This window comes from Anarhichas minor, unplaced genomic scaffold (assembly GCF_050575085.1).
Source record: "Anarhichas minor isolate MPS153535 unplaced genomic scaffold, ASM5057508v1 ptg000088l, whole genome shotgun sequence".
NCBI lineage: Eukaryota > Metazoa > Chordata > Actinopteri > Perciformes > Anarhichadidae > Anarhichas > Anarhichas minor.
The window spans coordinates 317,701-389,789 of NW_027466534.1; the positions used below are offsets into that span (position 1 = coordinate 317,701).

The following is a 72,089-nucleotide window of genomic DNA, read 5'->3' on the forward strand; positions in this document are numbered from 1 at the left end:
TTTAGACCCCAGGGAGCAATCTGGGCTGAGTGAACAGTTTTCATTGAGAACAACTTTCTGCTCGAAGGATAAGGCAGATGATATTCTATACTTGAGTTATTGTCATCAAACCCCATGAAATGACCAAAATCTAAAATGAATCGATCCTACTAACAAGTGTTGTCTGATATATCTTATTCCTCTGCACTGTAGTTCAAAGACCAAACACATCTGTGAGCCACACTGACCTGTCTTTTTCACCTTGCATTCATTTGCATCTCCTCTCCAGATTGTTTCTAGATATGATTTAACCTGATTCACACCTGGTATTAATATGTCTCCAGTGTCAACGGGGTCCAAAAAATTTAAATAAGAATTGGCGATATGAATTGCCAAGTTTTGAAAGCAGGCACTTGGTCTTGTCTTAACTCCTTCCTTGAGTGTCTTGAATATCAATTCTTGACAAGCTATTTGCTAGTAGCTTAGCTCGCTAACTGTCTAATGGCTGCTTCCTAGTTGGTATTGGAACAATCGTACGCGATTATCAGGCGGCAAACTCCGGTTCTGCTGAGTTCAACGTGCTTTTCCTGGGTGGTGGGACCGGCTTCCTTGGGCTTTGGCTTGCAAAGAGAACCTTGAAAACGGTCTGCTTTCCCATTTGTAGAGGGAGTCTCGCCATCACAGTCCCCAGCCACGGCATTCCATGTAACATTGAAGCTTTCGGCTGTACGTTAAGGAATGCCTCTCTATTTCTGTACAAATGTCCGCCGTCATGGCTGGAGCCCTGGCCTGTGGGGATGGTTCTTGGCTGCTCCCATGGAGCTCCACAAAGTCCTTGAAGTTCCACATTTCGTGTTGCGAACATCTCTGAACTTCATGCCAGGAAAGTAATTCAGTTTCAGTTCCAAAAAAGATGCAACCAAACATTCAGCAACATCATGTCCTGCACGAGAGACCATTTGATGGGCCCTCTTGAAAGTGTCGGGTGCTGGAAAGGCACCCCTCATGGCCAAGTCCTGGGCAAAGTTCTGAACAGTCACTGAACCCTGAAGTGTCGACGGTGCCGTGGTACCTTGCATGTGGACGAGAAGAACTCTGTCATTGCGCCGGTACAGTTCACAGAGGAGGAGCCGAACCAGTGACACTCCAACCACGAGGGCTGTGCACCCAGCACATCACACTGCGGGAAGGTTGTGTGGATAGGCTGGTGAGTTCCATCGCGACGTCATCAAAGTCAAATGTAAAATTCAACAACTCCTCAGTCGTTGCGTGCATGGTATGTGCACGTTCTCTTTGTGCAAAAAGTCCTTCACGTTGGGATAGGAAGTAAACATTTTTCGACAAAATCTCCGCATTCTCCTCTGCAACTTCCATAAAAGACGACATTTTCACACAGAAAAAGTCACACTACTTGAAAGTGCAAAGCTATTAAACTATCACAGGCTGATATCGACAAAAATCTCTCTTCAGAAAAAGGACTCAGGCTGGAGGGGTGGGGTACCAATCGCACGGGTGTATAGTATAGTATATAGTACAGATAGCGCCTACTTACAAGTCTCTACGACCTTCACAACAAAAGTTATTTGATCATAACTCACTTTGAAATTGCCAAAATCCCAAACTACCCCTTCCAAAGGTCATAGACGGAGCCAACTTCCAAGTTTCTACAACCTTCAGAAAATAAGTTATTCGACCATAACTCACTTCGGTGTGGTTATCATCCCTAGCCTCTAACTCCTCCAACCCTAAACCAAGTCTAAGTCTTCACCCTAAAATGTAATGATTGAAGAGATGGGGACAAGTTCACACAGTCACAGTGACTCAGATTTATGTCCCTACAAGACGGGTAACCCCCCCCCCCCCCCCCACACACACACACACACACACAAACACACTGCTGTTATGTAAGTAAACAGCTTCACACCAGCCACAACCCTGGACCACAGAAGCACCTGTTAAGGAGCAGTGGCAGGTCCACACAGGTGAGTAAACCAAACACACCCTGACGAATGATTCAAGCAAAACTCTGGGCTCTTGTTTTCATTTAATCCTCCGTGTCAGCTCATGCGTGGAGAGAAGCAGAGTGACAGGCCCACCTTTTCTGTGCTCTTTGAGACGACAAATGAATTGAAGTTGTCAGGTCTGCTTCTGTCAGCCAAAAACAAAAAGAGTTATGAAATAGAGTCATTATGGGGGCTGAATGTTTTCATTCATGAGGTCAGTTGGAAAGCAAACACATGGTGTTGCAGTGTGTTGAAAACTTGGAATGAATAAGGAGAGGGTTAATGATGCCTGGGACAGTGAAAAGAGAAATACTTCAAATGTGCCGAGACTGAATCAACATTTAAACTTCTTCAATCAGGAGAGCAAGACGGCCAACACCTGCCCCCACTGTGCAGACTCCTCCACCTTACATAAGTAAGACACATCTGGAAATCAACTCCTCCGACATCAGACCTGCAGAGTGCCCCTGGCAACAACAAAAAAAGGGCCTCACAAACGGACCACACGTACATCTTTTTCTTTTAGTTTGGACATATTCTTTTTCAATCTTGCAGGCCTCACTTCATATGTTATTGCTTTCCGCATTTGACTTCTCCTCCGGGCAGCTGCTCTGCTCAGCATCAAATGAACGAAACGTCATCTTCTGACGCAGAGCTGCAGACTATTAGCTCCGATGTTGCCCCAGGTGTTCCAGCACTTAACACTCAATATCACACACGGAGAGTGAAATCAAGACGTAAACATCTTCCCACAGTAGTCCAAATAGTTTAGTTATATCAGCTTAGTAAAGACTTTAAGGTACGGAAAAGAACAGTAAACAAGCACCGAGAGGCAGCAGTAAAGTCAAGCAATCTGAGTGGGGTAACCACAGACTGTATATCAGAAGTGGACGTAGTCATCGTGACGTCACTCATTGGTTTGTGGACTGATGTTTTGAAGCCTCGAGTTCGAGGCTACAATTTCGCCGTTGCCATCTTGGATTACGGCCGTCGCCATGTTGTTGGTTTTTATTCGCAACCAGTGAACAGGAAGTGACCATATATGGACTGAGGAGGAGTGAGGTAGAGACGCCGTATACGTCTCTGGTAGAGACCTGTCAATCACTGTGTAGCTCCGCCCTAAAGCATCCCCTGCTTTATGGTCTGTTTGACTCTAAATGGACCATAATGTACTAAATGAACATCATGCTGTATTGAAGAAGACTTGAAACTAGAGATTGAGACCATAAACTCATGTTTACAATGTTTACTGAGGTAATAAATCAAGAGAGAAGTAGAGTCATTTTCTCATAGACTTCTATACAACCAGAGGAGTCGCCCCCTGGTGGACACTAGAGAGAATGCAGCTTTAACACATGAAGCTTTGACTTTACTTTACAGAACCGAAGATTAAACATTTTCTTCACTTCACTTCCTGTTTACTGGTTGCAAAGAAACAAGATGGCGACGGCCAAAATGACGAACTCAATGCTTCAAAATATCGGTCCACAAACCAATGGTCCACTTCTTATTTACAGTCTATGGTCCACCTTGACAACAGGACTGTAAATAGTCAAAAACACTACCTAGTCCTCCAGTCTGACACAAACCTTGTGATCGGCTCATTAGTTGTACTGTAGAGTGTTTCCAGTAGAGTTGAGCCTCTGGTTAACAGATCAGGGTTGGCTTTGTTTTCAGGGTCGACTAAAACACTGTACACTGGGTGGCCTGATGGATTAACGCACCCACTATTCATGCTACTGTCCGACCTCGCAGCCCTGTGTGTGTGTGTGTGTGTGTGTGTGTGTGTGTGTGTGTGTGTGTGTGTGTGTGTGTGTGTGTGTGTGTGTGTGTGTGTGTGTGTGTGTGTGCTTTCAAGCAGACTGAAGCTGTCAAATCTGCTTCGCCACAGAAGGTGGAAAAAGAGGCACATATTCACACAACGGGTGAAGAGGCATTATTTACGGTGTGTGACTGGGCTTTCTCCCTCTCATCTCGTCCTCTTTCCTCTTACGCACACACACACAACCTCTCGCCCTTTATTAAACACATTCCTGCCGTTCTGTTTATTAATTCCGCTTGTGTCTTTCTGCTGAACCTGCAGCGTCTGCTGACGTCTAGCCGCACCACATGCCGGCCTCTGGGGGGCACGGCGGCAAATTGGCCTGTCTGTGAACCGAGGTGCAGCTTCAGTCTGTGGGCCGGCTGGTACTGTACAGAGTGACCCAGACTGGAGGAGTCACGGGGGGAATGTAAACAATTGTCCCGGCTCTTAATCCCCCTATCTAGACACCAAATTGGGACGTATGAGAATCTGATGATCTTGCCCGGCCACAGGAATTTTTATGAGATGAGCATATCAATATCACTATCAATAAGTCTATCAATAAGTCAGCATTGATCGTGTGTAAATTAAACAAAGAGTAGTTTTTAATCTGGGTTTAAAGCCGGCTGGTCTCATCCAGCGTTCATACGAAAACAAAATCCCACAAAATGATTTAGTATGTTATCCAACAAGGACGTATAACAACCGCAAAAGACAACCAGGGGCGGGCAGGACGGAGTTGGATCAGTCCAACAAACAGCAATCTTTAAGCCAGGAGACCGCTGTTCGAGCCCCGTGTGAGACGGAAAAGTCATATCATGAAAATAACCTGAGCTGTTGCAATGTAACTTGTCTCACGAGAATCGCATTGTTTGGGCGGTGAAGTACGTCTCACACTCCCACGTACAATGAATTCACGTGCAGTTGGAACGTGCTACAGCTACAAACTTAAAATTAAGTCCTACTAGATTAGTTAGTATGCAACGTTTAGGTTTTACAAGAGAGAAGGCTTCCAGGATGAAGTCTAAGTGGTTGGTTTTGGTGGTTAATTTCCCCACTCCCAATAAAGAGCAAGCACACAGCTGCTTCCCTGACCAGACTGAGCTAAGAGAACTCTGCAGGATTCTACCTTTAAAGGTACTAAATCAACACTGCTGCAAAAAGGTAGAACAATATCAGATTGCATGACATGCAGTCTGTCTGTGGTGTGCTCTAGACGTTTCCTCTTGATGTATGAAAGCGTTGTGCAATGTTTTATTATTATTATGCGTTTGATGCACCTGCACAGGAGAGTTGGCCTCAGGTAGCTGCTTTCCTGTTGTGATTAAATTGCTTTGGAGCATCACTGGTGTAATCTCTCTAAACGTAGCGGTGCTGTGCAGCATCATCAGTGGTGTCGGTGTTACAGCGGGTTGATTAGCCGTCTGGTTTACCTCATATTTCCATCTCACAGGTTAAACACTGTGTCCTGCTCACTCCTGCATGTTCAAAAAGAGAAATTGTTTATAAAGTGCTGAGGAAAAAGGGTTCAATTCCCTTCAACTTAATATGTTTCCATGCGCTTATCCAAGAGCTGGGAACTGTAATATATCACTGCTTTTATGTAAGAGTACGCCGGCTGTCTTTGGTTGCTTAAATTCAATTGGTTTTGTTTCACGAGGACATTTCCATTTTACTGTAATGTGACAAAATGTGTTATTGATTGAGAGGTGTGACGGCAAGCTGAGCGGAGATCAGTGGCTCAATATGTCCAGATAAAACTGTCTATGCGTGTATTTAAACGGGTAGTTTCAGGTCACTAAAAAGGATATTTTTGAAAACTCCTTTTAAGGGGTATTTAAAGAAAACTTTGGTCACTTTGTTTACGTGTGGACATGTTTGGGAAACGATGACGTCTTAACATACCAGATGGTTTCACTAAACCAAACAGACCTGAAGTAAACCCCGTCGTTCCTTCACATTTCTTACTTCGTGGTACTTTGACGGTCTTCAGCTCGGTCGATATCGTTGTTTTGTTCATCAGGTCTTTAGCATCAGGAAACTTGTGTCCCCACTTCTTTGGAAGATAATGTTCCCGAAAGGCCACCGAGGCATCTGAATATTTGGTATTTAAAGACTCCCAGTCAGCGTTTTCTTGTATTTACATCTTCTTATATTGTAAAGTGATGCTAAGCAGTTTTCACCACAGCACCAAATATCAAATATGTAGAAACAATTAGCTATTGTTAACTATTTGTTTACATTAACAAAAGGAAAATAAGCCAACTGAGCATGCTCAGAATCTTCCTCTCTGGTGTGTGACGCATCGTTGACGCCACCTACTGGTCCGGCGTAGCGCTTAGACTCGTTTTTGCTTTCGAGTTTGGACGAAGATATTTTGTAAAATGAAGGTTGTGTGGACATGGTTTCATTTTAAAACGTAGAGGGAAATATCTGTGTGTCGGCCTGATTCTCTTATGTATATTTGGTGAAACTGGCGCTTTTGCCAGCGAGATGGAATAAGACGTAGATGTCCGACGATTGAGCGCGGAAATACTAACGTGCACTAAGATCGAGTATTTTTTTGCGAGGGACGGATTCTTGTCCTTCTGTTAAGGTGTTGTGAAGATCTGTGCAGACAGGGCTTGAATAAACATTTATATTTTCCCCACTCAGCAAAACACATCATCTTCCAGACTCTCTGAAGAATTTAAAGTATTTCTCTCGAGTGTGACGAAGCACTATAATTTCCAAGAAAGAGTAAGTGGCCTCGGCTCGGAGACAAACCAGAACTTTACGAGCTGGAGTTCGGCTTTACGAGAATAATCCTCTAAATGTGTGCATGCTACTACGCACGGGAACCCACGGAGGATCCTCTTCCAATACAGCTTCCTCCTCCGTCCCAGACACAGTACTCCGTCCTCTGGAAAATTCCACTCGGCGGTCCAAGACCATGTCCTGTGATAAGAAACATGTTATTCCTGATGGTGACAGAGAAAATAACAGTTTTTAAGAGGCTGAAAAATCCAAAATGAGTTATGAAATGTACAAGATTCTGCTGTTTTTTTACGGTCCAGCTGTAAATGACAGATATTTATAACCTGGCTTGATTTCGACACAGACTTCAAGCTTGTAGATTGCATCATAGATAATAGGAAAACAATATTTTCAAGAAAGGAAGAGTTTGACCTTTGGAGACCGACAATAAGGACTGCTGTTCCTCAACATCAGCTCATTCTTATGTAACCGGTAGCAGTGGGACAGGGAGGACTTACTTCAAAGCATCTCTTTCTAAGAAGGGACTCCTGAACTTCTAGGAGTGAAATTATTCAGACTTGGGTAATAAGTAATATTCCAGAATGCCCAAAAAATATGCAGTTACAAAACGTTACTGAAAGCAGCTATAATTCATATTTTAACAATTAACAGTTGTTGACATGTAGAGTATGTGAAAGGTTTCCCTATAGGGACAATCCCACAGTCATTTGTTTCAGCAGTTTAGCTCCTTTTAGCTCATTGTTTTTGCTTTTCCTTTAAATGTTGTTTTCATCCACATTAGGCAGCTGCTTAAAAAACTAAAGCTCTATAAATCAACTGTACGCCAGCTGCTCAGCACCAAACCGCAGACTGACAAAGTGAACTACTAGCTGGTGAACAAGGTGGAGCGTTAAGCAGCTGAAGAGACGCTCAGGAGGTGGTGGAGACCAAAAACGGAGATAAAAGAGAGGGAATATTGGACTTCTGTTCATCAATTCATCAGGTGGGAACAAACATGACTCCGAATAAATGCTAATATTGCTGTTGGATGTGTAAAAACCTAAATATATTGTGTTCACAACTTGTTTTCACTGCCTTCGAGTTGAAGAATTAAAGTACGGTACAAATACCTAAAAAAGTAGACTTAAGTATATTCTTGAGTAAATGTTTTTTACTTTCCACCACTGTTGTATTCAGTTAACGTGTTTTTATCCAATGAACTGACACCTAAATGGTATGCTTCTAAAATGAACCATTCACTTGACAGCGGTCTCCGGTTCTACCGAGTGAAGTCGATGCTTCATGTGTTAAAGCTGCATTCTCTCTAATGTCCACCAGGGGGCGACTCCTCTGGTTGTATAGAAGTCTATGAGAAAATGACTCTACTTCTCTCTTGATTTATTACCTCAGTAAACATTGTAAACATGAGTTTATGGTCTCAATCTCTAGTTTCAAGTCTTCTTCAATACAGCATGATGTTCATTTAGTACATTATGGTCCATTTAGAGTCAAACAGACCATAAAGCAGGGGATGCTTTAGGGCTCTACGTCACTCCTCCTCAGTCCTAATACGGTCACTGGCTGCAAAAAACAACAACATGGCGACGGCGAAATCACCGAACTCGAGGTTTCAAAACGTCGGCTTTTGTGGTCTCTGTACTTCCTGGTTCATGATAATGCTGATGACATGCAAAATGCATTCTTTACTTTGTAGGAATACTGGATGAAAACAGCCTGAAATAGTGGCTGTAAGCAGCGGTTGTACTCGTATAGGCCTACAGTGACTGGCTGACATCCAGTATATATAAGAAGTCGCGGCGTGTCGTATCAGCCTGACCTGAGCACAGTCTGTTCTTTCTGTTGACGGCGGACTGAGGCTAACAGCAGCAGAGATGTGTGATCAGACCCAGCCTGTGATAAATCATGACTCAGCAGTGTAGCATGATAAGTGAAAGCTGTTCGAACAAGCCCGGCTGACAGAGAGATGAGAGAAACCGTGTTTCATGCTCCTCCTATCTGCATGTCAGACAATAAACACACAGTGGATCACACATTCTGTTCGTGATTTGTTAAATATCTTTATGTTTGTGGTTCCTTGTATTCTTGTACTCCGTTCGTCTTCTTCTTCTGTGTAGACCTGTCTCGTGCTGCCCTCTAGTGGAGGAACTGCAGAGTGTTGTATCTGTGATGACCAAAGGACTCCACTGGAGGTCAACATTTCTACATATTTACTAAAGAATGCAACAATATTCTACACAGTTCTAGATTGCTTTATTTTACTACTGTCTTTATTATTTAGTTGTATTTATTTATAGAGATCCAACTTTAAGTTGACTCAGTTGTCTCCTCACATTCTTCACATTTTCTTCTTGAGTTTTTTTTATCTCTTTCTCTTTTAAATCACTTCTTAAAACACATTTTTACAGACTGACTTTCATGTGATTTATTTATTTGATTATTGTTAATTTTTTTGTTTTATTCTTTAGCTTGTTTTCGTATCGATTGAGTCTAACGTGCTGTTTTATCAGGATTTGTATTTAAATTGAGTTTGTCTTGCTTTCTGTTGCTCAAAGCACTTTGTAAACTCGGTTTTTAAAGGTGCTGTATAACTGAAGTCATTAAAATTATTATTATTATTATACTGCCAATAAAAAAAATATGAACCCCTTTGGAAGTTTTAATATTTTATTTAAAATACATCGTGAATCAAAGTAGATTTAATGCTTTTACGACAGAACTCAACCGTTTAACGCCAAAGACAAAACTTGATTCTTAATTGATTACACATATAAAAGCAGCTGTGCTCCTTCATTAGAGCAGCTGAATCCTCGCTGGCGTGTGATTGGTTGAAGTGAGATCAGCTGACTGAGGTCAGATCACAGTACTGACATCCTTTAATCACGAGGAATCAGCTAACTGGCACATTTACATTTAGGTGGAAACGGAAATGTTGATTAATGTGCACTGTCCCTGGGAAATAGAATAAAATAAAAATATAATACAAATTGTAAAAATAAATAGAAATAAAATAAGAAATTAAAAAAACAAGAAATTAAATAAAACACAACAGAACTCAATGAAAGAAAAAAATACATTAAAATAAATGAATCGGTTACATTTTACGATGGGAGGATGAAGGGGGTTTCACAGGATCAGTGTGTCGGCTCTCCGGTCAGACCGGCTGTTTAAAGGGAATTTTGAGAGCTGACTTCCTCGTAAATATCACCAGTGAGCTTTTGTTATGTGAGCTGAATGCCGTGTGAAGGTTTTATCAGTTAATGACTCAGATAAGAGCTCAGCTCTGCTCTACAACGGACATCTGGGACAGAAGAAGCACCTCTGGCTGTCCTCTTGGGACACGATGTGTCTCTCCATTAACAGAAACAACAGGAGGCCATCACAGCTCTTACTGTTCAATGCTTCAACGTTTACTGGACGTCTGAAGGAACACGAGGAGTCAAATAAAAAGTTGACCCAACCTTTGAAGATGAGAAGAGAGCGACACAGTGAAATAAATAGAACACCGAAGTTTAACAACTAACATTCAGAGTGGAAATCTGGAAGATTTTCACTTTATTAAATGTGAAATATTGCAAAATGTACACATTTGCAGTATTATAAACTGTGGTGACATTCAATGGAAAATACTCTTTATTACCATTTGTTCTCTATTGTGTACACACACACACACACACACACACACACACACACACACACACACACACACACACACACACACACACACACAAAATGAAACTACGCACACAAATCTGTAAAATAGAATGTTAATATGGAATTTCAGACAAAGACTCCAAACTGCTAAACTCTGAGCACAACGTCATTTAAAATCAACCAGGACTGAAATCTGAAGAGTTCACACTTTCACATAAAAATAAAACAACAAAAGAAGCCGACAGAGCGTCACGGCCTCCAGGAACTAAAGAACACGCTAAAGAACACAAACTAGCTACTGAAGACAAAATAAAACACTAAACTCCTGAACTGGTCATTAAAGGAAATGTGAGAGAACCCTAAAAATATGAAGCTTCTTAACATGACGCATCAACAGAGAACTGAGCAACAGTCTGAGAGTCGACCTGCAGCTTCACTGATTGTTGAACGAGGTCCAGGTGAGATCAGACTGTCAGGTGTGTGTGGTCCCTCTGATGAACACACACACACACACACACACACACAGCTACATGTTTTTCCCGGGTAACTTTTTTAAATGTTTCCTGAGAAAGCCGTCAGTTGAACAGAAAGGTGTTTCATCTCACAGTTAATTTCACATTAGGCTCAAAGCCAGACTGTTGTATTTAAAACACCAACTAATAATGAGCTGCAGAGAAGTTTTACTTTATGAAATGAAAGACATGAATGAATAATCATACTTAGTGGAATGCAGCTCACATTGTATGTTTCCATTTCACTTTGGGACTAAACCAGGAGACAACCTCCAGCTCTGTAAAGTGAAGCCGATGCTTCATGTGTTAAAGCTGCATTCTCTCTAATGTCCACCAGGGGGCGACTCCTCTGGTTGTATAGAAGTCTATGAGAAAATGACTCTACTTCTCTCTTGATTTATTACCTCAGTAAACATTGTAAACATGAGTTTATGGTCTCAATCTCTAGTTTCAAATCTTCTTCAATACAGCATGATGTTCATTTAGTACATTATGGTCCATTTAGAGTCACACAGACCATAAAGCAGGGGATGCTTTAGGGCGGGGCTACACGGTGATTGACAGGTCTCTACCAGAGACGTATACGGCGTCTCTACGTCACGCCTCCTCAGTCCAGATATGGTCACTTCCTGTGACCACTAGCTACCTTTAATGTTTTCACTTTGCTCCATTTCATATGTATAAAGTTCTAATAATCAAGACCTGATCACATCTGGACCTCGTTCAACAATCCGTGGAGTTCAGAGGGATTTATGATATCTCTTCGTATCACTCCATAAATCAGAAAATACTGTCAACAGACATTTAAAAACATCAATGTTCTCCATGTTTGTATTAATATAATGTAGTATAAATGAGTGTGTGAGTGATGTGTGAACCTTCAGCACACAGAGAGGAATGAGAGAGTGAAGTTTGGTGAATGTAAGAGCTGCTGAAGTGGAGATTTATCATCAGAGTCTGAGAACAAACTCATTGAGAGGAAACGTCCTTTAAAGAGACGTTTAGTTACATTACAGACATTTAGAGACTTTAGAGAGGAGTATTTATTGTTGTTTAAATATGTAAATGAGGTATTATCTAATGGTAACTTTTGGTGAATTTAGTAGAAATCTACAGATGTAAACAGACAAAGTAGTAAAATAAATGTTTTCTTTCCTCGAGTCTGAAAGAAGATGAGTTGTGGAAGAAACATAAATCTCTAAACTGACCAGTGCACTAAGTGTGTGCTCGTGTGTCTTGTGTTGAGCGTATTGTTTTATTGTCCTGGTTTCCTCCTGCAGTGTAGAACCTCCTCTGACCATATGGAGGCACTATATTCATGCCACAGATGTTATTTATTTAAACCTCATATAAGCATTTCATTTATTCTAACTCGTGTATTTTGTTCTTTTGTCCACAGAAGAACTGTTTCAGTGCTTCACCTCTTCAATCAGACACAAAGACTTCTATAAGCTGACTTCATTCATCTTTGCTCCTTTTGTTTTTCTTTTGTTCTGATAACTCAAACACAACTCAGCAGTATGTCACCACATACACATACATGTACAACATACAGTGTATACATGTACAACATACACATTCATGTACAATATACACATACATGTACAACATACACATACATGTACAATATACATATACATGTACAACATATACATACATGTACAACATACAGTATACATGTACAACATACATGTACCACATACACATACATGTACCACATACACATACATGTGCAACATACACATACATGTACCGCATACACATACATGTACAACATACACATACATGTGCAACATACACATACATGTACCGCATACACATACATGTACAACATACACATACATGTACAACATACACATACATGTACCACATACATGTACAATATACACATACATGTACCACATACACATACATGTACCACATACATGTACCACATACATAATGTACAACATACACATACATGTACCGCATACACATACATGTACAACATACACATACATGTACCCAGAGATGGGCAAAAATACATCAAAATGTATTTTGATACAAAATACAAAATACCCCTCAAATAAATGTATCAAAATAAAATACAAAATACTGGTGCCAGAAAATGTAACAAAATACAATACATGTATTTTGTATTTAAAATATAGGAAATACTTTTTCTGGATTTTCCGTTTTCTCACAATTTGGTATAGCAGAGCATTCAGGTTTGGGCTATATAATATAATATAATTATATATAATGTACACAAAGCTCTGGTGAAGCCCACAAAAAGGACGAACAGTCACAGAACGTCAGTGTAACGAAGCACATCTGTGCTTGTTGATGGTCCTTCTTGAACATCATCTTGCTGAGACATGTTGTCCACCTGGCCAACTGTAGAATGTATGAAATAATAAAACTAACAATACTTTCATAATATGCCTTTTAAATAAAATAAATTGGATATTTAATGGGGTTTTTTTTAAACAAATGGACATCTACTGTCACAGCCTGGCTAACTGTGAACTATATTATCTGCCAGTAATTGATATGGCATTATTACATTCACATTGAGAAGATACAGCATAACTTGTAATACAATGCAAGATTAGATGGTCAGACGTCTCTTGATAAAGTTATCATGAACATACAAGCTCCCAATCTCCCTCTTCCTATAGCTAGCTACTCGACTGACAAGTTAACTTGCTAAACACTGGCTGTGCACTAGCCTAGACAGCATGCTAGCGTCATTAGCATGTTAGCATCGATCGCTAGCTTGATATTATAACCATCACCATGTATATACAATAGGCTATGTAGCCAGACCCAGACATCAATTATATATATCAAGCTAGTTGACATCTGTCACACTCAGATACAATATTTAACTTGACAGACAATCTGTTGAACTTGAAGATTGTTTTTTGATTCGTGGAGAAAGTATTTTGAGTATTTTAAATACAAAATTACTCCACTCTAAAGTATTTTGTTACAAATTACGTTCGATTTTTATCGGCCCTATCAAATACAAATTACAAAATACTCAAAAGTAATTGAAATACGTATTTCAAATACAAGTAATAGAAATACTGCCCATCTCTGCATGTACCACATACACATACATGTACCACATACACATACATGTACCACATACACATACATGTGCAACATAAGGTTGTAATCTGCAGGCTTGTGCAAAGTGTGCATCATCCTAATGACATGCATCTAAGTATCTCATCTAACTGCAAACACTTTAATAGCTGATTCATCTCTCCGGTTGTTCATCACACATCTTCTCTCACTTTGTTCACATCTTAACAAACTTTCCGGAGTCGCGATCGGAAGAAGAACTCCTCCTGAGGTTCAGTCAGGAAACAATTAAAACACAGGAGGAGCCTCGTTATGACACCAGACACAGACTGTGTCCTCCAGCCGTCATTAAACACTTTGAGATGACTCATTTGTTTTTGGTGTGCTCGCAGTCTTTTATACAACATGTATTCAGCACATCAACCTGAGTGGGAAATGGCACAATAGTGTCCTTTCATGCAAAAGAAAAGGAGGTAACAGATGTATGTCTTTGTGTCTGTTACGGAGCGTCTGACCTGAGGAGCTTTGCTTCATCTCGAGCTGTTTTTATTTACGCTAAAAAGTGAAACAAAAAGCGAGTCTTTATCCCACAAACCTGCAGCTACAAATCACAAAGAGGAAACTATATATCCTCTCTGGCTCTGGACTCAGGCTCTCTCCTCCATGCGTCCAGCCTCTAATCTTCACTGCAGATGCAAATAGTCTAAAAAACGTCCCTACCAAACATTTGCATTTAAACAAATAGATAAAGGACATTTAGAAAGAAAGAAGCTGCCTCCTCATGACTGCAGAGTGAGGTGGCATGTCCCCTGAGTCCCTGCCCTCCTGACGAGCCTAGTTAAAGCTCCCCATCGTGCCACGCCACTCAGTGTGGTGCTGCACGCCAGGATTCAGCCACTGTAGGCAAATAGAGCAGCGGGAGAACAGAGAGGCCTCTGTGTGTGTGTGTGTGTGTGTGTGTGTGTCACTCTGCTCTGCAGCATCATGGACACAGGTAAGACACACTCTCATATACCAGCTGCTCCTGTTGTCATTACTGTTGCTGTACAAATAGATTTTAAAAGCTGTTAGACATCAGATTTAATTTTCTCTTTTGTTTTCACAAAGTGGTGCTTTTATTTTGAAAGGGTGCATGGGAAGGAATTGACCTGGATCTTTGTGTGTGTGTGTGTGTGTGTGTGTGTGTGTGTGTGTGTGTGTGACATTGTAATTCATATTCTGTCTGTGTTTAGTTTCCTTTTCTCCCAATAATAAACAAGTTCATTTAGTGTTAATGATGTAACAAACGTGTCAACAACAACAACAACAAACAGAGTAGTCGTCTGTAAACATCGTCTCTGTTTAACTCATGAATCTGTGTTTATGTTCCAAAGATGCTTTAATATCAACCACTTGTATCTTATCATATGCTTGTTAACAATTCATATCGTAACATTTATTTAATTATTAATAATGACAGGATGTTTAGTGTATGCAAAGTGCAAGATATGCCGTATATATATATATAAATATATATATTTATAGATATATATTTATATATAGAAATATTTATATAAATATATATATTGATATATATATTTATAAATCTTTCCTTTTATTTGACATAATCCGAAGAACATTTCCTATTTTCGAGACTTGTCATTGGTCGAGCAGAGTTGGGTCTTATCTAAAATATCACATTTAAAAAGTTCACATCTTTTACATAAAATTTTGTTGCATCAATACCCCGTTTGCATAAATAAGGTTTGCATCTTCATTGAGTCTCATGCTTCCCAGGAATGTCCCCCGAAATCACACTCCGCCACACATTTTGAGATTTGCAGAGAAGAGCTAATGTAACGAACCGCTGCACGCATCGTATTTAACTCCTCGGTGACCACCTCGGTCCCCCGGTCCTCTGGTCGGTCTCTGGTCGGTCTCTGGTCGGTCCCCCGGTCCTCCTCCGTCACTGTGACGTTTTGCAGAAAAATCTGCTCTTTTTTTATTCCGGGCTCCGTTCATTTGCATCGACCAAACCGAAGGCGATTTCCATGACATTTACACAAAGCGATCCCCATTCACCCCCAATATGAATACAACTGTGAAACATTCAAATCAACACACATTTGTGGATGAAAATTTGTGTGAAGTTTGTATCACTTGTGGAAAACTGTTTGTTTTTGCTCCGTCTAGAATATTCTAAGAGAGTGTACCAGGGCGTCCGAGTCAAGCACACCGTCAAAGACCTGCTGGCAGAGAAGAGATCCCGGCAGACAAACGGGCCTCGATACAACGTAAGAACAACCTCCTCTGCTTTTGTCCCGTCTCCCCCGTCTCCCCCTCCCCCAACTTCATCTCTCTCCCATAACCAAACAACCAAACAGCCACAGTTGACATTCTGCTGGTGGCACAATTAAGAGGTCGCCTTTTAAAAAACTCTCCTCTCCTTGTTTACATTTTGGCTTGTTTTGTGTGGACCAACGATGCAGGGTTTGACCACCTGTACCTCCCCCATCTCCCCCATCTCCCTCCCTCCTCTTGTCTCTCTACTCCCCCTCGAGGCAAAGCCAATCTGTAAATAGCTGAGCACGATGTGTGTGCAGAGAGAGAAGGTCACACAAAGAGCAGAGACACAAAAGAGACACAATGCTTGCAATGGCGATGATGATCCCCCCCCGGTGGGACTGAGGTGGACAGGTAGCACAGAGAGGCAGAGAAAGGGGCAGTGAAGGAGGCTGCCTATGCAAAGTTTGATCCACGCACACCTGCCAGCTTGACATTGTTCTCCGCCGCGTACCGGCCGCAGACAAGCCTCCTATTGTTGCCTCAGAAACACTCACCCACACACACGTACACACTCACACACACACACACTCACACACTCACACACACGTAGTCGGAGAAATCTGGCTTTAGACGTCTGCATGCACGAGCAGGACCGGCCTTTCATTTCTGTCCACAAACCGCCTGTCAAAAGGCTTTACAGGACGCATTCACTGTTTGTCCACTCTGTAGATACGCAGGCCGCCCCTAACGAGTGGAGGCGGTCGTGTGAGGACTAGATACCGTCGCATGACAACAAAGGATTCTCCACTGCGACGCTTCGCATGAGATGTTTCTGCAGCGTGCACAGTGGAGCGAGGGGCCTGGACGCCTCGAGTGGGAGGACAGCAGTAGTTCTTGGCTGTGCTGGAGACAGATGGATGTTTTATTCACACACACCGAGAGATGAAAACACACATGGTGGTGGAGTTTAGCGTCAGTGAAGTGTCTTCTTTATCCCTTAATTAGAGCTCAGGCCCGGTTTAGCATTTTATACTAAACATTCTGGAGCGTTATGGATGAGGTCTGGTAATATTCTTCAAACTTCATAAAAAAGACCAAAACCAATGATACGGACAAGTGTTGCGTGTGTTTGCGTCTTATTCCTCCGTGCTATAGAGGTCCATTGATTTCCGAAAGCTAAAACTGCAGAAATTGCTTCTGTAAAAATCACCAAAACGGCTTCAACTTTGACCCCAAAACTCGTAGCGAGAAGCAGAACGAGAGAATTTGTAACCTCTGGTTCTGTTGAGTGAGGGGATGCTTTAGGGGATGCTTTAGGGGCGGGGCTACACAGTGATTGACAGGTCTCTACCAGAGACGCGTCTCTACGTCATTCCTCCTCAGTCCATATATGGTCACTTCTGTTTATCGGTTGCGAACAAAACAACAACATGGTAACAGCCGTAATCCAAGATGGCGACAGTATAATTGCCGAACTGGAGGTTTCAAAACATCAGTCCACAAACCAATGAGGTGCCGTCCCCATGACTACATACACAGTCAGTGTTTTAATCAGTGAGCCACAGCGTTGTTCCTTCATTTCCATGAACACACACTGTAGTTTATCTAAAGCCACATTCAGCGATTACTCACTGAACCCACAGAGGAGAATAGTCCCAACAGACGCTCTCTTTACTGCAAGCTGAGCAACGATTCTGGCTGCTTTAAATGATTTATTCTTTTGGTAGGAGCGAGTCTCTGAGTAGAAGTATTGATGAACAGGCTGACTCACTCTTGGTTTTGGTCTTTTCATGTGACATTTAGAAAAACTGGAATAATGTGAATCGTATCTTTTAAATCGTGCGTTGTTTGTTTAAGAGCCGGTCTGCGCTACATTTCTATGTTGTTTTGCAAAATTGTGAGTATTTATATATATATATTTATATAGCAGAAATGATTGGTTTAAAAGCCGAAGACTTTGTCCAAACTGGACTAAACAACCTCCAACTGTTGTGATGACGATGTTGCACCCTTCTCTTACAGATGACAGTTGACTTTCCATCTATGCTGTGAAAAGTGCAACGTTAACTTCAAAGTGTCCCACTTAAAGGGACAGTGTGTAGGATTTAGTGACATCTAGTGGTGACGTTTTAAATTGCAATTGACTGAATACCCCCCCCCCCCCCCCCCCTCTGACTCCTCCCTTTCCAAGACAAAAGCAACCATGGTAACGCCATCTCAGAGGCCATCCATCCCATAATAACAGGACTTCAGGAGCTCTGGGTTTCACACGTGAATCAGGATCAGGAACAGGAACGGTTTATTTAACGGCGATTGGTGCGTGACAATAAAAATGGTGCAATACGAAAAGATACAATTTAAAAATAGAAAATATGTAAATTAACAATTAAATATGATAAACAAACAAACAAAGAGTATGTTGAAACAAGTATGTTATTAAAGTGTCAAGTGTGTATTTAAAGAGTGTGTCGGAGAAGTACGGTCGCCTTCAGTTAACGTAGAAACACAAAAGACTCTGTTTGGTTTGTCCCTTCTGGGCTTCTGTAGCAACATGGTGGCTCCATGAGGAGGACCTGCTCCCTCTGCAGATACAAACAACTCATTCTAGATGAATGACAACACAACCATTCTTAGTTTCAAGTGATCATACACTAATGAACACATAGTTATGAATAGTACATTACATTTATGCGTATAGATCCTATGCACTGGCCCTTTAAGGTATTTTCACAATAAAGCAACATTTGTAGAACAAATGAAAGAATCCGGGATTAAAGCGAGACCAGAATTAGAAATGTAAAATTGAATTGATGAACAATGAAACACAGATTCAGTTGAATACACTCGGTGGTTTTAGTCATATTTGAGTGCTGTTTGTCGACGTTGATTTATTTATCACGTAACTTGCGTACTTCACTAACTCACTGACGTAGTTATTTTGTCCCAATCGAGGATCTTTTCCTAAACCTAACTAAGTTGTTTCCTGTGAAGACGGAGCTTTATTTTGAAAAGACTGTATTCACGTGAAGGCTTTCGTAGGAAAACACATGAAAAGTGAGGAGTAACTGTTGGTAAGATACGTTGTTAAGTGTGTAATGGATCGTCTCAATGTAATAGATCTGGTGTTGGGTTCTTATGGTTAGTATATAAAGTAGTTTTATTCTGAAGAAACTTCTCATTTCACACAGGCAGTTATCTGTTCTGCACCTCAGCACCGTCTCATGTGAGCTTTACTTGTATGTTTATGAATGACAGAGCTGGTGATGCTCAGACACAGTAACTGAAGCCGTCCGCGTCCTTTATCTCCGGAATAAAAGGCCTTTGAGATTGAAGAGCAAACTCTGACCACAGAGTCGCTTTCCTCGTGTTGGAACACGGAGAGAACATAAAGATCTCACCTCCTTTCACTTGGTTGCTCCTCTGCTCCTCTGTGTCCAAACACGCTGCTGTTGCATGAATGACACTGTGAGAAACAGAGCCGTGTGATGCTCAGCGCTTTATTCTGAAGGGACTTTGTGTCTTTGGGTCAAACTGTTCACAGATAACGAAGAACTCACAAGCACAGAAACAACCACGCTTTAATAATCGTGATGCTTCAGCAAACTGTGAAGAAATAAGAAATATGAATACAAAAACAAAAACAGGGTTCTTTAAAACATAAAGTCCTTAAGTTCAAACACCAGAACATGATAGATATGAAGTATATAAAGCAACAAGAGAGGAACATGAAACTGTTTACATAATACGGGAATATTCTCACCAACAATAAGTGCATGTGTGCAGAATGTTTACATAAGAAGGAAGAACTCTTCTGTGAAATAATGTGGATAGGTCCTTCATCATTACCCTCCTCCTCCTCGTCCACACACACACACACACACACACACGGCCTGACTGTGTGAGCCGGAGCGAGCTGCTTTCCATACGCAGCCTTCAGAGATGCACTGAGCCGTCCCTCGGCCACATGAGGAAGTCTTGGCGCTCGCAAATCACATTCAAATTCAACCCTCAGAATTTGTTTGCCACCCGGCCAACGCGGGCTTGATATCAACTCTTTCATGTTAGCAGTATGCAAACAACAGTCTGTGTGTCCCGGCACCGCTCTGCCTTCTCAAAGAGAAACACACGGATGCACAAGCTGATGCATCAATCGTTATATATCAAATATATTTTAGATAAGAGGAGATGCAGACTAACAGACTAGTGGCTTGTAACTCATATTGAGCTGCCAGACCTTCCAAACATATGGAGGCAGGAACCATCATCAGCCTGAACCTTCAAACACCATCTGATATTAAAGGAGTCCTCGTGTCTGATGAAACTGTGTTAAAGGAACAGTGTGTTTGATTTAAGGGGAGATATTAGCAGAATAATTACATTTACAATGTTTTCATTGGTTTATAATGATCTGAAACTAAAGCAGATATTTTATTCTACGTTTTAAAATAAAGTCCTGTCCACCCAGCCTTTGTTTTACTAAATATCTCCGTTAAAACGTAGAGGACAATATCCACTTTAGAAAATATCTGTAGAGGTGAAGACGGAAGATAAGAATAGTTTGTTCTTGGTTAGCTTGGAGTGAGTCCTTCATATCTACGCTGGGAGCAGGTCTTCTTCACGGAGTCCACCATGTTGCTCCGTCATGTTTCTACAGAAGCTCAGAAGGGTCAAACCAAACATTGGCTCCAGACTGAGACTTTGACATTTTACGTTACCTGAAGGCCACCGTAGTTCTCTGACAAAGCTGGCGACAGTGCGGCAGGGTGAGCCTCAGAGTTTAAACTGTGACCTCCTTTGTTATTATGGGATGGATGCCCTCTGAAAGAGGCGTGTTCAGTTTGGGTGCAATCTGCAACTTCACCACTAGATGTCCTCACATCCTCCACTCTGCTCCTTTAAACACAATACAAACCGTCTTAATGCTGCAGATCCTTGTCTGCACAGGTTGACGTTGTCGTGACAGGATTTTGGGCTTTTAGCACATTTCTCTGTCGTCCACCTGATATCTGCAAATAAGAAACAGATGTCAGACTGAATTAGGCGAAAATATGAATGAAATGACAAGACAGCTGAAATATGTCTTCTTGATGGAATGAAAAAATATTGTTCTTTTGTTTTATATGACCTGTGTGTCTGTTTCAATCCCTTCTTCTTCTTCTTCTTCTTCTAATATTTCTGTCGCTCTATTTCAAATGCCGTCCAGTTTAAAGTCTCGTCTCTGTGTCACAGGGAGGATCGCCCACTCCACCCTCGTTCGTCCAGATGTCAGGTGAGCCTCAAACACTAACACATGCTCCATCAGCACTTTCAGCATCGCTATCATTAATACCAGAGCATCCAAGTTTGACTTTTGACGGAGTCGTCAGCAAATTTGCAAGAATGTGAGGAGTGAAAAGTCACCGAGGTTTTCATCTCTTCCTCTTCTAAGTTGCTTCAGACCGGCTGTCATGTGATGTCATCTTTTTACTGATTTATTTTATTATTGATATTATTAGTTTTATTTCTTCCTTAGTTTGTCTTGCTTTTGTCGGCCCACTTTCTAAACTGTTTTTAAGATGCTATACATAACATAATTATATTTATTCATTATTATATCATATTTATTATTATATCATATTTATTATTATATTAAACTATAGTTCTTGTGTTGATTGTTTCATGTATTGTACTGTTTGATGAGTGTTCTGATGGACCTCACTGTTGAGCTTTCTGTTCTTTTATTGCTTTTCTTTGTTTCGTCTCTCAAAACACTTTGTAAACTCTGTTTGTAAAAGTGCCGTGTATAAATAAAGTTGTTATTATTATTATTATTATTATTGGCCTTCATGTCTTCATGTTGTTCTCTGCAGGGTCTCACATGCTGCCCAGCTACTACGGCATGAGGCGTCCCTTCATCTCGGACTCAGACTTCTGCCCGTCCACCAAGCAGTTCTCCCCCGACGTCTACTCGCCCTCGCTGGGCGGTAAACCTCTGGGCTGCGAGCCGTCCTCCATGACCAGCTACTCCTCCTTCATCGACAGCTACTACCCAGAGACCTTCGGCGATTACCGCAGCGCCGCCTTCTCCAGCTCCGGAGGATCCTTCCTGCCGTCGTCGGCCCTCTCGTCCCTGCTGCCGCCCTACGGGGGAGAGTCCTCGCATCTATTTCTGGTAAGATGGAGTCCCTCTGTGTGGAGGTTCATCATAGTCATGAATCCAGAAACCCTTTAAACCTAATGCATGAAAAGAGAAGCCAAAGCTTCATGTGTTAAAGCTGCGTTCTCTCTAGTGTCCACCAGGGGGCGACTCCTCTGGTTGTATAGAAGTCTATGAGAAAATGACTCTACTTCTCTCTTGATTTATTACCTCAGTAAACATTGTAAACATGAGTTTATGGTCTCAATCTCTAGTTTCAAGTCTTCTTCAATACAGCATGATGTTCATTTAGTACATTATGGTCCATTTAGAGTCAAACAGACCATAAAGCAGGGAATGCTTTAGGGCGGGGCTACTGTGATTGACAGGTCTCTACCAGAGACGTATACGGTGTCTCTATGTCACTCCTCCTCAGTCCAGATATGAGTCGCCCCCTGATGGACATTAGAGAGAATGCAGCTTTAAGACATTTCAGCATTCAGGTTGCCGTCTGGTTCTTCTTAAGCACGATGTTCATTTATTAAATCAGGAGGAAGAGTGATCGATTTATTCGTCACGTAAATTGCGTATTTTTTTTACGGCACTTCTGTAGTTATTTTAACACAAACTACGATCTTTTCCTGAACGTAACTACGTAGTTTTATTACCTAAACGTAACAAAGTTGTTTCCTGTGAAGACAGAAGATTAGACTTTCGTAGGAAAATGCATAAAACATGAGGAGTAACTTTTTGTAAGATATCATCCGAACTGTTGTATGAGGATACAAGTTCAAATATAATTGTCCTCGTGCCATCACAGAAGCACAGAGCATGTATGTGAGCAGTACCTGGTGATGGATGCTTCCCAGAGGACTGACTGGATTGTCTCCTGTTTTCTCTTCCTGCCTCAGAGAGACTCGTGGGAGCAGTCGGTTCCGGAGCCGGTGTCCCAGGTGGAGGCTCTGTGTTCGGACGGCCTGGCCTCCGTCAGCGTCCCGCCCTCCATGCCCAGCCCAGATCCCCCGGGGAGCCCCTCCCAGTACCGTTCCCCAGGCCGGGGCTCCTCCATGGGCCCCGGGAGCCAGCCCTACACCCTGCACCCCCTGGAGGAAGCCCACTACCACCCTCTGACCACCAGTGGCTCCTACCCGGTGCCCTCCGCCTCCTTCCCCTGCCCGTCCTACATGAGCACCCCCATCAGCGACCTGGTGACCAAGATGGTGACGGAGGAGGCGGCCGACGGCCACGCCGGCCTCCCCCCCGGCGGCGAGGCTCACCCCTCCTGGGCCAAAGAGGACGGGGTGAGCTCCTGGTCTCCCTACGAGATCAGGAGGGCCTACTGACTCCAGGGGAGCTTTTCACAGACTATTAAACAATGAACTCAACAAGAACTCTGCAGAACGGAAAAGTGATCGGACAATTTCATGCATTTATGAAGAGTTCTGATAGAGAGAGTTCTTGATCTGACGGGAGATTCCTTCTTCTTTGTTACAATAAAAACATAAACCATAAGCCTTAACGTTAAAAACTAAAGAATATTTGTGTTGATGTTTTTAAGTTGGTCAAATAGTTTAGGGGCGTCTCTGTCATGAAATTTTAACTTCTGCAGTTTCAGGGTTTTTCAGCTTGAACTAATTTGAAAACAATATAAATGATGATTTAGTGAAATATGTACAGCAGTTATATCCTCATGTTTGTGTTTACGTGAAAATAAACGTACGAGATTTCAAATTGGTTGTGAGGCTGATATTCAGAAAATAATCTCTGTGTCAAACAAACATTTATGATTCTTCCAGATTTAGTTCATCAAGATAATCTTCAGTGAACTTTATGATGTTTAGAGTGTAAAGTAAAAAGCTGACATGTCTGACATCTAATCAATCTAATCAAACTCCTCGTCCTGACTCCTTGTCCTGACTCCTTGTCCTGACTCCTCCATCTATCTCCTCGTTCTGTCTCCTCGTCCCCACTCCTCGTCCCGACTCCTCCTTCTGTCTCCTCGTCCTGTCTCCTTGTCCCGACTCCTCGTCCCGTCTCCTCCTTCTGTCTCCTCGTCCCGACTCCTTGTCCCGACTCCTCGTCCTGTCTCCTCCTTCTGTCCTCTCCTTCTGTCTCCTTGTCCTGACGCCTCTTCCTGTCTCCTCGTCCTGTCTCCTCGTCCTGTGTCCTTGTTCTAACTCCTCGCCCTGTCTCCTTGTCCTGTGTCCTTGTTCTAACTCCTCGCCCTGTCTCCTCGTCCTGTCTCCTCGTCCTGTGTCCTTGTCCTAACTCCTCGCCCTGTCTCCTCGTCCTGTGTCCTTGTCCTAACTCCTCGCCCTGTCTCCTCGCCCTGTCTCCTTGTCCTGTGTCCTTGTCCTAACTCCTCGCCCTGTCTCCTCGTCCTGTCTCCTCGTCCTGTGTCCTTGTCCTAACTCCTCGCCCTGTCTCCTTGTCCTGCCTCCTCGTTCATCAGTGAAGATTATCTTGATGAACTAAACCTGGAAGAATCATAAACGTTTGTTTATTTTCTGTAATAATCTAAAATCAAATGGAACAATCCTATTGGCTGCTTGTGGAGGGAACCCGTGATGATGACTTCCTGTTTGACTACAGAAACCTACTGCAGAAAACAAGACACAAGCGTGACCATGAACAGCTCCAGGATCAGTGTCTCGTCTGAGGAAAGACACTTTTATAGAAAACATGGCGTCAAATAACATCCTGTTCTGCTCTCTGCTGGTAACACGTGTTAACCTTCGTATGATTTAAAACCACCTCATGAACTACTAATAAAAGCTTTTAACACATCATTACTCACTAAACTGTAGCTTTTAATTGATAAACGGACATTTTTCATGTTTAATGTTTTCTTTGAGTAAATAAAAGGTCTTTAGCATCCAAAACAAAGACAAAAGACATAAATCAAACAGTTTTTAATGCTTCATCTTATCAAAATGGACAACCATTCGTTCACACATCTTGTAACTTCAGACAGAAAACTCTTCTTCCAGATGTGAGTGCATCATTTACTCATCTGTTATTAGAGGTTAATACGTTTTAATACCACAATAAACATGTTCAGCATCATAAAATGGTTTAATTATAAATGATACAAGATGTAATACAAATATATTAAGAGTGTACACAGTGTATTTATGTACGTATATATGTGTGTGTATATATATATATATATATATATATATATATATATATATGTATATATGTATATATATATGTATATATGTATATATGTATATATATATATATATATATACATATATGTATATATGTATATATATATATATATGTATACATATATATATATATATATATATATGTATATATATATATTCCAAAAGTGTGTTTGAAATGTGTTTCGTTCTTGATCAGGAATGAAAGTCGTTGAAAACTTTAATATTGGTCAGAAGTTGTTAAACATAACCTGCATGAATCATCAGCGCTGAGGAAGAAGTTCTGACTTCTGACCACCAGGTGGCGACAAAACATCACCGCTGAAGAAGAACGAGAGGAGCCACGGGAGAGAGGAGGGAGGAGAGAGGACAGAGGAGAGAGGAGGGAGGAGAGAGGACAGAGGACAGAGGACAGAGGAGAGAGGAGAGAGGAGAGAGGTGGGAGGACAGAGGAGGGAGGACAGAGGACAGAGGAGGGAGGAGAGAGGACAGAGGACAGAGGAGGGAGGAGAGAGGACAGAGGACAGAGGAGGGAGGAGAGAGGACAGAGGAGAGAGGACAGAGGACAGAGGAGAGAGGTGGGAGGACAGAGGAGGGAGGACAGAGGAGAGAGGAGAGAGGAGAGAGGAGAGAGGAGGGAGGACAGAGGAGAGAGGACAGAGGACAGAGGAGAGAGGAGAGAGGTGGGAGGACAGAGGAGGGAGGACAGAGGACAGAGGAAGAGGGAACTTTATGAAAAGTGTTTTAAATCACCAAAAAGGAAAATATGAAACACAAACATGTGACATTGGTCAAATTCCAACATTTTATTTAAATAGTGGAAATACTACTACTATACCACCGCTACTACTACTACTACTGTGACTACTACTACCAACACTACTGGTAATTATACTACCAATAATAGTAATAATAGTCATCATGTAGTTATAGTAATATTAATAATATAGTTATGATATCTACTGGGCCTAAAACAATAATAATATGCTACTACTAATAATAATTCATATTATTATTATTTTATGATTATTTTTATTATAGTCATGATAATAAATATGCCTATAATAATAATACCTATAATAGGTTAAAACTACTACTAATAATCATAATTATTATAATAATAGTAGTCATCATGTAGTTGTAATGATATAAGTCATACATGGACTATAATAATATGAAAATAGATAATACTACTACTAACAATAATAATAATAATGATCATTTATTATTGTTATTGTTATTTATAATAAGTCCAGAGCATCATTATTCACATCTTGATGCTCAGAAAAAAAGCTACTAAACTTCTCGATTCAACCTTCTGTAAATGAATTTAAGATAAATGATATTATGATATTAATAATATTCATCTTCAATCAGCTGCAGTAAACTTGGACGGAAGTGATTTGGTTCTGAGATAAGAATATATATTGTAAATATAAAAACTGTGGATTCTTCACCGGGAATAAAACAACTTATTGTGCATTAAATGATCTTTAAAATATTCATATTTAATATAAAGTATCGGGAGCTGAACAGCAGCAGGTGACTGAGCTCAGAGCTGGAGGCCTGCGATGCCAAAGATGGCTACTGCCCTTTGCCACGCCCACTTCTCTGCCACTTTTCTCTGTTTTTCTCTAAATTAAAGCTTAAAGATATGTTTGCAGATGCCTCAGCGGGCAGATTTTACCGCAGCAGATGCGTGATCGCAGACGCAAACAGTGCGGTGCGTGTTAAAAGTGGCGCACACGGAGCACCAAGTCCTGTGGAGCTTAATGAGGGGGTGTGTGGCTCTGATATTGCAAAAGGAGGATAAAATTAATAAAAGTGTGCTTTCTCAATAGTCAAAGTGTAAAATAGATATATATTACATTAAAGTGGTGCTTATTAGATGAGCATGCGGGCTGATTTTTAACGAAAAATCCATAAAACTCTCTTGCCTCTGAATATTCAAATTGAAAGTAACGCGCAATCAAATCATTGTCAAATCATTGAGTTCTAGGGGTTTTAAATAGTAGGCATGGAGGCAGAAAATCTCAAACTAATATGTCCCCAGCTATATTACTATATTGTTGTATGCTCTGGCTCTGCTGTGGGACATTTGTATTGAGATTTTTGGAGACTTTTGCACAAATTTCGTTCTTGGCCATTTAGCTGAGGCAGGAAAAAAGGACGTTGTGGAGTCCCACAGGTCTGCTACTGGAGGGAAGCTCTCCCCACCTCAGCCATCATGTCTGGTGAGTTTCTTTCCACTGCGGGGTTCTTCATCTGGAAATCTTTTTCTTCCCTTTTGTGGCATTTAGTCCTGTTAAGACAGAAAAAGAGAAAGAAGAAGAAAAGAAAAGGAGAAGGAGAGACAAAGAGGGGGCATGTTTAGTGGCAACATTAATAAGCAAAACAGAGTAGAGCTTTTTTTATTTATTAATCTCCTATTTATGTTTATTTTAATCACACATTCAAAATAAAATATGAGATGAATAACTGTTAAATGAACCTTTACGTCATTACTCTTTCTACTTTACCTCCACCTGCTTAGTCTTTCTGTTCCAACCAAACTGTCCTAAACACATTTACCGACTTTTATGATTTGATAATATGTTCGATTTTTACACATTATGACACCAGAAGAGCGTTTTTATTAAAACATGAATGACTGAACGTTCTCTCTCTGTGCTCGTGCTGCTCGTGCGTAAACAGGACGTTACCGCGTTAGAGTGGGATGTCTCTGCCGTGTACTTTTGCCCTTCTATTTGCCACATTTAAGACAAATCATGAAGAAGCATTTAGCGCTATGAATATTTATCAGATGATGTTTCGCAGCCCCTCGTTTTTTTTTCTTCTTCCAGAAACGACTCGCCACTCCTGATGTGTTTTTTAAATGTACGCCTTTAGGCCTAAATTACGTGCAACCTGTGCGAGGCGTTCTCTGTGGGTTCATTCATTCAGATTCACCTCCAGCAATAATACGGACAATTATTCCTCCGAATGTCACAGTAACGCAGACGGGGGCAGGCTGATTTGAATAAAGGCAAATTGGAGAAGAGCTTGAGTTTGAATTGTAAACACAAATGTCCCGTCAGTATCACCAACAATCCGACCAATCTGAAGCACGAGCTCAGCGGTTAGGAGGCGACCGGACGCCGGTAACGTGGAGCCGAAATGCATAAAACTTAGAAAGTATTTTTGGTGGATTAGCCGCAGCGCTGCTTTTACCCGGTACTTTACTTTGTTGCACAACTGAAGCTCCGATCAACAAGTTAAAACAGCTAAAACGTTTCGTCACCGATCGGTTCACGGACTCTTTTCGCTCTCTGTTCGTGCGTTTTACGCTGCGCCTTTATCCAACTTTACCGAACGATCCGACGCGTATTCCGACCCTTCTAGATCGATCCGGGTTCACCGTTTCAACGAGAATCTTTCCGAACATGATCATGAATCAATAAATATACTTACGGGAGCGCGTTTCGTGCCGCAGTCCTTAGTTCCTGGTCTCGGCGTGTTGGGGGGGGGGGGGGGTCTGCGGAGCGCAGAACGGGCTGCTGACGGCGCAGTAGGAAGCGCTGAGCCGTGTGGTGCCGTAAAGAGGGAAGCTCCTCGGGGGGCAGTGGACTCGGCACACGCGGAGGGGAAAAAGACCCGGAGCCACGGCGGCGCACTGACCGCTGATATAACGCACTTTTTACGCACCGCGGATCCGGACACAACTTTGACATTTACGCGCTGAACACAGACAAAACTACAGTAAATTGTTTAATACAACACGTTTAATATAAAGTTTCCAACTTTGTACAGCACAAAACATTACATTCAATAGTGTATTAGAGACAACAAGTTCACATCATGAGTTCATTGAGAGGTTGCGTTTTATTTAGGGAGACAAAATAAATGTTTCACATTTTATTCTTTGAGTGAAGAAAAACTTAATGTGGGTTTAAACTGAGGGAGGAGGAGAGGAGGGGGTGGGAGGAGGGGGAGAGGAGTCAGTGTATTGTCTGCTCTCCAAACGGTGAGTGTTTAGTAAACATGAGTGATGCTGTCCTCCCCACGCAGACAAGCCGAGGGTGTACCAGGGCGTCCGGGTGAGGACCACAGTCAAAGAGCTGCTGCAGAGGCTCAGAGCCCGCGAGGACAACAGCAGAAAAGCTAAAACGGTAACCCCCCCCCCTACAGTACACCCTAACTGCCCTTTCAGGAGAAGAGCCAAGCTATAAACTGTCGCTGTAAATGATTTCCAGCTCTCCCTGTGGAAAACACTCAACTAAGACACGAACCACAAACACAGACACGCACGTTTGCAAGGAAAACAATATCTCCTATTCTGAAGAAATATTAATAATCTTGTGTTTCTCCCTCTTCCTCCTCCTCCTCCTCCTCCTCTTCTTCCTGGTGAACAGATATCTCAGGTTTGCTCGGAGCTTCAGGATCTTTGCGCGTCCACTTTTACAGGTAAGTTTACAGCAGCAACAACAATCAAAGTCCAGTCTGACGTAGAATAAACCTTAAAGCATTTGAATCCAACCTAACATCAACCACAGCCCATCAACCTGCACTGATGCACACTTGGCAGATTTAAGTCAATGTTTGCTTGCAGTTTGCAAAGATTCAAAGAATAAAAACATTTAAACATCATAACCACAACTATCAATCCTGTTGTTTAGTAAACTGTTGGAAAAAATAATCCGCACTGGCAGCAGCAACACCCACAGCAGAGGGTCCACGTGCAACACAATGTGAAGAAGAAAAAGTAAAAGTCCTGGAGTCGCCTACAGCTCAGCCCCCCCCCCCCCCTCCCCCCTCCCCTCCCCAGGAACACAATCCTCACGTGAGAGCCCCAGAGTCATGACCTGCTGCTCAGACAAGTCTACTGGAATGCAATTCTAGTGTCGACCATTGAAAGCTCCATTCCTGCAGCTCAGGTCCGCTCTTATAAACCGAGGCTACATTCAAATGTGTTGGTGATGTTTCATGACATCACTCTGAACTTATAGGCCTATTTAAATGTCTTCCTGTGGTCCGCCGCCATACAGAGACTAGCTGCTCTCAATGCGCTCTCCCCTTTTTACCCAAGTATTCTCTCTATGGCGGTGGATGTATTACAGGCCGAGAGACCACCTTTCATTTTGAAATGCAGCATAAATCCTGAGCGGGTCTATTTCCAAACCTTTGAATGCAGCCGATGTGTTGCTTGATACACATTATAGACTCGTAATGTTGAACCCGCGTGCCCGTGTCGCATATTTCCCCTTCTTTTCGATACTTTTTGGATATATTTATTGTAATTTGTCCATTTCATTCCGTCAGGTCGCTATGTGGCCCCTCCTCCAGTTGTTCCACCGGCGGACACGAGCAGCTGTGGAGCGCGAGCCTTCCAGCTGGACGGCTCGTGCAACACCCAGATGTTGGGGAGCTCCTTCAACGACATCCAGCAGCAGTTCGGGGACATGATGTTGCCCAGCAACGGCTACGCTGTCAACAACAACAACAACAACAACAACAACAACACCGGCAGCGGGTACAGCGCGTGCCTGCCCCCGCCTCCCGCCTTCCCGCTGCCCTGCCGCCATGGACTCTCCTCTGATGCGGACTACTGTGGCCATGGGATGGTAGGTCTCCCCACTGACACCAACCGACCTCCGAAAAGAGATCTCGTTCGTTGTGCATGCAGAAAGATAATAGATTGATAACCTTATATATATACAGGGTCTCTTCGGATATACGTTTGCGCATGCGTCGCCTCTATAATCATTCCACTATTATTGGAAAAAAAAGTCGGTTTTGTAACCAGGATGTTAGCCGAGTGGAGAGTGTTTTTCAGTCCTCTGGTTCTGGTCTCACAGTAATAAATCACTTCTCACTCCTCAGGAGAGTGAAGTGTCTGAATGCAGGTTTGGCTCCTCAGCAGAGCGCTGCATGTGTTGGGCTTCACTCCAGCTGCAACTATGTTGTGTTGTTTGTAATCAGAGCTATTTTTCTGCTTGATAAAAAAGTGCAACAGTAGTTTATAATAACAAGCTTTGCTGTAACAAAATCATTTCATAAAATGCATTAAATAAGTATATACACGCCTCTAGAGGAACATTAGTATTTCAGCAGCACAATAAATCAATAATTCACACTAAAAAACTAAAACAAAAGCAGCGCTCAGGCGTCCCTGTGGAGCTGGTGTCACTCTGATGTCCATCACATGACGCATTCCTAACATCCACTAACGGTGGTCTTCTTCTCCTCCAGGCTCCCTGCTCCTCACCGGAGCCTCTGAAGCTCTGCAACCCCACGGATCACAGCAGCTACTCGCCGCAGGACTCTTTCTCCTCCTCCTCCTCCTCCTCCTGCTACGACTCCCCCACCAGGATGGAGTCCGGCTACCGCGGCCTCCCCTCCGAGCACTTCCACTACCAGCACTGCAGCCTCCAGGACTGCCTCTGCTCGCCCCGCTGCTGGCCGGTCCAGCAGGAGAGCTTCTCAGCCCCCGACTATGCACCTTACTACCCCCCCGCAGACTATCCGTACGCCTGTCCCGTGGAGGAGAACTATTTTAGGAGGGACTCCCAGATGAGCTCTGAGATGTGCTACAATGTTCTATGATGAGACCTTCGGTGGCGCTTTTTGCTTTTTGCTTTTTGTAAATATTCTTCCGCTTTGCGTTTCCCTCTGTGCTCTGACCGGCGTTCTGCTCTTGGTGGAATGAACATGATGAATGCTGAATGGATGGAGAGCCCATCTTTTTGTATTAATGATTTTTTTACTAAGATTTATTTTCATACACAAATAACTTGTTGCTGTACTAAATAAAAAATGTGTTTAAAATCCATTTATCTTTTATGGAGTCGTAAAACAGACGAGTATAGTTTATATAAATTGATTAGTTTCTTATGTCTCTTGGGTCGAGTCCATCAGGATCAGGTCCATCAGGATCAGGTCCATCAGGATCAGGTCCAGCAGGATCAGGTCCAGCAGGTTCACGAACCGACTCCGTTATCTTCCATGTTTGTGAGCGTCAGGTCATTTCATTCACTGTAAATCTATCAAAGAAAAGTGCAAACAGGGAGGAGAGGATTCAGCCTGTAGAGAGGGAAAGTGCACTGAGAGCTGATTCAACTAGAATCATGCTGACATGACGAACTGTGTTCCACATACACGTTTAGTTAAATACTTAAGATACATTACTGTGATTTCTATTTCATTCAGCAAAGTGTATCTCCAGGTGAAATGGTAAAGTAAACGAGTGTCATCTGCGTAACTACGGACACGTATTCGTCTTTCTTTAACTCGTGTGAATGTGACGGGTGTCATGGAACGTAGAAAAGCGTAAAACTAAATCTAAATGAAAGTTATGACGAGGAAGCTTCTGAAGGAATCAATGCTGCTGAAGTGCTGACGCTACAATAAAATGCTTTCAAGACGAAGGTGAAGTGAGGAAGAAACAGCTGGAAAGTTTCTTCCGTATAGAAGTAACTCGGTTACTACTTCAGTTCAAGATGCATTTAAATGTTTGCAACAGTTCTTTCCTGCATCTGAATGAGTAAAAGATTCTCAGACATTGTTGAATAATTCTGAGAAGTGAGAAAGACGATCTGAATGTTCTGATGTTTAAATGAAGTTTCTTTGTGAACGGAGCTGAGAATCGTGACGCTGCGATGACAATGAAGATGTTTTGCTGCAGACGAGCAAACAGGTTGCAAACAGGTCTCCCAAAAACAGACTTCCTGTGAGTTAATAAAAACAGCTGTTTTATCAGTTTTGTGCCAATTCATTTGTCAGATAATCCCAAATAAATATCAACCTATAAAGAAAAATGTAATCTTTCAGTTTATCAATTTTTTTTTCTAAAGTCATGACGTTTGGAGATCCATGGTCTTCATCGGAAACACTATAAATATATCTTGATAATGACCCACGCTGAACCTTAAACATGTCTAAACCCGATGAGAGGTGCAGCTTTATGCTGCTCTCACCTGCACTAGAGCCAGCTACCAGCCACACGGAGACAGGATCAGAGCTCTGAGGCGATAAAGGTGAAAGGAGCGGAATGTGACTCCTAACCGACCACAGCATGAAGATGTGGTCCACCTGAAACATAACACACACACACACACACACACACACACACACATGCTGAACCCCTTCAGGTGTCTGATGGGAATTACTGAAGTTGTATCACCGTGTGTCTCCATGTCGGTTATCTCTCAGACCTCAGGGGCCCTGATGAGGATTCATAGATTAAACCAATCAATAGAATACATGGGTTTAGAAAAACATTGTAAAAATACTTGATACGTCCTCATTCAAAGACTATTACAGATTATAATGTGCTTTAGTGATGCAAACAATAAATACATTTGCAAGCTTGGCGATAAATGGTTCTCATTGGACAAACTACAAAAACAAATCAAAGCCCCACAGGAAACATGGTGAACTGGCGTTGTATGTGCACGGCTCAGCACGAGAGGAAGAACGTCGCTGGGAACCATCTATTACGCATCAGTGAGATTGGTGACGTGAGGCGCCTGCGCAGAGCCCAAAGTAACGACCCGCTGACCCTGCTGCCATCTGGGAAAGAGATACAGATGCATCCGCCGCCATCAGACCTCAGAGCAGCTTCTTTCCTCAGGCAGTAACTAGATTAGGGAGGCGAGACGTCAGAGTACACCTTCCTCCTCCTCCTCCTCCTCCTGCAGTGCAGGCAGCTATAAGGAGCGTCAGTCAATCATCTGCATGTTGTGACGTGGTTTGTAATCATCATTTGAAATGGAGAGTGAAATGAACGCTGCAGGTGTTTGTTTTTTCCGCTGCGTCACAACTCTTCCAGAAGCTTCTCAGGTGTGTGTTAGTTGCCATGAGGTGCTCATCCTCCCACTGTTGTTCTTATAAACGCAGAAGAAGAAGAAAGTGACATCTGTCTTCCACAGTCTTGAGCAAGAGCAGTGTTTTCATTAAGTGGTTGCACAGATAACACTTCACCTGTGGGAAAGCTTGATCCTTATCCAAGCTGACACATAAACATGTCTGTCTAAACCTAAGGGGGGGGGGGGGGGGGGGGTCCCATAAGGCCTCATAATAAATACCTTTGTATTGAGTTAAAGGAACACTTTTTTAAGTGTGTCTTATAACTATAACTTATAACTAGTCAATTGCTTATTCAATTCTTACTGTTCGATTAGTGGCGAAAGTTTTTGTTCCATTAAGATATTTTGGTTTAAATTAAAGTTCATAATCTTAAATTCTAAGTCAAGTGGTTCAAAGAGAGATAGCTTTGCTTTCTTTTGGCTGACTTTTTCTGAACACTGTCTTCGTACAGTTCAGTGTAAATCCTGATCTTTACTCTTAATGTGTTCACTGAATTATACACTATTGATATCTCATGATCAGATTCTATGTGTGTAAACACATTAAAATGAACTCAGAGACACACAGCCAGCTCCTCTCGCGGCATGTTGTAGTATGAAACTTGGCCGTGGGCCTTTAAACCACCACTCATTATCAGACATATAAAGTATGTGAAATATGTTTCCCCTGGCGTCTTGTACTATTAAAACGGCAAGTTGAATCAAGTTATGAAAACTGGAACACAAGTTTTATTCAACTATCTAAAAGTGCCAACAAAGCCTGTTCAGTCAAAAAACAAAACAGGAAATCAGAAATCTTAAAAAGTTGTCCTCTCTGGCTCACACTCCTGAAACTGGATGCAGTGTTGTCAAGTTCAACACCGAGGGAATCGGTGTGCGTATATATTTGTGTGTGTGTGCAGCTTGTTTTCCTTGGATCCTGTTGGTGAAGTTACCGTCACGCTGCTGCTGAACCAGCACATGTGGAAATCCCCCTGCAGAGGCTTGGCAGCACCTGATCAGTGTGGCCTCGGCAAGAGCTCCTCAATAGGATTTAATTTCATGTGGTAATCTGCAGGAGCTGTGTGTGTATTATTGTACGAGTGCAAAGTCAACATACTGTGCTAACTTGTAGTTACTATGTAACAAGCTTCTTAAAGTAGAGAAGATGTTAAAAGAGGACAAGAATGAACTTTGATGCTTAACTTTTAAAACCGACAACACGGACAAGAAGTCCTAAAAACAGCAACTGTAGAGACGGGAAGCACTCATAGAAATGACCCACTAACCGTGAAATAAGCCACACGAGTGGGTGGATTAACTCACGGTGTAATGGAGGATCTGAGTCTGTCCACGGTGGACCGGTCTCTGCTGGAGTCTGAGCTCTATAGAAACAGACCATCTTCTCTCTGATGGTCTCTTTACTGATGGAGGTCTGATAGAGGATCAGGACTACACTGAGACTGGTTCATATAGAGGATCAGGACTACACTGAGACTGGTTCAGAACCAGATAAAAGTTCCTCACAGTGACTTTAAATAACTTGTGTTGAAAGACTATTCCACTCATGAAATGACGGATTACTCATCAGTCGTTTGATCAAACACATGCTTTTTTTCCAAAATCGTACAATCTACAACAACCTTCCTCCGCTGTGAAGCTGCAGCATTACTACTGTAGTCACAGAGCACAGTTCACACTCTACACTCTGGAATTTACAGTAATGTTCAAGCTGTTGACCTTCATCAGACTCCTTTGAAGTTTTATGATCAGATATATTGAATCACATCCTTTGTCCTCGTTAATATCTAAGCAACAGGATCAATTCTTTTTCCATTGAATCCCAAAAATGGGTGCCAGCAGAACAATCCTCCTATTGTTGGATCGGACAGATATGAAACGGAATAAATAACCTAAATAAAACGTTATCAGGCCTGAAGAGAGAGGTGGATAGTGAACAGTGTAAATAACAACTCTGTATTTCGTAACAGCTGATAAGTTGACCTGTCACCTGTGTGTATTCATATCTTTATTGAGTAAATCAAGGGCTGTTCACGTTCATTCACGTTTCCCAACACACACCCAGGCCTGATAACAGAACGCTGTGAAAACGTCCTGTTAACACATCAAACAAAAGGTGAGTGGAGGGTGAACTCCCCTGCAGTGAGATAGTGCAGGCTCTATATTTGTGAAGGAGGTTAGTCCGCTCTCATAAAACGCTCCAAGGAAGTGATTCAAACGGACTCCAGTTCATCAAAGCTCTGTTTGTCTGTTCTGCATCTGGAGAATGTTTCCAACGTATCCTGATACAAGTCCAGAAACACGTGTACATCTTCCCTCAATACATGAATACGGCCTTTTTATAATATACTTTCATCTACTTAGTTAGGTTTAGTAAAGATAGTGAAATACTTAGTTAGGTTTAGTAAAGATAGTGAAATACTTAGTTAGGTTTAGTAAAGATAGTGAAATACTTAGTTAGGTTTAATAAAGATGGTGAAATACTTAGTTAGGTTTAATAAAGATGGTGAAATACTTAGTTAGGTTTAGTAAAGATGATGAAATACTTAGTTAGGTTTAATAAAGATAGTGAAATACTTAGTTAGGTTTAATAAAGATAGTGAAATACTTAGTTAGGTTTAATAAAGATGATGAAATACTTAGTTAGGTTTAATAAAGATGGTGAAATACTTAGTTAGGTTTAGTAAAGATGATGAAATACTTAGTTAGGTTTAGTAAAGATGGTGAAATACTTAGTTAGGTTTAATAAAGATGGTGAAATACTTAGTTAGGTTTAGTAAAGATGATGAAATACTTAGTTAGGTTTAGTAAAGATGGTGAAATACTTAGTTAGGTTTAGTAAAGATGGTGAAATACTTAGTTAGGTTTAGTAAAGATGGTGAAATACTTAGTTAGGTTTAGTAAAGATGGTGAAATACTTAGTTAGGTTTAATAAAGATGGTGAAATACTTAGTTAGGTTTAGTAAAGATGATGAAATACTTAGTTAGGTTTAGTAAAGATGATGAAATACTTAGTTAGGTTTAGTAAAGATGGTGAAATACTTAGTTAGGTTTAGTAAAGATGGTGAAATACTTAGTTAGGTTTAGTAAAGATGGTGAAATACTTAGTTAGGTTTAATAAAGATGGTGAAATACTTAGTTAGGTTTAGTAAAGATGATGAAATACTTAGTTAGGTTTAGTAAAGATGATGAAATACTTAGTTAGGTTTAGTAAAGATGGTGAAATACTTAGTTAGGTTTAATAAAGATGATAAAATATTTAGTTAGGTTTAATAAAGATGGTGAAATACTTAGTTAGGTTTAGTAAAGATGATGAAATACTTAGTTAGGTTTAATAAAGATGGTGAAATACTTAGTTAGGTTTAATAAAGATGATGAAATACTTAGTTAGGTTTAGTAAAGATGATGAAATACTTAGTTAGGTTTAGTAAAGATGGTGAAATACTTAGTTAGGTTTAATAAAGATGATGAAATACTTAGTTAGGTTTAGTAAAGATGATGAAATACTTAGTTAGGTTTAGTAAAGATGATGAAATACTTAGTTAGGTTTAGTAAAGATGGTGAAATACTTAGTTAGGTTTAATAAAGATGGTGAAATACTTAGTTAGGTTTAATAAAGATGATGAAATACTTAGTTAGGTTTAATAAAGATGATGAAATACTTAGTTAGGTTTAGTAAAGATGATGAAATACTTAGTTAGGTTTAATAAAGATGGTGAAATACTTAGTTAGGTTTAATAAAGATGATGAAATACTTAGTTAGGTTTAGTAAAGATGATGAAATACTTAGTTAGGTTTAGTAAAGATGATGAAATACTTAGTTAGGTTTAGTAAAGATGGTGAAATACTTAGTTAGGTTTAGTAAAGATGGTGAAATACTTAGTTAGGTTTAATAAAGATGATGAAATACTTAGTTAAGTTTAGTAAAGATGATGAAATACTTAGTTAGGTTTAATAAAGATGGTGAAATACTTAGTTAGGTTTAATAAAGATGATGAAATACTTAGTTAGGTTTAGTAAAGATGATGAAATACTTAGTTAGGTTTAGTAAAGATGATGAAATACTTAGTTAGGTTTAGTAAAGATGATGAAATACTTAGTTAGGTTTAATAAAGATGATCAAATACTTAGTTAAGTTTAGTAAAGATGATGAAATACTTAGTTAGGTTTAATAAAGATGGTGAAATACTTAGTTAGGTTTAGTAAAGATGATGAAATACTTAGTTAGGTTTAATAAAGATGGTGAAATACTTAGTTAGGTTTAATAAAGATGATGAAATACTTAGTTAGGTTTAGTAAAGATGATGAAATACTTAGTTAGGTTTAATAAAGATGGTGAAATACTTAGTTAGGTTTAATAAAGATGATGAAATACTTAGTTAGGTTTAGTAAAGATGATGAAATACTTAGTTAGGTTTAGTAAAGATGATGAAATACTTAGTTAGGTTTAGTAAAGATGGTGAAATACTTAGTTAGGTTTAGTAAAGATGGTGAAATACTTAGTTAGGTTTAATAAAGATGATGAAATACTTAGTTAGGTTTAGTAAAGATGATGAAATACTTAGTTAGGTTTAGTAAAGATGATGAAATACTTAGTTAGGTTTAGTAAAGATGGTGAAATACTTAGTTAGGTTTAATAAAGATGGTGAAATACTTAGTTAGGTTTAGTAAAGATGATGAAATACTTAGTTAGGTTTAATAAAGATGGTGAAATACTTAGTTAGGTTTAATAAAGATGATGAAATACTTAGTTAGGTTTAGTAAAGATGATGAAATACTTAGTTAGGTTTAGTAAAGATGATGAAATACTTAGTTAGGTTTAATAAAGATGATGAAATACTTAGTTAGGTTTAGTAAAGATGATGAAATACTTAGTTAGGTTTAGTAAAGATGGTGAAATACTTAGTTAGGTTTAATAAAGATGATGAAATACTTAGTTAGGTTTAGTAAAGATGATGAAATACTTAGTTAGGTTTAGTAAAGATGATGAAATACTTAGTTAGGTTTAGTAAAGATGGTGAAATACTTAGTTAGGTTTAGTAAAGATGGTGAAATACTTAGTTAGGTTTAATAAAGATGATGAAATACTTAGTTAGGTTTAGTAAAGATGATGAAATACTTAGTTAGGTTTAGTAAAGATGATGAAATACTTAGTTAGGTTTAGTAAAGATGATGAAATACTTAGTTAGGTTTAATAAAGATGGTGAAATACTTAGTTAGGTTTAATAAAGATGATCAAATACTTAGTTAGGTTTAATAAAGATGATGAAATACTTAGTTAGGTTTAGTAAAGATGATGAAATACTTAGTTAGGTTTAGTAAAGATGATGAAATACTTAGGTTTAATAAAGATGGTGAAATACTTAGTTAGGTTTAATAAAGATGATGAAATACTTAGTTAGGTTTAGTAAAGATGATGAAATACTTAGTTAGGTTTAATAAAGATGATGAAATACTTAGTTAGGTTTAGTAAAGATGATGAAATACTTAGGTTTAATAAAGATGGTGAAATACTTAGTTAGGTTTAATAAAGATGATGAAATACTTAGTTAGGTTTAGTAAAGATGATGAAATACTTAGTTAGGTTTAGTAAAGATGATGAAATACTTAGTTAGGTTTAATAAAGATGGTGAAATACTTAGTTAGGTTTAATAAAGATGGTGAAATACTTAGTTAGGTTTAGTAAAGATGATGAAATACTTAGTTAGGTTTAATAAAGATGGTGAAATACTTAGTTAGGTTTAGTAAAGATGATGAAATACTTAGTTAGGTTTAGTAAAGATGATGAAATACTTAGTTAGGTTTAGTAAAGATGATGAAATACTTAGTTAGGTTTAGTAAAGATGATGAAATACTTAGTTAGGGTTAGAAAAGATGGTGGTTGAGTTTGAAATGACGACTGAAGTGTCGTTTCTGAAGTACGCAAGTTACGTGACAAATAAATCAACGTTGACTTCTGGGTCCACAAGGAGAGCTGCCTCCTGGAGGACAGGTTGGTGTTGGTTGGATTCCTCCACGTCCCCTCTCACCCTTTCAGGGCTTTTGTGGTCTTTAAACTTTCTTGTTCATCATTATGTGGATAAGATACGGAATTATTTGTGGGATATCTACTAAATATGGGCTGTTCCCAGTAGTAATGCTTTATATGTCAATGGTTTATTTACTGATCAATGATCACCTCCACCCACAGATTAATCTAAATAACTCTATTGAACCGTAACATTCCTGGAATCAACACTCGACCCACATTGTCCCTCTTATTAGATGTAGAGATATGATCTACACGTGAGAACAGTTGAACAGATGTTTTAAAAAAGTGGTAAAAACAATGCAGGATCCTCTTGCCTTCTATCTTGATGTGTGGCGCCTCGGACTGTTCTCAGAGATAAGTGTTGTCTGAGAGCAGGAAGAGCAGGTTACAGCATGACCGCGCTGTTTCAATCACCACTCCTGTTGTTGATGTTGTGCCTCTTGCAAAAGGCTGTTTTTTTCAAGGATGAAGACCAAGATAAATGAGATGTGCAAGCGGGGAAGCAATAGTGAAGACAGATGATTGGCAGGTTTTCTGTATAAGATGTGCAGAGCTGTGACGCCTCCGGGGCTTTCAGGAAATCCTTTGGAAAGCTTTCTCCGTATATGAAGATATACTGGTTTGACATTTTGGGAAACACTGTCTTTCCAAGAATCAGATGAGAAGATATATAGCCTACTCCTGACGTATCTGTATGCTTGATATAAGCTGGTTAGCTTAGTTTAGCATAAAGGCTGGAAACAGGGGGAAACGGCTAGCCTGCCTCCCAGCATCTCTTCAGCTCTTAAGCTCACTTATTAGACTTGATCACGACTTAACCTCAAGAGATCGAGGCGGCCGAAGTTTTTAGAGCCGGGTGCCAAAGTTGCTCAAAACCATAATCTGTATGTAAGAAGTGGTCGTAGTCACTCGTTGGTTTGTGGACTGGTGTTTTAAAAACCTTGTGCTCAACAATTTGGCCGTTGCCATCTTGTTTTTTTTTTGCAACCGATGAACAGGAAGTGAGCATATCTGGACTGAGGAGGAGTGACGTAGAGACGCCGTATACGTCTCTGGTAGAGACCTGTCAATCACTGTGTAGCCCCGCCCTAAAGCATCCCCTGCTTTATGGTCTGTTTGACTCTAAATGGACCATAATGTACTAAATGAACATCATGCTGTATTGAAGAAGACTTGAAACTAGAGATTGAGACCATAAACTCATGTTTACAATGTTTACTGAGGTAATAAATCAAGAGAGAAGTAGAGTCATTTTCTCATAGACTTCTATACAACCAGAGGAGTCGCCCCCTGGTGGACACTAGAGAGAATGCAGCTTTAACACATGAAGCATTGACGTTTCCTGTCCCTATGCTATGCTAAGCTAAATAACTGATGCCTGTAGCTTCATATTTAACCGACAGATATGAGAATGATATTTCAATCTTCTCGGCCAACTGTTGGTAACAAAGTGAATCGGAATATTTACCTAAATGTTTTACTGTTCCTCTAGGTTCTGGGTCCTGCTAAAGGCCACCATCCACCGATCCACTACACCCGTCAGCACATGTCAATGAAGCACAGCTGCAAACAATATGTATTCTTGGGTTTAATCCTGTAAAGATGAGTAAACTTAAGTTCTTAAAGTACAAAAAAAAGAGTTTGATATGAGTTTGATAGCACACGAGTTAAAATATTAAAAGACCACTTGAGAGCACTTGAGAAGGTTACTCGGCTCTCGACCATTTCAGAAGGTAAATGTTGACAATATGAGTCACAGTTCTTCCCTCCTGATCTCTACGGAAACCTGAAACAGCTCTGATTGTGTACTCAGACCTTTATTTACTTTGGTGCATAATACAAGACTGGCTGGATTACAAAGTGGATAAAGCAGACAACTGGCAACATGGCTGTCATTTTGATTATTGTGATGAGAATATGTACGACTGAAACATGAACCTCAAAGATAAGGGCCATTTCATGAATCCTGCTGGGACCTCTTCTTAAAGAGGGGCCCTCAAGACCTCCATTAAATCACCTCATCTTATACTGCATACTTGTAGTTTGTGTTTAATCAAATGAGCACACAGAAAACCTTAAAACACACTATGTTCCAGCATATCACAATGCACAGAGATGGGGCGATACGGCCCCGATCATGAAGACAACTATACTCAGGTCCAGGTTTACGTTCAAGAAACAATACATCCTGATCATTTATACATTTTCATATTTTAATCAATAATTATTATCAGACCTGAGATTGAAAGCTCATTCTTGGCCTTGTGAGCAACAGCTGTCAAACTTTATAATCTCTAGAGCTTTCGATCGTATCGCATGGTCTTCCTCAGCAGATGCAGTTCGCCCAGTTTAAGCACTTTAAGGATCCACCAGCAGATCTAAACATCCTCAGCGTGATTCAAGCTTCCTTTATAAATGACTTATTAACATGTGTAACCTTTACTTATTCCATTAGTTACATCTTATGAGCCCTGTATACAGCATGAATTACTACAAAGTGGCGCTAAGATGTCAGTTTGTAAAAAGCATTTGTTGCTTCGGGCGGCAGGTTAAAAAGGCCTCTAATTAGGGACGGATTGTGGGATGTGTATCTCAGCCTGGTTTTGGAGCCAGATATGTGAGACCCTGAGGCTCAACCTCTCCACGATTAAGGTCTCTGTGTGCTTTCGTGTGGCCCTGCGTGCTATCAAAGCTTTCTGCACGGACACATTCCTGCAGCGCCTCTGGGCCCAGAGACGTATGTAGGTCTTTAAAGGGACTCAGCCCTCAACACTCTCGTCAGACACCACCGTCCTGAAATCTGCATTTAAGATGAAATATACTCTTAGTGCTGATGAAAAGAGGAGAACGACTGGACTTAAAGGCTCCGTGACATTACCTTACACTGTTTATCTTTGCTGTTAGCTGCTCAGTCTTTCATGCACTTTAAGAACAACACACGCTAACCGAGTGAGTCATCGGCTAAATCATTTGTCAATAATCAAAGAGAGCAGACGGACGATGAGAGACGTATTTGTAAATGTTTACAGGAGTTGAAACTCTGATGCCTCTTAAAATCACACTTACATTCTCGTCAAGTTCGTACAAAACAAACTCGATGACAAAAACCTCTGAAAGCCGTCGTGTTGAGTTAACCCATAAAACAATGAACTCATAACCCCTCTTATGCATAATTACATTCACCTGTCTGTCATGTTCTCTATCCTCTATTTTAACCTCCACTCTTGAGCATTTGATTTGGTTTCACAAATATGAATTTTTACATGAGCCGAAGCGAACTTCTCATGCCCCCATACATAAGCACATTTTTGTGTTTTTTTTCTCTCCCTGTGATACGATCTTAGGTGTTTCCAGGTGTGAGATTTGACGGATAAGTTAAGGCCCCTCCCACAATGTCGGTTTCCCCCAAGGGGGGGGGAAACCCCGAGACTCTCAGGCCTTCATTGCCAAGAGAAACAGCGAGTTCTGGGTCAAAGTCCTCAGGTAAGACGGCCCAATGCACTCTGTTGTAACTAACAGAATATAGCAGAACAGACTGCTTGAACAAAAACAACTTCAAAAAAGCAAAGGCAAAAACTTTTGTTGAATTTTAAACTCAGCTCTTCTTCTGGTTTGATTTCAAGATGATACTTGAATGCGACAACTTGTTTTCTTGTTTTTCCAATGACAGAATTTGCCGCAAAAAGGAAACAGCTGCAAACATAAATATACATTAATCATAGGTAAAGAAAAGCCTTTATATATATATATATATATATCTTACATACTCGTTTGAAATTAGTCTTATGACGGCCAAAAGCTCCGTCCGTTGAGATGATTTACAGCAGAAGTTAAGCCCTGTTATTCAGCTTTAGTGGTGCATATCAGTGAATACATTTGTAATTAATTACCAAAAACACTATCTTGGGACCTGGGTCCCTGAGTGGTTGGGATTTTGGGGGAGTTGTGATAGACTGTATATAAGAAGTGGACTAATGTTTTGACGCCTCTAGTTCGGCATTTTGGTCGTCGCCATCTTGGTTTCTTGCAACCAGAACTGACACGAGAGGGCGGAGTTAACGGAAACAACAGCAAAGTAAATAAGACGCTTTTTAGGCGACCAAAACTGTTATAATCAGACGAAAACAAGGACAACTCCCAGACTAGAGACAATGTGGTGGAGACCTGTCAATCACCGTGTAGCCCCGCCCTAAAGCATATTTCATAATCAATACAAGTTGTCATGAACCCAGATTATCCTTTAAAGATGGTCCCTGAGGAACAAACAGAAACAAAATGCTTCTCTCTTTGAACAGAAGAACTCTCATATTTTCAAGCATTTGAAATGAAGAGCGAGCTGCTGTACGAGTCTTTGTCCTCCTCTTCACCGTCACCCTTTTGATCCTCCAGAAGTTTATCCAGGAGGCTCGGTGCCTCCGCATCCACCACTGGATCTTCATCCAGAGACTGGCCTTGTAGATCCGGGTCCATTTGGTGCTCTGGTCGCTGCGGGATGTCCAGTACCTGCGAATGATCTGCGCCAGGAGCCTCCAGCTGAGGTATCATGGTGGTCAAAGACATGGACATGGGCATGTGGAGCAGAGGAGACACGGGCAGGGCTGCAGAGCCGGGGCCAAAATGGACCTGGTTCGACATGGTGGATATGGTGGTGATCGGCTGGGCCCAGGGGAGGTAGGTCAACCCTGAGTCTGGGAGCTCCATCTGAGGGATGGAGCCGGGTGCTGGGGCCACAGGTATGGTCTGAAACGACAGCAAATGATTTAAACGTTCACGATGAACCCAAAGGAACTAAAACTAGCAAAGACACAAACAAAGACGCATAGGTATCTCCCTTGTGTCACAGATCAGGCTGATCTCATTGAGCGTTCGTAGCTATACCTACCAAACATAAATGCACAGTAATTCGTACATAGCACACAGAAACCTTTTCTTAAACCTAACTAAGTATTTCACCATCTGTTATTAAACCTGACTAAATTGTTTCCTATGAAGACGGAAGTTTATTTTGTAAATGCATGTAAGGAGCAGAAATCGACACATATTGCTGAACATTTGTAGGAAAACTTGAGGAGTAACTTTACGTAAAATATTATACGAACCGTTGTATGAGGATACGTTGCGAGAGTATATTTACTCGCTGTACCGACACGTTAAAAAACTAACGCTAGAGGAGTAGCTAGTGCATCACTCTTTGATGCAAAGGGGCACCAACCAATTTACCAACAAGGTAATAGATTGCTTTTAAACAGTATAGCTGGGAAGCATTGGACTTCTTGTAACAGGGTAATAAGATGCCAAAAAGAAGGGGTAAAGTTTTCTCCTCCTCACCCCAAAGTTGGTGAGCAGCGGTGTGTGTGTGTAGGTCAGCATGGTGTAGCTGGGGCACAGAGTCTGCATGTACACGTCAGCGGTGAGGGTGGAGGTCGGAGGGTAGGCCAGAGTCTGAGCCGGGGCATCCTGCTGGTTGTATTCCGATGAAGACCACGACGTCACACCGGGCTGCAGGCCGCCACCAGACGGTGCAGCTCTCCACCCTGCACACTGCTGCAGCCCTCCATCAGTGACCGCCGCCGCCGGCTCGGCAATGTCAGAGACAAACATCCCTGATTTACGGAGGACAAGTCTGAGTGTTAGTCTTCAAAGACGGAGACAGAGACACACCTTTTTACTCCAGGAATCAATGTGCAGCTGCTACCTTGTGTGTATGATGACTGGTTGTTGTGTGTGACCACATCCTTAAAAGAAGAAAAGATGAGCATATCAATAATTTGCAGTAGAACCATAACCAGATGTCTGTCAATGTTGACATATAAATATGAAGTATATACACTTTGAGTGCAGGTGTGAGCAGCAGCTGAGTGGAGACTATAACTAAAGTCTGTTAGTATTGAGATACAAGCCGGAATTTGTTCGTGTGCTCACATACAAGTACGAACTTGAAGGGTTTGTCTAATTTTCTAACATGATAAAACGTGAGATAAATAGATATTTTTTGCAAAAATCGAAACACTAGACCAGAACTAGAACAGCCAGGCCGGATAGATAAAAGACAAGCTTGTTAATTAGCCTAATTTACTGCTAAGCTGTATATATATCAATGCATCATTTATGTTTCCCATACATAATGGCAACTGATATTGTTAATTATATACCTGCGATTCACAAGATTATACGTTAGATCCTAACAAGGCAGACCGCACTGGATGAATGTCTTTCACTGAGCAAAAGTTCACTGTAAAACCTCCAAACTGCAATTTGGACATTGATGAGATTGCGTGAGTGGATGTGATGATCCCTGGAGGCCCAACGGATACGATTGTCTCACAACAGATCAGCTTTGTTCAAAGAGAGGAGGGTGGAGTCCAGCTGCTCCCACAGATGGAGGCAAATTAGGAAAGTGAACAAAAGTTGAAACTCTCAAAACCTCTCAAAGGACAAGTTCACACATTTAAACGCTGACATTTCCACTTTGAAAGTGTTGTTATCTCTGCGAGCCTCTAGGGAGATCATGCCATCTGTCCGAACACGACTGATCTTGCAAACGAACCAGTCAGAGATTTAAGTGATCAACATAACAGAAGGCATTTTCGGCAATCGGATAGGCTGAACAAGCTCTAGTTGTTATGCTGGAGGTCACATTGTCGACGCTAAAAAAAAGCTGACGTCCACAGAAATGTATGGTCCCATTTTGAACCATTTTGAGCATCTGCAGACACATTGAATGAATTTTCTCCTGGTTGTTCATTGCAAAAGATGTAAATTAACTTAAGTATGCAACTTAAAGTTACTGTGAGGTACTTCTAACTGGTCCTGAACCAGTCTCAGTGTAGTCCTGATCCTCTATCAGACCTCCATCAGTAAAGAGACCATCAGAGAGAAGATGGTCTGTTTCTATAGAGTTATTCTTAACGCTCGTCATCGGAGCCACCGGGTCGGATTCTGGTGAAACCAGATGACCGGCCCACCGTGGACGGACCCAGATCCTCCAGCAGAGACCGGCCCACCGTGGACGGACCCAGATCCACCAGCAGAGACCGGTCCAGTCGGAGCTCCGGAGGGAGGAGCAGAGCTCAGCTCCCGGCAGCAGCAGTGTCTCCTCCTCCTCCTCCTCCAGGAGCAGAGCTTCTCCTCTCTGGGAGCCAACACCGACACCACGCTGCTGGAGACCCAGGACGTATTGCTGGACCCGCTGGAGGGAAGGGAGGCACGGGAGAACCAGAACCAGGACTGAGAGGGGCAGACTGTCAGACCCTGCTGCAGTAACATGAGAGGTTTTCTAAAGGGACTCTGGTGCTCAGAGACACTACCACTTTAGTCCACAGGGGGCGACAGAATCAACACAACATGAAAGTTCCCTGTACTAACTTTAACTTGCGTAGCAAACATGCTTATTTGAACCCAAATCTTAATCCTTTTAAAGATCCAAAAAGATTGACAACCTCTGTTTTTACGGGAATGAAAATTGATCTGATAAATCTGGAAATATCTGAACATTTGGATCCTTACCCAGAAACAATAAGCACTGAACCACAAACACAAACTAAAAGTTAAAGATCTATGAAGTTACTTTTATGTGGGATTTTTCATTTATGACCTTAAGCACTCTCGTCTATTATGTTTTTGTCTTTTGTCTGACATGTTGTGGTTTCACATTGGTCCTGAAGTGTTTAATGTGCTCACATATGTGTGCATATCATGTAAGATAAGATGAACTTTATCGTCATCCATACTGGTCACAGGGCAAGTGCACTGCAGAACAAAAATTAGTAATATGTTAATTATGTAAACATATATGGGACAAAAACAACGTTGAATAAATCTGGAGAGACATGCACATGCTCATAAATGTAAATGGTCCCTAGGAGGGTGAGTTACAAAGCAGCGCAGTAGAATCTGAAAGGAGCAGCAGCGACGGTCCTGCAGGGCATGTGGGCTGTCAGAGGCCTGAGGGACTGCAGAGGTCCGGAGGAGCTGGTTAGTGTTACAGCTCTGACAGCAGGAGGAGAGTTTACAGCGCTCCATCATTACACAACACGAAACTCCTCCAATGTCACTTTTACTTTGAGTGCTTTGAGTCACAGGAAGCTTATTTTTCCTGCTTCGTATTTGGTCCTTGGACAAATAAAAAAGGACAATGAGTTCCTGAGGGTTGGATCAGGTTCAGTAACATCAAACAAACCCAATAAGATTTGTGGTGAAGCGCGTCCTGACTGGGTGTGTTTGACAGTAAACTGAGGGCTCTTTAACAACGAGGCACTACGGCAAACACAAGGATCTGAAACCAAAGCTCGGTGGCTAAGCAGTAATCCTTTTTACATTATGTCAGCCTGCTGTCGTTCACACCGGACAAATCTGCACAAACAAAGACCTGTCCTCTGAGGGAACTGTCACACTTTAAAGTCCTCCTCCCTCTGGAGCTCTGGAGCAGGTCCGAGGCTGCAGGTGAAGCCTGATGTGGGTCTGTCCACGGTGGACCGGTCTCTGCTGGAGGACCTGGGTCTGTCCACGGTGGACCGGTCTCTGCTGGAGGACCTGGGTCTGTCCACGGCGGACCGGTCTCTGCTGGAGGATCTGGGTCTGTTCACGGCGGACCGGTCTCTGCTGGAGGATCTGGGTCTGTCCACGGCGGACCGGTCTCTGCTGGAGGATCTGGGTCTGTCCACGGCGGACCGGTCTCTGCTGGAGGATCTGGGTCTGTCCACGGTGGACTGGTCTCTGCTGGAGGACCTGGGTCTGTCCACGGTGGACCGGTCTCTGCTGGAGGATCTGGGTCTGTCCACGGTGGACAGTTGTATGAGGATAAGTTGTCAGTTTTGAGGGTTCAGCCTTGGTTTGAAGGTTCAGGTTAGAATCAGGTTTATATATATATATATATATATATATATATATATATATAAACATACTGTATGTGTTGATGGACAGCAGCTCAAGAAACTCCTGTGTACGTTGCTGATACATTCAGTTTTGTTGTTTCAAATTTAAAAAAAGGTTTACTTTATGTTTAAGGTCGGGCATTTAGCTGTGATGGGGATATAGAATGCATAATATCAGTGAAGTGTCTGTGTGTGTGTGTGTGTGTGTTCTCCTGGTGTGGTAGGACTAATAAATAGTGGGAGGGCTTTTTGGCAAGGCTGCAAGTGATTTTGCATAGGGCTGTGTGCCCAGCCCTGGAGCCATGCAGGGGACGGCTGTAACTGTCATGGAAAAACACCTGGACCCCGAGACAGGCCCCTGGATCCTGACTGCTCTCATCCTGATGGCCCCACGGGGGTCTTTGCGTAAAGCGCTTGAAAATGACATCTATAATTTGTTCAACAATGTTGAAGAAGAAAAAGAGACTTCTGCATGTGTCTTGTGATCTGTGCCGCAGTCAGCCGGCTGCAGGAAGCACGAAGATCATCTACGCACATGACAGCTGTGATCGGTGAAGAACGTCCCCATGGAGACGCAGTGATGTTATTCAGACGTGATTCATACGTCAAAGAGTTTATCATGCAAACTAATCGATTAAAACAAACATAACAAATCTTTGTGGTTTTGTTTTTCAGATGAATACATTGGCAAGTATTTTTATGTTTTATTTCTGGTATGTTTTCTGGTGTTTAAATGTTTGATTAGTCCAACAGATTGTGATTCCTGAGCAATCATTGCTCCACACCGTAACTGCTGCCACAGTAAATCCTGCGCTTGTTTGTTCAATGACTGTCTGCTGCTCTCATACAGTTACAGGGAAGAATGCCGTTCCAATATTTGCGAAGGGGTTTTCTTTGGGAAGGCCGGAGGCTCAGCATGTGTTCCCAACAACCTGTGGGAAACTTTTCTGATGTTTCAAATGTACCAGTATGTAAATGTGTGATGAGGAATCATCGCATCTCATCATGAATGTCACAAAAGGGATTAAAACTGTTTAAGACTGATGTCATGTTGTCCTCACCGCAGCAGGGGGCGCCATCTTGGTTCTGTGCGGCTCCAGACTTCTCTTCCTCCTCAGCAGCTCTTTGACCGGGTCTCGGACTCGAACACCTTGGTACGGTCTGGACCGGGCCAGGCCTGGTGGTGGCGCTAGAGAGGCCAGAGAGAGAGAGAGACAGAGAGAGAGAGAGAGGGAGACAGAGAGACAGAGAGAGACAGAGAGAGAGACAGAGACATATTATTAACAGGTTATTAATATAAATATACAATTTTACAAAATACAGCAGCCTCTCATCTTCATGTTGTTTATCAATAGTCTGAATAATGATGTATTCATACTACACGAGGGACTTTATGCTGGATTACGATGAAGATCTTGACTTTTTTTGTTGCTTATTTTATTTGCCAAGTTTAGGAGAAAGAGCAGAATATTAAGTTTAAGACGGAGCGGTAAAATAACCCTTTGAGGGTCGGGCACTTTGTGCAAACCAACAACATGGAGACTTATTGTCATAGATTTATTTATTTTGCATGCATAAATATTCACAACATATTTTGAATCTTGCACCATGATGCAACAGCTGCTCACACAATGAAGTAAATTCTGTCCAAAACAACTAAATAATATATGATTTCTTATTGGTCACATGACCACACAGGCTGCAATCAAACCATAACCGTCCTCTCTGACTATGATAGTTATTAAAAGCATGGGTCAAACGATTATTATACATACATATCATAGTATGTAATGTACACAAACATCAGGACTCAGTGTCCTCTGGAGACACTCTGACTTCAGGCTGTCAGTCCAAATGTTTAAGTCGATGACTCTCTGCAAGTAGAAGCATGAGCAAAAATCTGATCCGACCGACGGGGCCTCTCTTGAATAAACTCAAAGCCTCTGTACTGTACGCCCGAGGCCTCAAAGTGTGAGCTTTCTGCAGATGGCAGATGTTGATGGGTGATCTTCATACATGCACCACCACCACCAAAGAGACCAGCAGGACTCCATTGTATCCATAAGTCACCATGCTTTTATTAGAATATGGACTGCACAATACCATCAAGTTGGTACAACATCCCATAAATGACATCATACTTCTATTCATTTGACACCTGAGTGCAGAAGGAAGTTCGGTATAAAAATGCACAGAATATGATCCGAGCATCCTTCTCCCCAAACGTCCTGTCCCTGCCTCAATGACTCGAGGGAAACCCTGGTGTCATGATATCATGACATGAGTATGTTGCTGCTTCTGCCCTCTACTTGACGTCTGTGGTTAGACTGAGGGTGTCCTGGTGGTATCTTGTCCAGGTTCCGATCTGTAGCTGATATATTTCACTGCACAGGTCAGACAGGATAAGATAAGTAGCCCTCTGTAGACAAACCCAACGGTGTGGTGACATACCAAGTCTGTGATCTTTATGGAGCCCACACTGTCACTAACTGCATTCCATGATGAAATATGACCTACTTTCTGGAAACTAAATGCACTATTTACATAAATATTATCAGATGTTTGGAGAAACTACATAAACATTCAGAGAGAAGCAGACAGAAGGGTCTACTACACAATATGTGTTTGGAGGACATTTCCACATGCAAGAGTGTGGTGCTTATAACAGCAAGTTGCACGGTTCAGTAACTTTATCAGTGAAGAGTGAGCAGCTCTTTGTCTTCTTCTCCCTGGTTACACATTTGGATAAAGCCTGGGGTTGACAAAATGTACTAGACTAAAGAAAATGTTTCCTTACAGGTGTAAGATAGCTCTAGAATTTATTTCCCGCGTCACAAAGAGGGTGTTCGGATAGAAAAATCAATCATAATCTAGCACTTTCAATCCATCTTTATGTATTTTTAAAGTAAATTCAGAGCAACTTTTGCTTCCACGCGGCTCTCAACTGGCAACAGCTGAGCCGTAGAATCTAACAGTGCAAACAACGCTAACGGTGCAAACAACGCTAACGGTGCAAACAACGCTAACGGTGCAAACAACGCTAACGGTGCAAACAACGCTAACGGTGCAAACAACTCTAACGGTGCAAACAATGCTAACGGTGCAAACAATGCTAACGGTGCAAACAACGCTAACGGTGCAAACAACGCTAACGGTGCAAACAACGCTAACGGTGCAAACAACTCTAACGGTGCAAACAATGCTAACGGTGCAAACAACGCTAACGGTGCAAACAACGCTAACAGTGCAAACAACGGCAACCAATTTATTATCATTAATATTAATGCTCTGAATGTCGTACAGAGATCCTTTTAAAGAACTTAAATTGTGAAAAAGTGTGCCCAACATACAGAAGGATCTGTTCCAAAAAAACACAAGGAAATAAATGGCATAAATGCAAACTTTAAATAACTGTAACAGACCTCTGAACGGAAACCTGAATGAACAGAAGATGTTGTGTTTTAAACAATCACACATGAACAAACACAGACGGATAAACAATCAGCGCATGCCAGCAAAAAAAAGAGGAAGCTCCACAGCTGTGCAGTGTTTTACAGCGGTGGAGAAGCCTGCTGCCATTTTGCATATCAAGATTACAGCCTTATAGCAACACACAGCCAACATCAAAATGAACACCTTCCTCTTTCCAAAAGAGTCCGACGCAACAGCTTCAGTGCTGATCCTGAAACTGTCCTTTCCTTCTGTTGGTCATTTAAAGAACTCAAATGAAATGTTCTAAATGACATGTAATACGCTGAACACTGTGCACATCCATCCGTTAGTTCATTTCTGATAGCGAACAGTCAAATTCATTTTGACAATTAATTACAATTATTGGAAAATCGAACACGTTTTGTCACGTTTCCAACCAGATATTTATTCAAAAATAACTTGGAGTAAAGACAGAACAGTTACGCTCCACAATGGCTGTATGTATCGTACTGGATTGCATTATATTGAACATAATATTAAGTTCATGTTTTTGTGTTTACTTCATCAAAGAAATGTAACGTACACAAAAAGCGAAATTCCCATTTGAACAATTCAAAACGAACAAATAAAAAGCCGATTTTAGATTATTATTCAAGTCAATTTGTCAGATTTACATAAAATAGGACAATCTGCAATGAGAGAGTTTTCCTGAGATTTTTAAAAAATATAACAGCAATGATGTTTTGTACTTACATTTCTCCCAGTGCATACTGCTTATCTGGATTATATCATATAGTTAAACTGAAGAAAATCAAAGTGGCGGGTTGACTGACGGGCTTTATAGCAGCCTGAAGCCAGCTAACAGCCCCCATGGGATTTCACAGCTCTCTCGCCTCACATCCCCCCCCCCCCCCCCCCATGCATCTGGTTTCAGGTGCTGATACTGTTTAAGTTTAATCATAACTACAAGAAAAAAATCATTTTTTTTATAAAAGAAACAAAAAGGCCACGATGACGCAGAAATGAAGATCTAAAGAAGAATGGCATCAAGACATTCAAATGCGTCACGGACAGATAAAGACAAATATATCAAAATATCGCTGATGCAAATAATGTATGTGTGTGTGTGTGTGTGTGTGTGTGTGTGTGTATGTCTTCCTAGCCTTCCCCACCAAACCAAGTTACACAAAAGGTTTGTCTGAGAAAGATTAGACTCTGTGACTTTCATCAAAAGTTATGAATAAAGCTCTTGGTTTCATCCATAAGCAAGAAAAGTTGTTCACATTTAAACAATCAATTAATTTATTGTGTTCTTGATACAGCTATTATGATCAAATTGAAAGGTATGTAGCAACATTTAAAATACGCTGATTTGCTTGGTTTGAGACAAGAAGATCGCTATCAATCTCATGTGTGTGTGTTAAGCAGGGAGCTGGTTAACCTAGTTTAGCATATTGACAGGAAGCATGTGGAAACAGCTAGCCTAGCTCTGTCAAAAGTGCAAAGATACACCAATCACCAAAGTTCACTAACTTACATCTTGTGTCTTGTTTGTTTAATTCGTACAAATTCAGAAATGTAAAACGTCAATTTCGGGTTTTAGCAGGAGTTATGTTACCTTTTAACGCAGCTGGATTTGATCACAAGAGAATCTCAGGATCAAAAGATGTGAAGCCAGCGCTTCATGAGTTAAAGCTGCATTCTCTCTAGTGTCCACCAGGGGGCGACTCCTCTGGTTGTATAGAAGTCTATGAGTAAATGACTCTACTTCTCTCTTGATTTATTACCTCAGTAAACATTGTAAACATGAGTTTATGGTCTCAATCTCTAGTTTCAAGTCTTCTTCAATACAGCATGATGTTCATTTAGTACATTATGGTCCATTTAGAGTCAAACAGACCATAAAGCAGGGGATGCTTTAGGGCGGGGCTACACAGTGATTGACAGGTCTCTACCAGAGACGTATACAGCGTCTCTACGTCACTCCTCCTCAGTCCAGATATGGTCACTTCCTGTTCACTGGTTGAGAAAAAGCAAGATGGCGACGGCTAAAAAGCCGAACTTGAGACTTCAAAACGTTAGTCCAACAACAATGAGCGACGATTTCTTCAGAAAGACGATCAAAGAAAGGCAGCGAATAAAATTAAATACAACAGCATCAAATTCAACTCAATTCAATATAAAAACAAAAACACGTTGATTAAGTCAAATTAGAGTGAAATAAAATAACAAATAAGATATGTATAAATACTAGAACCATAAAAACACACAATAAAGATACTGTATAGAATCCGACTTAATAATTAGCAACAAAAAACATTAGATTATAAAACACTCCATGAAAGACTGACTGAAAAGATGGGTTTTATTTCTCTTTAAAAATATCTAAACTAACATGAACACTCATACAGAACGTTTCAGAACCATCTGAAATAGTTCAATGTGTTGCAACACGAGGATGAAGCTGCATACTGGGGCTTGTTCAGGAAGCACTTTGCTGGTAATCAGCACCATTCTGAAATGAATCCAGAATTCACCAGTGGAGTGGAGCCAGCATGGGAGAGGTACGAGCCCCACAGCCGGATCTGAATCGGTATGTCAGACCGGAGAGTTTGCCCACGTTGACCTGTTGAGGCATGTGAGTAGAGAATGTGTCCATTTTACAGTCGTTATGCTGCATAATCTGAAGATCTCGATAAGAGTCATCAGGCTTTAGTTCAAAACTCAACTGGAGAAACAGAGGTGAGTCAACATCTCGTCGAGGTTCATGTTCCAGCTTAATCCGACAGGTTAGCTAGACGTGGGCGGAGTAATGCCGAAAGCGCCACGATGTACGATAATTTCATCATTTTGTGACGCTTAGTAATGTGTAAGCTAGTTGGTTTCAGTCTGCGCGTTATAATGCATTTGTGTTTACGCAGGCCGATCTTTCATCATCTTGTCCTGAACCTAACTCAGCAGTTCTGCTGCTTTAACCTAACTAAGTTGTTTCCTGTGAAGACGTAAGTTTATTTTAAAAAGACTTTATAGGAGGAAATAACACGTTGCTGGACTTTTGCTTCTCTTCGGGGCACAAAATATTATGAAATGAGAAAAAAAACTTTCTTTATACCTGTTGAAGCTGATATGAACTTTGTGTACATTTGCTATAAATACTGACATTTAAATCCTTTGTCTTATTTAAGTTAATTGTGATTCAGATAAACATGAGTGATGCCTCACAAAAGAGGTAGTTAAGAAGAGAAGACAGTTAAAAACACACACACACACACACACACACACACACAAAAACACAAGTATAAAACGATATTGACTGCAACAACATGCCCCCCTGACCGTTTTTTACTTCACCCTCAGGCCATACAGGCTAAATCCCCAAAATCCCCCTTCTCCTCCCCCTCCTCCTCCTCCTCCTCCTCCTTCTCCTCCTCCTCCCAAATTGAGGCCTGTTGGCACCATCCAGTCAAATAAAGAGCACACACACACACACACACACACACACACACACACACACACCGGCATTAGCTGCCAGGCTTCTTGCCAACGGTGTCATTTGTTTGAGGTAATTGTGTTAATGTCTCAAAATGACTGCGGTTACATAAATCGACACACAGAGCACCTCATTGCAGAGATCATATGTCGTTTGTTGACGTTTTCTGAGACGATTACAAGGAAGTCAGTCGATTTCAGCTCATAAACAAGAAACCAGTTTAACGGGAAAAAAAGATTCTCATTCCCTGTAACATTGAATCTCTGAACAGGTTCCGATGAAATAGATTGTTTGCCTTATTTCCATAGATGGATTGAAAGGCAGGTGCAGATTAAACGATGTTAGGTGCAAATGGTTGTGACGCAGCCGGCAGTTGTGTTGTTTCCAGTCATTTCACTGTGGTGGACTTCCTCTTTTGGAAACGTGAAAGAGGCTCGTGAGACGGTTTAAAGGTTTGACAGGAACAAATTGATTTAACTTCAAAGATACCAACTTATATCACATGTTTAATATATATATTTGGGGCCAAGCAGAATGAGGACTAACTGCCAACACACTTTTTTGTTTCTTAGATGGTGAAATATTTAGTTAGGTTTAATAAAAGATGTTGAAATAGTTAGGTTTGGAAAAAGATCGTGAAATACTTAGTTAGAAACAACTGTTTGATATTCAGTTCATTGTGTGATATTTCCTGCAGCTCAGTTGCATTTTCCCTCTTTCTGAGCACTGAACTTTTCAGTCGGTGCATCTTTTCCTCTGCATCCTTACTCAAGAAGAAAACACTGTTCATCAAATCAGCATCGTGAACAGCTACAAACATCTAGAGACTCGATTTAATCCTGACCCTGAAACTGCTCTGTGTTGGTCGGTCTAGTGTTGCAGGGAAACACCTGCATGCTCTTCAAGGTTCACCGGCCAGCAACGTTCAGAAACCGCAAGCAGAAACTCAGAAGACACGTCTGCATGTTTCACTGCGGAAATGAATGTTTGTTTGTTTCTTACACATTTAGATGTCTTTTATTTTGTAGGCATTTAAAAGGAGTCAGAAACAGAAGCCAGTTGCTTGTTGGTGCAATTTTTATCTTGAAATTGGAATCCACTGTCAACGATGATAAGAAAGCAAACAACTGCTACTACAGCCAAACAATGCATTTAAGTTTGGTCTTATAGAGTTCTGCAGAAATGAGTCCTAGAACCAGGAAATGACTCAGCATTATTCCACTTCCTGTTCACTTGTCTTGAAGTCAATGTGTTTTTTTCGTTAGATGTCTGACAAAAGGAGCTGAAGAGTTTTTAATGTTTAGTTCTCTGATATAAAATAGGTCAGTGAACGCCCCTCTGGTGAATCTTAAAGAGTCTAAACGAGACGACTAAACCTCCTCACTAGAACACTAGTCCTCCTTTAGCTTAGTGGAGGAGACGTGAAGTCACGTGACCGTGGTGGAGTTCCTTTACAGACTAACGTGAAGTCACGTGACCGTGGTGGAGTTCCTTTATAGACTAACATTAAGTCACGTGACCGTGGTGGAGTTCCTTTACAGACTAACGTGAAGTCACGTGACCGTGGTGGAGTTCCTTTACAGACTAACGTGAAGTCACGTGACCGTGGTGGAGTTCCTTTACAGACTAACGTGAAGTCACGTGACCGTGGTGGAGTTCCTTTATAGACTAACATTAAGTCACGTGACCGCGGTGCAGTTCCTTTACAGACTAACGTGAAGTCATGTGACCGTGGTGGAGTTCCTTTATAGACTAACGTGAAGTCACGTGACCGTGGTGGAGTTCCTTTATAGACTAACGTGAAGTCACGTGACCGTGGTGGAGTTCCTTTATAGACTAACGTGAAGTCATGTGACCGTGGTGGAGTTCCTTTATGGACTAACGTGAAGTCACGTGACCGTGGTGGAGTTCCTTTACAGACTAACGTGAAGTCACGTGACCGTGGTGGAGTTCCTTTATAGACTAACGTGAAGTCACGTGACCGTGGTGGAGTTCCTTTATAGACTAACATGAAGTCACGTGACCGTGGTGGAGTTCCTTTATAGACTAACGTGAAGTCACGTGACCGTGGTGGAGTTCCTTTATAGACTAACGTGAAGTCACGTGACCGTGGTGGAGTTCCTTTATAGACTAACGTGAAGTCATGTGACCGTGGTGGAGTTCCTTTATGGACTAACGTGAAGTCACGTGACCGTGGTGGAGTTCCTTTACAGACTAACGTGAAGTCACGTGACCGTGGTGGAGTTCCTTTACAGACTAACGTGAAGTCACGTGACCGTGGTGGAGTTCCTTTACAGACTAACGTGAAGTCACGTGACCGTGGTGGAGTTCCTTTACAGACTAACGTGAAGTCACGTGACCGTGGTGGAGTTCCTTTACAGACTAACGTGAAGTCACGTGACCGCTGTGGAGTTCCTTTACAGACTAACGTGAAGTCACGTGACCGTGGTGGAGTTCCTTTACAGACTAACGTGAAGTCACGTGACCGCTGTGGAGTTCCTTTACAGACTAACGTGAAGTCACGTGACCGCTGTGGAGTTCCTTTACAGACTAACGTGAAGTCACGTGACCGCTGTGGAGTTCCTTTACAGACTAACGTGAAGTCACGTGACCGCTGTGGAGTTCCTTTACAGACTAACGTGAAGTCACGTGACCGCTGTGGAGTTCCTTTACAGACTAACGTGAAGTCACGTGACCGTGGTGGAGTTCCTTTATAGACTAACGTGAAGTCACGTGACCGTGGTGGAGTTCCTTTACAGACTAACATTAAGTCACGTGACCGTGGTGGAGTTCCTTTACAGACTAACGTGAAGTCACGTGACCGTGGTGGAGTTCCTTTACAGACTAACGTGAAGTCACGTGACCGTGGTGGAGTTCCTTTATAGACTAACATTAAGTCACGTGACCGTGGTGGAGTTCCTTTACAGACTAACGTGAAGTCACGTGACCATGGTGGAGTTCCTTTATAGACTAACGTGAAGTCACATGACCGTGGTGGAGTTCCTTTATAGACTAACGTGAAGTCACGTGACCGTGGTGGAGTTCCTTTACAGACTAACGTGAAGTCACGTGACCGTGGTGGAGTTCCTTTACAGACTAACGTGAAGTCACGTGACCGTGGTGGAGTTCCTTTATAGACTAACATTAAGTCACGTGACCGTGGTGGAGTTCCTTTACAGACTAACGTGAAGTCACGTGACCATGGTGGAGTTCCTTTATAGACTAACGTGAAGTCACGTGACCGTGGTGGAGTTCCTTTATAGACTAACGTGAAGTCACGTGACCGTGGTGGAGTTCCTTTACAGACTAACGTGAAGTCACGTGACCGTGGTGGAGTTCCTTTATAGACTAACGTGAAGTCACGTGACCGCGGTGGAGTTCCTTTATAGACTAACGTGAAGTCACGTGACCGTGGTGGAGTTCCTTTATAGACTAACGTGAAGTCACGTGACCGTGGTGGAGTTCCTTTACAGACTAACGTGAAGTCATGTGACCGCGGTGGAGTTCCTTGATAGACTGACGTGAAGTCACGTGACCGTGGTGGAGTTCCTTTAGCTTTCCTTTAAATGTTAGCTTTTTACTTTACACTTCAAACATCATAAAAGTGGAGTTCATTAGTGAAGATTATTTTTGATGAGCTAAACCTGAAACGCTTCTTTACCACAGAGATTAGAAAAATACCTCATCCCTGCAGCTCTCTATTAGATACACATTTAAATCATAAAGGTTCGTGTGCGCCTTAAATATATTATAACCTCTTAATTGCAAATAAAAGTTGGGTTAACTCCCTTCACCTCTTGCTGTCCTGAGGATCATAAGTTGCTCAGCAATATAAGACTCAGAGTGGAGAAAAAGCCCAGATTTACATCTTAACGCCGGGTTTCCCTGCAGCTCTAATGCGTCCATTAATCCACTGGATTTTGAATGTGAGCCCTGAGGGATGCAAAGTGTTGGGTGATGCAGATGCAAAGAGGGGAGAGCGCGTAACGAGGTGTTCGCCCAGACATCATTGGTGTTCAAATGAGTGTGGTCTGGATTTGCTTCAGCAGTGTGTCATTCAGTTATCAGCGCAGATAACTGGCCTCAAAGAGTGTGTTTAAATACAAAGATGGAGCCATCTGTCTGTGAAGGAAACAAGTGTTTCTCATTGGGAGCCTCATTTGTCAGGTTAGCCTGTGGGCTGCAGGGTTTCAGCACTGATGGTATCACCACTGCTTTCACTTTGGGCTGCTACCTCCATCACAAGCTCTACTGACCCAGACAGAGTCAGCGGATTCCTATCTCAGGTCTTATGTCAACTACAAGTGCACACAAGAGCCTGAGGATCGTTAACTACCTTAATGTAAAGAAATAAGTGATGGATCCCTATAGATGTATGAATTCACAACATATTTGTTTTCAAATAGAAAAGCAGCGCTTACTACTTTGAAGAGTAAACGTGTCAAGTCAGATAGCATCTCATTGTATAGGGGAGAAACTGCCACATGCCTTCCAGAGGTTCCAGAGGTCTTCAACTGCTGTCATGTCATCAGTTTTAAAAGGAGCTAAATACAGAATTCAGAGCGTATCTATTGCCTTCACACGGCTGTCAAACATGGCGACGGCTGAGCTGGCTGGGTCCGACCCACAGACTGTGTGTAAGAGGTGGACGTAGTCGTCATGACGTCACTCATTGGTTTGTGGACTGACGTTCTGAAGCCGCGAGTTCGGCATTTTGTCCGTCGCTATGTTGTTTTTTTAACAGAAATTACCATATCTGGACTGAGGAGGAGTGACGTAGAGACACCATATACGTCTCCAGTAGACCTGTCAATCACCGTGTAGCCCCGCCCTAAAGCATCCCCTGCTTTATGGTCTGTTTGACTCTAAATGGACCATAATGTACTAAATGAACATCATGCTGTATTGAAGAAGACTTGAAACTAGAGATTGAGACCATAAACTCATGTTTACAATGTTTACTGAGGTAATAAATCAAGAGAGAAGTAGAGTCATTTTCTCATAGACTTCTATACAACCAGAGGAGTCGCCCCCTGGTGGACACTAGAGAGAATGCAGGTTAAAGACACATGTGGCCGACCTAGCTATCTCAATAAAGACAAGAGAAGCTCTGCACAAAACACAGAGAGCATTCTCTGCTCACGTAGATATTCCTCCACTATATCTTTACTTAAATAATAGTTGTTTGCTGCTATATTGATGCTCTGTATATCTTATAGAAATAGAGTTACGTATCAATGTTGAGGGAAACTTAAAAAGAGAAGTTGCTAAGTGAGGCATAAGGAGACAAGTGTGCCTCAATTATACAATTAAAACAGTTGTATTAGATAACAACTCCTGGAAAGCACAGACTGATGATTTACCTCCACACGTGGAATTTTCCTTGAAGCAATATGTTGCATCGTTGAAGGATTTGGCCGCAGGTTAACGTTTGGCAAGGCCCCAAAAACTTACAAGCTACCATTGTTTTCGTTAAACCAGAACTGCGGTCAGGGTGGAAATGCTTACAGGGCCATGCAAAACTCCAGAGCTGCAATTAAACAAGGAACTACGATAATAACACATATATACACAATATATAGCTTCAAGTAGTTATGTACTTGTCTAAACTTGAAGTTAAATATAAGTAAAGTCAACGTAAAGCTACGTTAATTCATATTTTACATTAAGAGAGGATCTAATGACTATTTGTAAAGTGGACAATCATAGTGACAAACTGATAAAATTATAATCGCCTCAGTGTTACGGAGCATTTTAGCATCTTTCAGCTCATTGTTTCGATTTTTGTTGACCAAAACTTTAGTGTTTTACTTGAGGCTCAGCGCTTTAACCGGCTTTGTTTCCAGCTGCATCACACAGCAAAAACAGCACCAAGACACAGTCAGCGACAAGCTGGAGAACAAAGCGGAGCATTCAGCAGCTGAGGAGACCGACTTTTTCTGGGAGTTGGTGGAGACCAAAAACAGAGCAAAAAGAGAGTGAATATTGTACCGATATTGTACTACTATGCGTTTGCGTTGTCCATATTATCATTGTTTTTTTCAGTTAGTTAAGGGTGTTCCATCCCGAGATGTTCCGATAACTGATAATATTTTCCAAAACACAAATATATACTGAAAAATTCTCAAACCGTATTAAGAAATGGGGACTGCCATGAATAATGAAGTCTTTATAAAGGAGTGGTTTGGTTTGAACAAAGTTTAGGAACCAGTGACAATGACCTGGTGCAACAGTGCATTTCAACACACTCAGCAGCTACTGTATATTCAGCACGCTGTCTGCAGCAGACTGAGGCCATGACCTCGGCTTTGTGCATCGGGTGCTTCTTCTTCTTCTACTTCTTCTTCTACTGCTTCAACCTCACTGTCTGACCTCTCACAGGTCAATTATGGTATTTGCGTGTGTGTTTGTGTGTGATGCAAATTTGGTAATAAAGCCAAACGCAGCTGTGAATGAAGGAATGTAATAGCAGATAGCCGGGCCAGAGGGGGGGGCTGAAAGTGAAGGGATTGGGGGAGGAAGGGTGTGTGTGTGTGTGTGTGTGTTTGTGGCTGCGTGTGTGTGTGTGTGTGGCTACGTGTGTGTGTGTGTGGCTGCGTGTGTGTGTGTGTGTGTGGCTGCGTGTGTGTGTGTGTGTGTGGCTGCGTGTGTGTGTGTGTGGGTGTGTGCCAGGCTCCAGCGCTGCTACGTCTTGACCTGTGTGTACATGCCAGGCCTTAAAGGGCCTGAAACACGCCTCGACCTGGAGAGCAAATAAATCTGCTCTGGGGGCTGTGGCTTCACTTTCACCTTTCCCTTACTGACACTCTCTCCCTGTCACGCACACGCACACACACACACACAACACACGTGTCGGTAAAAGTGTGTGTTGGATGGCGCTGGCTTACTGGATGGCCCTTCACCTGTGCAGAGGATCCAGGTTTGGAGCTCAGAGGGCCTGAAACAAACACTTTTAGAGAGGAGAAGAAAGAAAAGAGCTGCAAAGTGCTTGCACAGCTGCCGCCGTTGAACAAATGGTAAAACAGTGAGAGAGGACGAAAGAATTACAAGCAGCTTGTATTCTCTCATCACGCTTTTCTCCTTAAAGGAGCAAGTTCGTAAGTTCACATGAACGTTCGTGGCTCTGCGGTGTGAAGACTCATGTGGAAGTCCCCGAGTGGATCGTTCAGATTAATGTTTAACTCACCAGCAGATATTCAAATATGATCGCTTAGTTTTTTGATTGAAGGTCCTTCAATCATTCATGGACTTTCTGTTTTTAAGATAGTATGCAGCATGTAATAACAGAGCAATGTAGCAAGAATACATGTTAAAGAAGATGTAGATTCTGCTTTAAGGCAGAAGATCAAATGTTAATATCTTGTCTGGAATAAAAACTTTCTTATCAAATAATCTGGTGACAAAAGGAACAAAGAGAAAACAGACTAGAAACATCCCCAAAAATGATCAACACATCAGTCCATTGTCTCCCTGCTCACCAGGTCAGGTTCATGGTGGAGATGACGAAGTAGAGTTTAGTATTTACATTTTGTGGTGTTTAAAACTCAAGTTGGTAATATTGACAAACTAGCTAGTTAACTAAGAGTTCACTAGATTTAAAAAAAAATGATCCAACCTAAAAACGCAGCGCAGTGTTGACTTTCTTTTCCAATGAAAGTAGAGAGCAGCACTCGCTACAACATAAATAAATTAAATTATATTATATTAATTACCTACCGTAGCTTTAATACTTTCAATTAATCAACATCTAGACTTGCTGGGAGTTCAGTTGTCCTTGAGCGAGACACTGAACCCCAGCAGCTGACTGCATCTAATGCTGAGGATGGTTTAAATGTAGAAGTCAAATTTTATGTATGAACCAGACGACTTCATGTGTTAAAGCTGCATTCTCTGTAGTGTCCACCAGGGGGCGACTCCTCTGGTTGTATAGAAGTCTATGAGAAAATGACTCTACTTCTCTCTTGATTTATTACCTCAGTAAACATTGTAAACATGAGTTTATGGTCTCAATCTCTAGTTTCAAGTCTTCTTCAATACAGCATGATGTTCATTTAGTACATTATGGTCCATTTAGAGTCAAACAGACCATAAAGCAGGGGATGCTTTAGGGCGGGGCTACACGGTGATTGACAGGTCTCTACCAGAGACGTATACGCCGTCTCTACGTCACTCCTCCTCAGTCCACATATGGTCACTTCCTGTTCACTGGTTGCAAAAAAAACAACATGGCGACGGCCGTAATCCAAGATGGCAACGGCCAAAATGCCGAACTTGAGGCTTCAGACGTCATGACTATAGGTCCACTTCGTATATACAATCTATGGTTTGTACCTGTATGTGTATGAGGATTATAAGGTTGTACATTTTAATTTGAGATTTTTGCAAATTTAAAGTTTTTTAAGGTAAATGTAATAATTCTACTTCAATATTATTTTGATTTCAGTACTTGTACTTGTAATGGAGTATATTTACTCTGTTGTATTGCTACTTTTACTCAGTAAAGGATCAGAATACTTCTCCACTGCTGAACTCACCTAAAATAATAAAAACGATGAATAAAACATAAAGGAACGATGACGCAGCATGTACAATAGATGAAACAAACCAAGGGCTCCATGCAGTGTAGATTCAGCCGAACATTAAATAAATTAAAAATAAAAACATGAATTCTTGGCCTTTTTTGATGACCTCTTGAAGGCATCAGTGTGGCGGCAACATTCAGGAAGTTATGGAACTTCCCTTTTTGGTTTCTGAGCAGCGGAATGCATTAACTGTGCCAGGTGCTTTTACACTCTATCTTAGTTAAACATCAGCTCCCTGTTCAAGTAACTGGACACATGCAACGCACGGCGCCGACAGACAGACAGACAGTCAACAGACAGACAGACAGGCAACAGACAGACAGACAGGCTGTCGGTCTCACTGCGTTAGAGACATTGAATGGGGGGTTATGAAACACTCAACATGCACATAAAGGTTCCTGCAGGTCAGATCAGGTCACGAGAATTCAAACAAACTGAGTAATGGATCAGAAATGTTGCTGTTTGCTTTAAATACAAATTGTCCTCTTGTGAGAGTGACTCACAGTTGGTTTATCATTCATTCATTGAGAAGTTTCAGCGTATTAACGTGACCTACATCCCAAAAACGGTGATTAGAATGATTAGAATAACTCATTATAATCCAGGTTTCGCCAACAACTCAGACTTCTTTTATCCGCATATAACTCGACTGTTACTTTCTGCTTTTTTTGTATTTGTGGTGACGCATTCAAACGTGTTTTGTGATAACAAGCACCGACACACACGCATACACACACGCACACACACACACACACACACACGCACACACACACACACACACACACGCACACACACACACAGTAGAAGAGCATTGTGAGTCAAAAGCATTGCCGGGAGCTGCAGTGAAAGTATTCACACAGAAACTCATCTGATGAACGCGATCTGCTCTCCACACAAGTGAGGGCTTGTACAGTTTCTGCAGAAGGAAACAAAGTGAACCCGGATTTAATGACACACACACACACACTGTAGTTCATATTATTGGAGAGCACAAAGGTGCACACATTGTTCCTTTCTATACCGTCGAGGCATGTTGTGACATTTTGTTTGACTAATATCTGTCATGACTTTGCTTTTCTTTTTCTCTGTGCGCCTGCAGAGGCCTCAGCAACGAGCCTGTTGAGCTGCTTCTATGCACGCTGATGGTCAGAAGCTAACTCAGAAGTAGAACTTCATGAAAATGTTGTTGATGATGCCGTACTGTATCCATTGGAAGGAGTTGCACAGTGAATAAGGAATGAATAAAAGAATATGGAATATGGAATATGGTGTTCAAGTCTTATGCACTACTGCCACCTGCTGGTTCGCTCTCACAGCTACACGTCATGCAAACAAGAAGCGCGTGAGAAGATGCTGAAGCACGAGATGGCGCTAAAGAGCTGGACATAAAAACAACATCTCTTAAGATGGAGCTCCATGAGAAGATGATGCAAGAGAAGCAAGACAGACTACAGACAGCACTTTGGAAACAAACAAGATAAAGACTGTTAAAGAGATGTGTGAGAGCTGGAGGATCCTTGTATTTATTGTATTTTGTTTGTCATTATTGTGTTGCAGCTCAGCTCTGATTGGCTCCAGTGAAGCTTCATTCTATGGACAGAGAGGAACAAACGCTGCAGGCAGATCTGTCTTTAGGCAGAGCAACGCTTCAGTTTCATAGTTTATTACATATCCTTTCATCATACGATTACTGAGAGAAAGAAAGATAATATTAATATATATAATCATAATCATTATTATGATTATGATTATATTATTATTATTATATATCGTCCTTATTTCTTTTTAGAAAATAATCATCATTTTTATTCTATCGTAATATTATTATTATTATTATTATATTTCTTCTTTCTTTGTTTCTAGATAATCGTAAAAAAGAATTATTGTTATAATACTAACATTATAATTATCATAAAACGACTGATAATAACAACAATATAATAATGATGATTGTTATAATTACTATCATTATTATGATAATTCATTTGTGAATATTGGACCATTGTCATCTGCTGGATGTGTAATTAGTTCCCCGACTGAGAAGGTGTATTTATGTCCCTGTTGTGCTTTGACATGTTTATTGGAGGAGAAATGTAAAAAGCAGGTGGAGGAAGCGTTCCTCCTCCTTCCTCCACCTGCACCATCGTTATCATTAAACAACACACGATAGAACAGACATGACTTATATGTTGCACAAGAAGAATCACCATGAGTCAAGCTTCCACTTATTCTCTGCCAGTGCTTCCTGGTGACAGAACCCTGTTTGCACAACTCACACCCATCTGTGGTGTTTGCGGTGGGCGAGCCGGTCTGGAGAAGATCCCCGCCTCATCAGAAGAATCCCCAGATCCACCAGGGATCCATCAAGGGAGATGAAAGGTGGACCGGTGGAGCCTGGGGTCCCCAAAAATGTTCCTACAAAGTCAGGAGGGGGGCAGCTTGGATTCACACATTCTGATTTATCATTTAGTTTCTTTGATTCATAAAACCTGCAGTTTCAAACAAGGAGACAACTTTGTGTTTGGAAGCCACAGGTAGGATTGTGACATCTGGTACATGTCATATGTTAATGCTTACATCATCAGTTTGGAACTTGTGGCATTTTCTCAGCCGCTTTGTGTCACACCTGTGCAAGAAGAAGAACAAAGGTTGGGCAACTTTGAAAGGATGCCGAACTAGAAAATGTGTCACACGGTTCAACACAGGTGACAATCTGACGGTGACATTTGTCCATTTGTACCGTGTGGTGTTGCTGCTTTCTCTTTTGGTAATTGTCGCAGAAAGACGCATGAGATTATGAAAGTATGTCAGTATGTTCTTCACCCAGTTGAATAACAACAAACACGTGAAGCAAAAAAAGGTGAGCTAGCGGTTAACGATTTCTTCCTGGAGAACCACTCTGCGTTAAATCTCATCTTTTTTTCCAGAGGTTTGGTTTATGACGATATCACACAGCTGGTGGGAGCCAATATTGTTAATCTTAAAGTTTACGAGGAAATACTCTCGCTGTAAAAGATAAAGCAGGTCGTTCATGGTGACTGAAGTCACCGTCTTCTTATAACATGGGAGAGATGGAGAGAGTTTAAGGTCAACAGTTTTGCTGCAGTTCCAGCATTATGTAACTTAGTGCCTCCGAGCCATTTGTCAGACGTCACTCCATTTTTAGGACAGATTATACTTTGAGGCCCCAGAGGTCAAAGTCTGAGACAGCTGACTTACACGCTATGGTGTGAACAGTGAACTAATGATTCTGATTCATCAAATGATTTTTAGAGGGTGTACAAGTATGGCGATAAAGTCTAAGCTAGCACGTCTTACTCAAACGGCCATGAAGATCAATGGGAGAAAAAGAACATCACTATCTTCAGATGTCTTCGACCCAACCAGGCGGCAAACCTGGCATTCTCTCTAGTGTCCACCAGGGGGCGACTCCTCTGGTTGTATATAAGTCTATGAGAAAATGACTCTACTTCTCTCTTGATTTATTACCTCAGTAAACATTGTAAACATGAGTTTATGGTCTCAATCTCTAGTTTCAAGTCTTCTTCAATACAGCATGATGTTCATTTAGTACATTATGGTCCATTTAGAGTCAAACAGACCATAAAGCAGGGGATGCTTTAGGGCGGGGCTACACGGTGATTGACAGGTCTCTACCAGAGACGAGTCTCTATGTCACTCCTCCTCAGTCCAGATATGTTTAACTTTTACCGTAATATGTTTTGCTTTGTCCATCAAAGTGCTTTGTAAACTGTGTTTTTAAAAGTGCTATGTAAATAAAGTTCTTCTTCTTCTTATTATTATTATTATTATTGTTGTTCTGTAGTAATTACACCGTCTGTCCCTGTTCTGTATTCCATTGGCGCCCACGAAAGCTGTTTACCAACCGCCATTAAAAGCAAAAGAAGAAGGAGAAGGAGGAAGAGGAGGAGGAGAAGGAGAAGAAGAAGGAGGTTGAGGAGGAGAAGAAGAAGAAGAAAATGGGCGCGGCAGTACATTTGCCTCCAGCAGTGGGCGTGGTCGTCTTCTTACTCCTCACACAGGTGAGCTGTTAGCTGCTGCTGAGCCGCTTGAAGCTGCGCCAAAAGCACAGGAACTGGGTACGTACTTTACACTCTTCAACATGAGACGGCTGAACTTTGTTTTTTTAATTAAAACGTTTTATTTTTTCGGTTACAAGTTGTCCAGAATGGGAGGACGGTGTAAACGGAGGGAGCTAAAGGAAACCAGTGATGGGACATCAGCGGCTGGTGTCTCTCCTCTACCGGAGACACACTCACCTGTTCCCGGCTTCACTGACCAGGATGTGGGCGGTGGTACCAAAGGTAACTTATTCTGGCAACTTGAACCTGTTCCCCGGCATAGTATGAGCAAAGGCATGCTGCGCAGGTAAAGGTAAAGTGAAACTGCAGTGATGTAAACACCTGTAAAACAGCTCAAAACAAACGCATTATAGCCTTCATTAAAGCGGGATTCATCTAATAAACGTTCAACGTAGTGTGTGTCGTGTATGTGAACATGCATACAATACATATTCAGTTTTTATGTAGTGGATAAAGTTGCATTAAATGTAAATACTCAACTAAGTACACGCACCTCAAAATCCTACTGAAGCTCAGTACTTCTTTATATACTTGGTGACTTTCTAAGCTGAAAAACTGTTGTTTTTTTGTTAGATATTGACACACGAGTTGTCATGATTAATATGTTTCTGCTATCAGGTTTTCATTCAGCAGGAAAAGGATAAAACATTGTTTTTGCTCCTGCAGTCCTTGGAAAGCTTGTCGACGAAGCCGTTAAAGCTCGTTCATTTAATATTAATCGAATGTGTTTACAGCTCAAATAGAGTCGGAGGATAACTTTGTGTATCAGCTATTTTCTGACAGAAAGTAAACCTCTTCCTGTCATCTCAACGCTTGTTTTATACAACATATAGTCTGATTTTGACTGTTGGCCTCCTCCATCTAAAGCAGTGTGTCGTGTCAAAGCTGATTCTGTGTCGTCTGAACCTGAAGGTTTGTCCTCCATCGTGTCTTCACCAGGCTCAAGATGTTCCCTTTACGGCGATGAGAAGGTCTACCCCGGGGTCCGTGTCAAGATGCCAGTGAGGGATCTGCTGAAGAAGATCCGCGTAGACAAAGGCTACGAAGTTCATGACTTTCAGGTGAATGTTTGTGGTTTGTTTGTTTGGCCCGAGTGGACCTGGCTCCGTGATTAATCATAATCCAACCAATCCAATCCAACAGCTCTGTAGAGTTTACAGACAAACGGGTCCTTCTTCCTTTCTGTCTCTTTTTGCAATTAAAACATACTCAAATATGAAGACACTTCCTGATGATAACAATAAAACAACAATCTACATTTTAAAAATTCATAAAATTAGTCACAAATCAGCATCAGGTGCTTTGTGTTGTTAAGGTTCACCATAATGTGTGATTGTACACAGAGGACATGTCTTCATGTTCTCTTTCATTTATTGCTTTAACATGTAAAAGTCACCAAACACCAAACTGCAGTCATGTGAAAACCTTTAAAGTGGTGATATCAGGACAGATTGGAAGTATTTACATCACATGTACTCTTTATTTAGTTTGGCTTTCTAAGCATGATAGACATCTGGATGTCTTCATCTTTACTCTGAAACCTTTGGCTTGTGGAGTCCTTCCTCAGATTCCTTTCATGGATGACAAACTACTCCACAGTCTGAAATGTCTTTACCTGCCTAAATGTGCTGAGCGGTAGGTGTAAAAACTCCAGACATAGAATCTATAATATGTTTGTTTCTTCTTCTTTCACAGAAGATATACGGCAAATCAGTCAAAGGTCAGTACAACCCAGATCCTTGAGAGTTAGTAGTTTATGTGTTCCTCCTTTAACTGTTAATGAGCTAAAGTTTAAAACCTCCTGCAACAGAAGCTCAGATGTGTGAGAGGACTACTCTGTAAGTCTGAATGGTGTCTGATGCTTTTATTTTGTAGAAAGTATCTTCACTAATAGATGCTATTTAGTTTAGTAGACGGAAAACAAAACGCTGATCAACCAGACGGAAAAGAGACAAAGATCCTCTGAGCAACAGTAATTGGTCAAAAATAAACTGGAAACGTAGATTTAAACAGCTTCCTGTTTCACAATAAAGCAGCCGAGAACAAGCTGGAATCAACATCCAAGGTGTTGCTTTAAAGAAGCTCTTCTTCAAACTGTACAAGAGAAATGGGAACAGAAACCGTCTACTTTGAGGAAAAACATGCTTCATTGTAATCTGAGAGTTCATCGTTCTTTTTCATCCGCAGGAGACGGACATAAAGTCAAGATGCGTGCAGCGCGGCGAAGTTACAAGGTGAGTGTACCCAGACCTCAGGTAAAAAGGCTTTAAATCACCTGTCAGTTTTCAAATACCTCCGCATACCTTCACCGTCTTTTATCACGCAGAGAAAGCGCTCCACAAAGAGCCTGGAGGAGCTGGCGATCATCGTGGAGGTGCTGGAGGAGGACCTCAGGACGGGCAACACCTGCCGCTACCCTCCCCAATCTCTGCCGTCCCCCAACCCTCCAGTGTCTCCTGACTGGTCTCAGACCGGTAAGTCACAAGGGACCACACCTACATTTTGATATAGTTTCACCTAAAAACATTCAATCGCGATAAATATGTTGCCAGCAGCTACAACCGCTCTTTGACTAGGGATGCCAGGGAACCGGTTTGAACTGTAACCGCGGTTATGAAAGTCACATAATGATTTCTTTTATCAATACAAATTAAATCTTTTATTTCCTAATAATTAGAATTGTTTTTATGAAGAAAATAAAAGCAAATTCTTGATGATAATAAATATTTTAGTTTATTATTCATAGGCCCTTTAGAAATATCCTGGTTAATAATCTTAAATACCGTAAAACAATGATATTTCCGTGAGTTTCATATTTATATTTTCACACGCCGTCCCTTCTCACTGAAGGCTCAGGGTACAACAGTGACGAGTCCGATGAAATGATCCCCAGCCCCGACTTCTACGGGACCTCCTCTCTGTGCTCAGCAGGCAAGTACCAGCAGGCCCGGTCCCCTCCGGGCTTCACGCACACCGGCCTCCAGCCCTCCGGCATGGGGAACATCGGGGGAGTCGGTGGAGGAGAGGGGCAGTGGGCCAATACCCAGAACCAAGACGGGAACCTGTACAACCTGTACAACTCCACTTTCTTCTGGGCTCAGCTTCAGAGAGAGGAGAGCCAGCTCGGGGACATCTCCGACGCCGAGCTGCTGGCCCACGACGAACACGGCAGGACGTGAGTTTGATGCCGCTGTGTGTGGAAGTGAAGCAGTACGTCCACTTTTTTGCAGGGGAATATCTGTTCATCTTTATACACAGAGTTCTTGGGGATTTCTTTTGCATATGTTGTCTAAAGCTCTTTGTGAGAGTTGCCCGAAAATCTGAGCAATATGATGTCACTTGAGCGTCAGTTAGGGCTAAAGGCATCGTTTGTTTTTCATCCTTTATTATTTTTAACTGCTCATCGT

At 41.5% G+C, this 72,089-nt stretch overlaps 4 protein-coding genes across 4 annotated transcripts in view; 3 read left to right on the top strand and 1 right to left on the bottom strand.

The window, feature by feature from the left end:
- Nucleotides 1-15,889: 15,889 nt before the first annotated feature.
- On the top strand, nucleotides 15,890-23,501 carry pou2af2 (POU class 2 homeobox associating factor 2). The gene is made up of 4 exons (XM_076082012.1): nucleotides 15,890-16,051; nucleotides 21,273-21,312; nucleotides 21,893-22,194; nucleotides 23,070-23,501. The coding sequence occupies exons 1-4, from the start codon at nucleotides 15,890-15,892 to the stop codon at nucleotides 23,499-23,501; spliced, it is 936 nt and encodes a 311-aa protein (XP_075938127.1).
- Nucleotides 23,502-27,555: 4,054 nt separating this feature from the next.
- linc.pou2af1 (lnc RNA pou2af1) lies at nucleotides 27,556-32,038 on the top strand. The gene is made up of 5 exons (XM_076082013.1): nucleotides 27,556-27,562; nucleotides 29,376-29,476; nucleotides 29,729-29,771; nucleotides 30,627-30,928; nucleotides 31,557-32,038. Exons 1-5 carry the CDS (start codon nucleotides 27,556-27,558, stop codon nucleotides 31,908-31,910), a joined length of 807 nt encoding a protein of 268 aa, XP_075938128.1. The 3' UTR covers nucleotides 31,911-32,038.
- A 9,739-nt stretch (nucleotides 32,039-41,777) lies between these two features.
- Nucleotides 41,778-53,377, bottom strand: pou2af1 (POU class 2 homeobox associating factor 1). Its single transcript, XM_076081992.1, has 5 exons — nucleotides 53,261-53,377; nucleotides 50,137-50,264; nucleotides 45,898-45,937; nucleotides 45,531-45,805; nucleotides 41,778-44,942 (listed from the first exon to the last, which is right to left on the bottom strand). Exons 1-5 carry the CDS (start codon nucleotides 53,274-53,276, stop codon nucleotides 44,514-44,516), a joined length of 888 nt encoding a protein of 295 aa, XP_075938107.1. The 5' UTR covers nucleotides 53,277-53,377; the 3' UTR covers nucleotides 41,778-44,513.
- A 15,391-nt stretch (nucleotides 53,378-68,768) lies between these two features.
- LOC142938683 (uncharacterized) overlaps nucleotides 68,769-72,089 on the top strand; it is an 8,158-nt gene continuing 4,837 nt past the window's right edge. Inside the window, exons 1-6 of the mRNA XM_076082014.1 lie at nucleotides 68,769-68,904; nucleotides 69,595-69,743; nucleotides 70,378-70,402; nucleotides 70,870-70,916; nucleotides 71,009-71,156; nucleotides 71,533-71,857. Of these exons, the coding sequence (XP_075938129.1) occupies nucleotides 68,769-68,904; nucleotides 69,595-69,743; nucleotides 70,378-70,402; nucleotides 70,870-70,916; nucleotides 71,009-71,156; nucleotides 71,533-71,857 (830 nt within the window). The remainder of the gene's footprint in view (nucleotides 68,905-69,594; nucleotides 69,744-70,377; nucleotides 70,403-70,869; nucleotides 70,917-71,008; nucleotides 71,157-71,532; nucleotides 71,858-72,089) is intronic.

Bases quoted from the DNA above. Each gene is read 5' to 3' on its own strand.
- linc.pou2af1 (XM_076082013.1), top strand. The intron at 29,772-30,626 runs GTAAGTTTACAG...TCATTCCGTCAG, and splicing joins TTGCGCGTCCACTTTTACAG to GTCGCTATGTGGCCCCTCCT. The intron at 30,929-31,556 runs GTAGGTCTCCCC...CTTCTCCTCCAG, and splicing joins ACTACTGTGGCCATGGGATG to GCTCCCTGCTCCTCACCGGA.
- pou2af2 (XM_076082012.1), top strand. From the start codon at position 15,890: ATGAAAATTTGTGTGAAGTTTGTATCACTTGTGGAAAACTGTTTGTTT. The intron at 16,052-21,272 runs GTAAGAACAACC...TCTGTGTCACAG, and splicing joins CAAACGGGCCTCGATACAAC to GGAGGATCGCCCACTCCACC. The intron at 21,313-21,892 runs GTGAGCCTCAAA...TGTTCTCTGCAG, and splicing joins CTCGTTCGTCCAGATGTCAG to GGTCTCACATGCTGCCCAGC.
- pou2af1 (XM_076081992.1), bottom strand. The intron at 45,806-45,897 runs GTAGCAGCTGCA...TCCGTAAATCAG, and splicing joins CCAGTCATCATACACACAAG to GGATGTTTGTCTCTGACATT. The intron at 44,943-45,530 runs GTGAGGAGGAGA...CTGTCGTTTCAG, and splicing joins CGCTGCTCACCAACTTTGGG to ACCATACCTGTGGCCCCAGC.